This window comes from Rhopilema esculentum, chromosome 20 (genome assembly GCF_057945365.1).
Source record: "Rhopilema esculentum isolate cy_ngs chromosome 20, ASM5794536v1, whole genome shotgun sequence".
Lineage (NCBI taxonomy): Eukaryota > Metazoa > Cnidaria > Scyphozoa > Rhizostomeae > Rhizostomatidae > Rhopilema > Rhopilema esculentum.
In genome coordinates, this window is record NC_142834.1 from 16,174 (window position 1) to 88,262 (window position 72,089).

General features: G+C 37.7%; 1 protein-coding gene across 1 annotated transcript; it reads right to left on the reverse strand.

Annotated features, from left to right (window-relative positions):
- Positions 1-50,859: 50,859 nt before the first annotated feature.
- Positions 50,860-51,769, reverse strand: LOC148957732 (uncharacterized). The gene is made up of 2 exons (XM_089114681.1): positions 51,764-51,769; positions 50,860-51,478 (listed from the first exon to the last, which is right to left on the reverse strand). Exons 1-2 carry the CDS (start codon positions 51,767-51,769, stop codon positions 50,963-50,965), a joined length of 522 nt encoding a protein of 173 aa, XP_088970807.1. The 3' UTR covers positions 50,860-50,962.
- Positions 51,770-72,089: the final 20,320 nt, after the last annotated feature.

The following is a 72,089-nucleotide window of genomic DNA, read 5'->3' on the forward strand; positions in this document are numbered from 1 at the left end:
TTTGTATGAATGCGATTTTCTCTGAAACTATGCAAGATACTGAAACGAAAATTTCACAGATTATTCCTGAAGGTACGTCAAATTCAACTATGGTCAGCAATTGTCAACAAAATATCTGGTTCATGTTTTATTTACAATTGAAATGTTTTTTTTTCAAAATGCAGCTTCAAAAATTTCCTTAAAAACTTTGTAAATTCAAACTTTCAGCGGCATTAGAGAACGCAAAAGTGTTTTTAAATGTCTCAAAAACTTGTTTTTCTGGTGTGGTTGACTTTCTAATTGATAATTTTGACTTTTTCTAGTTCCTTAGTTTCATATTTTTTTGTAAAATCTCAACCGTACAAAGTAAACCCTCAGATTTTTGATTTTGTATATGAAGCAAAAAATCTTGATTTTTCTTTGTATGAATGCGATTTTCTCTGAAACTATGCAAGATACTGGAACGAAAATTTCACAGATTATTCTTGAAGGTACGGCAAGTTCAACTATGGTCAGCAATTGTCAACAAAATATCTGGTTCATGTTTTATTTACAATTGAAATGTTTTTTTTCAAAATGCAGCTTCAAAAATTTCCATAAAAACTTTGTAAATTCAAACTTTCAGCGGCATTAGAAAACGCAAAAGTGTTTTTAAATGTCTCAAAAACTTGTTTTTCTGGTGTGGTTGACTTTCTAATTGATAATTTTGACTTTTTCTAGTTCCTTAGTTTCATAGTTTTTTGTAAAATCTCAACCGTACAAAGTAAACCCTCAGATTTCTGATTTTGTATATGAAGCAAAAAATCTTGATTTATCTTTGTATAAATGCAATTTTCTCTGAAACTATGCAAGATACTGGAACAAAAATGTCACAGATTATTCTTGAAGGTACGGCGAGTTCAAATATGGTCAGCACTTGTCAACAAAATATTTGGTTCATGTTTTATTCACAATTGAAATGTTAGTTTTCAATTTGCAGCTTGAAAAAATTCCTCAAAAACTTTGTAATTTCAAACTTTCAGCGGCATTAGAGAACGCAAAAGTGTTTTTAAATGTCCCAAAAACTTGTTTTTCTAGTGTGGTTGACTTTCTAAATGATAATTTTGTCTTTTTCTAGTTCCTTAGTTTCATAGTTTTTTGTAAAATCTCAACCGTACAAAGTAAACCCTCAGATTTCTGATTTTGTATATGAAGCAAAAAATCTTGATTTATCTTTGTATGAATGCAATTTTCTCTGAAACTATGCAAGATACTGAAACGAAAATTTCACAGATTATTCTTGAAGGTACGGCAAGTTCAACTATGGTCACCAATTGTCAACAAAATATCTGGTTCATGTTTTATTTACAATTGAAATGTTTTTTTTCAAAATGCAGCTTCAAAAATTTCCTTAAAAACTTTGTAAATTCAAACTTTCAGCGGCATTAGAGAACGCAAAAGTGTTTTTAAATGTCTCAAAAACTTGTTTTCCTGGTGTGGTTGACTTTCTAATTGATAATTTTGACTCTTTCTAGTTCCTTAGTTTCATAGTTTTTTGTAAAATCTCAACCGTACAAGGTAAACCCTCAGATTTCTGATTTTGTATATGAAGCAAAAAATCTTGATTTATCTTTGTATGAATGCAATTTTCTCTAAAACTATGCAAGATACCAAAACGAAAATTTATCAGATTATTCTTGAAGGTACGGCGAGTTCAAATATTGTCAGCAATTGTCAACAAAATATTTGGTTCATGTTCTATTTACAATTGAAATGTTTTTTTTCAAAATGCAGCTTCAAAAATTTCCTTAAAAACTTTGTAAATTCAAACTTTCAGCGGCATTAGAGAACGCAAAAGTGTTTTTAAATGTCTCAAAAACTTGTTTTTCTGGTGTGGTTGACTTTCTAATTGATAATTTTGACTTTTTCTAGTTCTTTAGTTTCATAGTTTTTTGTAAAATCTCAACCGTACAAAGTAAACCCTCAGATTTCTGATTTTGTATATGAAGCAAAAAATCTTGATTTATCTTTGTATAAATGCGATTTTCTCTGAAACTATGCAAGATACTGGAACGAAAATGTCACAGTTTATTCTTGAAGGTACGGCGAGTTCAAATATGGTCAGCACTTGTCAACAAAATATTTGGTTCATGTTTTATTCACAATTGAAATGTTAGTTTTCAATTTGCAGCTTGAAAAAATTCCTCAAAAACTTTGTAATTTCAAACTTTCAGCGGCATTAGAGAACGCAAAAGTGTTTTTAAATGTCCCAAAAACTTGTTTTTCTAGTGTGGTTGACTTTCTAAATGATAATTTTGTCTTTTTCTAGTTCCTTAGTTTCATAGTTTTTTGTAAAATCTCAACCGTACAAAGTAAACCCTCAGATTTCTGATTTTGTATATGAAGCAAAAAATCTTGATTTATCTTTGTATGAATGCAATTTTCTCTGAAACTATGCAAGATACTGAAACGAAAATTTCACAGATTATTCTTGAAGGTACGGCAAGTTCAACTATGGTCAGCAATTGTCAACAAAATATCTGCTTCATGTTTTATTTACAATTGAAATGTTTTTTTTCAAAATGCAGCTTCAAAAATTTCCTTAAAAACTTTGTAAATTCAAACTTTCAGCGGCATTAGAGAACGCAAAAGTGTTTTTAAATGTCTCAAAAACTTGTTTTTCTGGTGTGGTTGACTTTCTAATTGATAATTTTGACTCTTTCTAGTTCCTTAGTTTCATAGTTTTTTGTAAAATCTCAACCGTACAAAGTAAACCCTCAGATTTCTGATTTTGTATATGAAGCAAAAAATCTTGATTTATCTTTGTATGAATGCAATTTTCTCTAAAACTATGCAAGATACCAAAACGAAAATTTAACAGATTATTCTTGAAGGTACGGCGAGTTTAAATATTGTCAGCAATTGTCAACAAAATATTTGGTTCATGTTTTATTTACAATTGAAATGTTTTTTTTCAAAATGCAGCTTCAAAAATTTCCTTAAAAACTTTGTAAATTCAAACTTTCAGCGGCATTAGAGAACGCAAAAGTGTTTTTAAATGTCTCAAAAACTTGTTTTTCTGGTGTGGTTGACTTTCTAATTGATAATTTTGACTTTTTCTAGTTCCTTAGTTTCATAGTTTTTTGTAAAATCTCAACCGTACAAAGTAAACCCTCAGATTTCTGATTTTGTATATGAAGCAAAAAATCTTGATTTATCTTTGTATAAATGCGATTTTCTCTGAAACTATGCAAGATACTGGAACGAAAATGTCACAGGTTATTCTTGAAGGTACGGCGAGTTCAAATATGGTCAGCACTTGTCAAAAAAATATTTGGTTCATGTTTTATTCACAATTGAAATGTTAGTTTTCAATTTGCAGCTTGAAAAAATTCCTCAAAAACTTTGTAATTTCAAACTTTCAGCGGCATTAGAGAACGCAAAAGTGTTTTTAAATGTCCCAAAAACTTGTTTTTCTGGTGTGGTTGACTTTCTAAATGATAATTTTGTCTTTTTCTAGTTCCTTAGTTTCATAGTTTTTTGTAAAATCTCAACCGTACAAAGTAAACCCTCAGATTTCTGATTTTGTATATGAAGCAAAAAATCTTGATTTATCTTTGTATTAATGCAATTTTCTCTGAAACTATGCAAGATACTGAAACGAAAATATCACAGATTATTCTTGAAGGTACGGCAAATTCAAATATTGTCGGCAATTGTCAACAAAATATTTGGTTCATGTTTTATTCACAATTGAAATGTTAATTTTCAATTTGCAGCTTGAAAAAATTCCTCAAAAACTTTGTAATTTCAAACTTTCAGCGGCATTAGAGAACTCAAAAGTGTTTTTAAATGTCCCAAAAACTTCCTTTTCTGGTGTGGTTGACTTTCTAATTGATAATTGTGACTTTTTCTAGTTCCTTAGTTTCATAGTTTTTTGTAAAATCTCAACCGTACAAAGTAAACCCTCAAATTTCTGATTTTGTATATGAAGCAAAAAATCTTGATTTATCTTTGTATGAATGCAATTTTCTTTGAAACTATGCAAGATCCCAAAACAAAAATTTAACAGATTATTCTTGAAGGTACGGCGAGTTCAAATATGGTCAGCAATTGTCAACAAAATATTTGGTTCATGTTTTATTTACAATTGAAATGTTAGTTTTCAATTTGCAGCTTGAAAAAATTCCTCAAAAACTTTGTAATTTCAAACTTTCAGCGGCATTAGAGAACTCAAAAGTGTTTTTAAATGTCCCAAAAACTTGTTTTTCTGGTGTGGTTGACTTTTTAATTGATAATTTTGACTTTTTCCAGTTCCTTAGTTTCATAGTATTTTGTAAAATCTCAACCGTACAAAGTAAACCCTCAGATATCTGATTTTGTATATGAAGCAAAAAATCTTGATTTATCTTTGTATGAATGCGATTTTCTCTGAAACTATGCAAGATACTGAAACGAAAATTTCACAGATTATTCTTGAAGGTACGGCAAATTCAAATATTGTCAGCAATTGTCAACAAAATATTTGGTTCATGTTTTATTCACAATTGAAATGTAAGTTTTCAATTTGCAGCTTGAAAAAATTCCCCAAAAACTTTGTAATTTGAAACTTTCAGCGGCATTAGAGAACTCAAAAGTGTTTTTAAATGTCCCAAAAACTTGTTTTTCTGGTGTGGTTGACGTTCTAATTGATAATTTTGACTTTTTCTAGCTCCTTAGTTTCATAGTTTTTTGTAAAATCTCAACCGTACAAAGTAAACCCTCAGATTTCTGATTTTGTATATGAAGCAAAAAATCTTGATTTATCTTTGTATAAATGCAATTTTCTCTGAAACTATGCAAGATACTGGAACAAAAATGTCACAGATTATTCTTGAAGGTACGGCGAGTTCAAATATGGTCAGCACTTGTCAACAAAATATTTGGTTCATGTTTTATTCACAATTGAAATGTTAGTTTTCAATTTGCAGCTTGAAAAAATTCCTCAAAAACTTTGTAATTTCAAACTTTCAGCGGCATTAGAGAACGCAAAAGTGTTTTTAAATGTCCCAAAAACTTGTTTTTCTAGTGTGGTTGACTTTCTAAATGATAATTTTGTCTTTTTCTAGTTCCTTAGTTTCATAGTTTTTTGTAAAATCTCAACCGTACAAAGTAAACCCTCAGATTTCTGATTTTGTATATGAAGCAAAAAATCTTGATTTATCTTTGTATGAATGCAATTTTCTCTGAAACTATGCAAGATACTGAAACGAAAATTTCACAGATTATTCTTGAAGGTACGGCAAGTTCAACTATGGTCACCAATTGTCAACAAAATATCTGGTTCATGTTTTATTTACAATTGAAATGTTTTTTTTCAAAATGCAGCTTCAAAAATTTCCTTAAAAACTTTGTAAATTCAAACTTTCAGCGGCATTAGAGAACGCAAAAGTGTTTTTAAATGTCTCAAAAACTTGTTTTCCTGGTGTGGTTGACTTTCTAATTGATAATTTTGACTCTTTCTAGTTCCTTAGTTTCATAGTTTTTTGTAAAATCTCAACCGTACAAGGTAAACCCTCAGATTTCTGATTTTGTATATGAAGCAAAAAATCTTGATTTATCTTTGTATGAATGCAATTTTCTCTAAAACTATGCAAGATACCAAAACGAAAATTTATCAGATTATTCTTGAAGGTACGGCGAGTTCAAATATTGTCAGCAATTGTCAACAAAATATTTGGTTCATGTTTTATTTACAATTGAAATGTTTTTTTTCAAAATGCAGCTTCAAAAATTTCCTTAAAAACTTTGTAAATTCAAACTTTCAGCGGCATTAGAGAACGCAAAAGTGTTTTTAAATGTCTCAAAAACTTGTTTTTCTGGTGTGGTTGACTTTCTAATTGATAATTTTGACTTTTTCTAGTTCTTTAGTTTCATAGTTTTTTGTAAAATCTCAACCGTACAAAGTAAACCCTCAGATTTCTGATTTTGTATATGAAGCAAAAAATCTTGATTTATCTTTGTATAAATGCGATTTTCTCTGAAACTATGCAAGATACTGGAACGAAAATGTCACAGTTTATTCTTGAAGGTACGGCGAGTTCAAATATGGTCAGCACTTGTCAACAAAATATTTGGTTCATGTTTTATTCACAATTGAAATGTTAGTTTTCAATTTGCAGCTTGAAAAAATTCCTCAAAAACTTTGTAATTTCAAACTTTCAGCGGCATTAGAGAACGCAAAAGTGTTTTTAAATGTCCCAAAAACTTGTTTTTCTAGTGTGGTTGACTTTCTAAATGATAATTTTGTCTTTTTCTAGTTCCTTAGTTTCATAGTTTTTTGTAAAATCTCAACCGTACAAAGTAAACCCTCAGATTTCTGATTTTGTATATGAAGCAAAAAATCTTGATTTATCTTTGTATGAATGCAATTTTCTCTGAAACTATGCAAGATACTGAAACGAAAATTTCACAGATTATTCTTGAAGGTACGGCAAGTTCAACTATGGTCAGCAATTGTCAACAAAATATCTGCTTCATGTTTTATTTACAATTGAAATGTTTTTTTTCAAAATGCAGCTTCAAAAATTTCCTTAAAAACTTTGTAAATTCAAACTTTCAGCGGCATTAGAGAACGCAAAAGTGTTTTTAAATGTCTCAAAAACTTGTTTTTCTGGTGTGGTTGACTTTCTAATTGATAATTTTGACTCTTTCTAGTTCCTTAGTTTCATAGTTTTTTGTAAAATCTCAACCGTACAAAGTAAACCCTCAGATTTCTGATTTTGTATATGAAGCAAAAAATCTTGATTTATCTTTGTATGAATGCAATTTTCTCTAAAACTATGCAAGATACCAAAACGAAAATTTAACAGATTATTCTTGAAGGTACGGCGAGTTTAAATATTGTCAGCAATTGTCAACAAAATATTTGGTTCATGTTTTATTTACAATTGAAATGTTTTTTTTCAAAATGCAGCTTCAAAAATTTCCTTAAAAACTTTGTAAATTCAAACTTTCAGCGGCATTAGAGAACGCAAAAGTGTTTTTAAATGTCTCAAAAACTTGTTTTTCTGGTGTGGTTGACTTTCTAATTGATAATTTTGACTTTTTCTAGTTCCTTAGTTTCATAGTTTTTTGTAAAATCTCAACCGTACAAAGTAAACCCTCAGATTTCTGATTTTGTATATGAAGCAAAAAATCTTGATTTATCTTTGTATAAATGCGATTTTCTCTGAAACTATGCAAGATACTGGAACGAAAATGTCACAGGTTATTCTTGAAGGTACGGCGAGTTCAAATATGGTCAGCACTTGTCAAAAAAATATTTGGTTCATGTTTTATTCACAATTGAAATGTTAGTTTTCAATTTGCAGCTTGAAAAAATTCCTCAAAAACTTTGTAATTTCAAACTTTCAGCGGCATTAGAGAACGCAAAAGTGTTTTTAAATGTCCCAAAAACTTGTTTTTCTGGTGTGGTTGACTTTCTAAATGATAATTTTGTCTTTTTCTAGTTCCTTAGTTTCATAGTTTTTTGTAAAATCTCAACCGTACAAAGTAAACCCTCAGATTTCTGATTTTGTATATGAAGCAAAAAATCTTGATTTATCTTTGTATTAATGCAATTTTCTCTGAAACTATGCAAGATACTGAAACGAAAATATCACAGATTATTCTTGAAGGTACGGCAAATTCAAATATTGTCGGCAATTGTCAACAAAATATTTGGTTCATGTTTTATTCACAATTGAAATGTTAATTTTCAATTTGCAGCTTGAAAAAATTCCTCAAAAACTTTGTAATTTCAAACTTTCAGCGGCATTAGAGAACTCAAAAGTGTTTTTAAATGTCCCAAAAACTTCCTTTTCTGGTGTGGTTGACTTTCTAATTGATAATTGTGACTTTTTCTAGTTCCTTAGTTTCATAGTTTTTTGTAAAATCTCAACCGTACAAAGTAAACCCTCAAATTTCTGATTTTGTATATGAAGCAAAAAATCTTGATTTATCTTTGTATGAATGCAATTTTCTTTGAAACTATGCAAGATCCCAAAACAAAAATTTAACAGATTATTCTTGAAGGTACGGCGAGTTCAAATATGGTCAGCAATTGTCAACAAAATATTTGGTTCATGTTTTATTTACAATTGAAATGTTAGTTTTCAATTTGCAGCTTGAAAAAATTCCTCAAAAACTTTGTAATTTCAAACTTTCAGCGGCATTAGAGAACTCAAAAGTGTTTTTAAATGTCCCAAAAACTTGTTTTTCTGGTGTGGTTGACTTTTTAATTGATAATTTTGACTTTTTCCAGTTCCTTAGTTTCATAGTATTTTGTAAAATCTCAACCGTACAAAGTAAACCCTCAGATATCTGATTTTGTATATGAAGCAAAAAATCTTGATTTATCTTTGTATGAATGCGATTTTCTCTGAAACTATGCAAGATACTGAAACGAAAATTTCACAGATTATTCTTGAAGGTACGGCAAATTCAAATATTGTCAGCAATTGTCAACAAAATATTTGGTTCATGTTTTATTCACAATTGAAATGTAAGTTTTCAATTTGCAGCTTGAAAAAATTCCCCAAAAACTTTGTAATTTGAAACTTTCAGCGGCATTAGAGAACTCAAAAGTGTTTTTAAATGTCCCAAAAACTTGTTTTTCTGGTGTGGATGACCTTCTAATTGATTATTTTAACTTTTTCTAGTTCCTTAGTTTCATGGTTTTTTGTAAAATCTCAACCGTACAAAGTAAACCCTCAGATTTCTGATTTTGTATATAAAGCAAAAAATCTTGATTTATCTTTGTATGAATGGAATTTTCTCTAAAACTATGCAAGATACCAAAACGAAAATTTAACAGATTATTCTTGAAGGTACGGCGAGTTCAAATATTGTCAGCAATTGTCAACAAAATATTTGGTTCATGTTTTATTTACAATTGAAATGTTAGTTTTCAATTTGCAGCTTGAAAAAATTCCTCAAAAACTTTGTAATTTCAAACTTTCAGCGGCATTAGAGAACTCAAAAGTGTTTTTAAATGTCCCAAAAACTTGTTTTTCTGGTGTGGTTGACTTTTTAATTGATAATTTTGACTTTTTCCAGTTCCTTAGTTTCATAGTTTTTTGTAAAATCTCAACCGTACAAAGTAAACCCTCAGATTTCTGATTTTGTATATGAAGCAAAAAATCTTGATTTATCTTTGTATGAATGCGATTTTCTCTGAAACTATGCAAGATACTGAAACGAAAGTTTCACAGATTATTCTTGAAAGTACGGCGAGTCCAAATATTGTCAGCAATTGTCAACAAAATATTTGGTTCATGTTTTATTCACAATTGAAATGTTAGTTTTCAATTTGCAGCTTGAAAAAATTCCTCAAAAACTTTGTAATTTCAAACTTTCAGCGGCATTAGAGAACTCAAAAGTGTTTTTAAATGTCCCAAAAACTTGTTTTTCTGGTGTGGATGACCTTCTAATTGATTATTTTAACTTTTTCTAGTTCCTTAGTTTCATGGTTTTTTGTAAAATCTCAACCGTACAAATAAACCCTCAGATTTCTGATTTTGTAAATGAAGCAAAAAATCTTGATTTATCTTTGTATGAATGCAATTTTCTCTAAAACTATGCAAGATCCCGAAACGAAAATTTAACAGATTATTCTTGAAGGTACGGCAAGTTCAAATATGGTCAGCAATTGTCAACAAAATATTTGGTTCATGTTTTATTTACAATTGAAATGTTAGTTTTCAATTTGCAGCTTGAAAAAATTCCTCAAAAACTTTGTAATTTCAAACTTTTAGCGGCATTAGAGAACTCAAAAGTGTTTTTAAATGTCCCAAAAACTTGTTTTTCTGGTGTGGTTGACTTTTTAATTGATAATTTTGACTTTTTCCAGTTCCTTAGTTTCATAGTTTTTTGTAAAATCTCAACCGTACAAAGTAAACCCTCAGATTTCTGATTTTGTATATGAAGCAAAAAATCTTGATTTATCTTTGTATGAATGCGATTTTCTCTGAAACTATGCAAGATACTGAAACGAAAGTTTCACAGATTATTCTTGAAAGTACGGCGAGTCCAAATATTGTCAGCAATTGTCAACAAAATATTTGGTTCATGTTTTATTCACAATTGAAATGTTAGTTTTCAATTTGCAGCTTGAAAAAATTCCTCAAAAACTTTGTAATTTCAAACTTTCAGCGGCATTAGAGAACTCAAAAGTGTTTTTAAATGTCCCAAAAACTTGTTTTTCTGGTGTGGATGACCTTCTAATTGATTATTTTAACTTTTTCTAGTTCCTTAGTTTCATGGTTTTTTGTAAAATCTCAACCGTACAAATAAACCCTCAGATTTCTGATTTTGTAAATGAAGCAAAAAATCTTGATTTATCTTTGTATGAATGCAATTTTCTCTAAAACTATGCAAGATCCCGAAACGAAAATTTAACAGATTATTCTTGAAGGTACGGCAAGTTCAAATATGGTCAGCAATTGTCAACAAAATATTTGGTTCATGTTTTATTTACAATTGAAATGTTAGTTTTCAATTTGCAGCTTGAAAAAATTCCTCAAAAACTTTGTAATTTCAAACTTTCAGCGGCATTAGAGAATTCAAAAGTGTTTTTAAATGTCCCAAAAACTTGTTTTTCTGGTGTGGTTGACTTTTTAATTGATAATTTTGACTTTTTCCAGTTCCTTAGTTTCATAGTTTTTTGTAAAATCTCAACCGTACAAAGTAAACCCTCAGATTTCTGATTTTGTATATGAAGCAAAAAATCTTGATTTATCTTTGTATGAATGCGATTTTCTCTGAAACTATGCAAGATACTGAAACGAAAATTTCACAGATTATTCTTGAAGGTACGGCAAATTCAAATATTGTCAGCAATTGTCAACAAAATATTTGGTTCATGTTTTATTCACAATTGAAATGTAAGTTTTCAATTTGCAGCTTGAAAAAATTCCTCAAAAACTTTGTAATTTCAAACTTTCAGCGGCATTAGAGAACTCAAAAGTGTTTTTAAATGTCCCAAAAACTTGTTTTTCTGGTGTGGATGACCTTCTAATTGATTATTTTAACTTTTTCTAGTTCCTTAGTTTCATGGTTTTTTGTAAAATCTCAACCGTACAAAGTAAACCCTCAGATTTCTGATTTTGTATATGAAGCAAAAAATCTTGATTTATCTTTGTATGAATGGAATTTTCTCTAAAACTATGCAAGATACCAAAACGAAAATTTAACAGATTATTCTTGAAGGTACGGCGAGTTCAATTATTGTCAGCAATTGTCAACAAAGTATTTGGTTCATGTTTTATTTACAATTGAAATGTTAGTTTTCAATTTGTAGCTTGAAAAAATTCCTGAAAAAGTTTGTAATTATAAACTTTCAGCGCCATTAGAGAACGCAAATATTTTTTTAAATGTCCCAAAAACTTGTTTTTCTGGTGTGGTTGACCTTCGAATTGATAATTTTGTCTTTTTCTAGTTCCTTAGTTTCATAGTTTTTTGTAAAATCTCCACCGTACAAAGTAAACCCTCAGATTTCTGATTGTGTATATGAACCAAAAAATCTTGATTTATCTTTGTATGAATACAATTTTCTCTGAAACTATGCAAGATACTGAAGCGAAAATTTCACAGATTATTCTTGAAGGTACGGCGAATTCAAATATGGTCAGCACTTGTCAACAAAATATTTGGTTCATGTTTTATTCACAATTGAAATGTTAGTTTTCAATTTGCAGCTTGAAAAAAATCCTCAAAAACTTTGTAATTTCAAACTTTCAGCGGCATTAGAGAACGCAAAAGTGTTTTTAAATGTCCCAAAAACTTGTTTTCCTGGTGTGGTTGACTTTCTTATTGATAATTTTGACTTTTTTTAGTTTCTTAGTTTCATAGTTTTTTGTAAAATCTCAACCGTACAAAGTAAACCCTCATATTTCTGATTTTGTATATGAAGCAAAAAATCTTGATTTATCTTTGTATGAATGCAATTTTCTCTGAAACTATGCAAGATACTGAAACGAAAATTTCACAGATTATTTTTCAAGGTACGGCAAGTTCAAATATGGTCAGCAATTTTTCAACAAAGTATTTGGTTCATGTTTTATTTACAATTGAACTGTTAGTTTTCAATTTGTAGCTTGAAAAAATTCCTGAAAAAGTTTGTAATTATAAACTTTCAGCGGCATTAGAGAACTCAAAAAGTTTTTTAAATGTCCCAAAAACTTGTTTTTCTGGTGAGGTTGATCTTCTAATTTGTAATTTTAACTTTTTCTAGTTTCTTAGTTTCATAGTTTTTTGTAAAATCTCAACCGTACAAAGTAAACCCTCAGATTTCTGATTTTGTATATGAAGCAAAAAATCTTGATTTATCTTTGTATGAATACAATTTTCTCTGAAACTATGCAAGATACTGAAACGAAATATTCACAGATTATTTTTGAAGGTACGGCAAGTTCAAATGTGGTCAGCAATTGTCAACAAAATATCTGGTTCATGTTTTATTTACAATTGAAATGTTTTTTTTCAAAATGCAGCTTCAAAAATTTCCTTAAAAACTTTGTAAATTCAAACTTTCAGCGGCATTAGAGAACGCAAAAGTGTTTTTAAATGTCTCAAAAACTTGTTTTTCTGGTGTGGTTGACTTTCTAATTGATAATTTTGACTTTTTCTAGTTCCTTAGTTTCATAGTTTTTTGTAAAATCTCAACCGTACAAAGTAAACCCTCAGATTTCTGATTTTGTATATGAAGCAAAAAATCTTGATTTATCTTTGTATGAATGAAATTTTCTCTGAAACTATGCAAGATACTGAAACGAAAATTTCACAGATTATTCTTGAAGGTACGGCAAATTCAAATATGGTCGGCAATTGTCAACAAAATATTTGGTTCATGTCTTATTCACAATTGAAATGTTAGTTTTCAATTTGCAGCTTGAAAAAATTCCTCAAAAACTTTGTAATTTCAAACTTTCAGCGGCATTAGAGAACGCAAAAGTGTTTTTAAATGTCCCAAAAACTTGTTTTTCTGGTGTGGTTGACTTTCTAATTGATAATTTTGACTTTTTTTAGTTTCTTAGTTTCATAGTTTTTTGTAAAATCTCAACCGTACAAAGTAAACCCTCAGATTTCTGATTTTGTATATGAAGCAAAAAATCTTGATTTATCTTTGTATGAATGCAATTTTCTCTGAAACTATGCAAGATACTGAAACGAAAATTTCACAGATTATTTTTCAAGGTACGGCAAGTTCAAATGTGGTCAGCAATTGTCAATAAAATATCTGGTTCATGTTTTATTTACAATTGAAATGTTTTTTTTCAAAATGCAGCTTCAAAAATTTCCTTAAAAACTTTGTAAATTCAAACTTTCAGCGGCATTAGAGAACGCAAAAGTGTTTTTAAATGTCTCAAAAACTTGTTTTTCTGGTGTGGTTGACTTTCTAATTGATAATTTTGACTTTTTCTAGTTCCTTAGTTTCATAGTTTTTTGTAAAATCTCAACCGTACAAAGTAAACCCTCAGATTTCTGATTTTGTATATGAAGCAAAAAATCTTGATTTATCTTTGTATGAATGAAATTTTCTCTGAAACTATGCAAGATACTGAAACGAAAATTTCACAGATTATTCTTGAAGGTACGGCAAATTCAAATATGGTCGGCAATTGTCAACAAAATATTTGGTTCATGTCTTATTCACAATTGAAATGTTAGTTTTCAATTTGCAGCTTGAAAAAATTCCTCAAAAACTTTGTAATTTCAAACTTTCAGCGGCATTAGAGAACGCAAAAGTGTTTTTAAATGTCCCAAAAACTTGTTTTTCTGGTGTGGTTGACTTTCTAATTGATAATTTTGACTTTTTTTAGTTTCTTAGTTTCATAGTTTTTTGTAAAATCTCAACCGTACAAAGTAAACCCTCAGATTTCTGATTTTGTAAATGAAGCAAAAAATCTTGATTTATCTTTGTATGAATACAATTTTCTCTGAAACTATGCAAGATACTGAAACGAAAATTTTACAGATTTTTCTTGAAGGTACGGCGAATTCAAATATGGTCGGCAATTGTCAACAAAATATTTGGTTCATGTCTTATTCACAATTGAAATGTTAGTTTTCAATTTGCAGCTTGAAAAAATTCCTCAAAAACTTTGTAATTTCAAACTTTCAGCGGCATTAGAGAACGCAAAAGTGTTTTTAAATGTCCCAAAAACTTGTTTTTCTGGTGTGGTTGACTTTCTAATTGATAATTTTGACTTTTTTTAGTTTCTTAGTTTCATAGTTTTTTGTAAAATCTCAACCGTACAAAGTAAACCCTCAGATTTCTGATTTTGTATATGAAGCAAAAAATCTTGATTTATCTTTGTATGAATGCAATTTTCTCTGAAACTATGCAAGATACTGAAACGAAAATTTCACAGATTATTTTTCAAGGTACGGCAAGTTCAAATGTGGTCAGCAATTGTCAACAAAATATCTGGTTCATGTTTTATTTACAATTGAAATGTTTTTTTTCAAAATGCAGCTTCAAAAATTTCCTTAAAAACTTTGTAAATTCAAACTTTCAGCGGCATTAGAGAACGCAAAAGTGTTTTTAAATGTCTCAAAAACTTGTTTTTCTGGTGTGGTTGACTTTCTAATTGATAATTTTGACTTTTTCTAGTTCCTTAGTTTCATAGTTTTTTGTAAAATCTCAACCGTACAAAGTAAACCCTCAGATTTCTGATTTTGTATATGAAGCAAAAAATCTTGATTTATCTTTGTATGAATGAAATTTTCTCTGAAACTATGCAAGATACTGAAACGAAAATTTCACAGATTATTCTTGAAGGTACGGCAAATTCAAATATGGTCGGCAATTGTCAACAAAATATTTGGTTCATGTCTTATTCACAATTGAAATGTTAGTTTTCAATTTGTAGCTTGAAAAAATTCCTGAAAAAGTTTGTAATTATAAACTTTCAGCGGCATTAGAGAACTCAAAAAGTTTTTTAAATGTCCCAAAAACTTGTTTTTCTGGTGAGGTTGATCCTCTAATTTGTAATTTTAATTTTTTCTAGTTTCTTAGTTTCATAGTTTTTTGTACAATCTCAACCGTACAAAGTAAACCCTCAGATTTCTGATTTTGTATATGAAGCAAAAAATCTTGATTTATCTTTGTATGAATACAATTTTCTCTGAAACTATGCAAGATACTGAAACGAAAATTTTACAGATTTTTCTTGAAGGTACGGCGAATTCAAATATGGTCAGCAATTGTCAACAAAATATTTGGTTCATGTTTTATTTACAATTGAAATGTTAGTTCTCAATTTGCAGCTTGAAAAAATTTCTCAAAAACTTTGTAATTTCAAACTTTCCGCGGCATTAGAGAACGCAAAAGTGTTTTTAAATGTCCCAAAAACTTGTTTTTCTTGTGTGGTTGACTTTCTAATTGATAATTGTGACTCTATCTAGCTCCTTAGTTTCATAGTTTTTTGTAAAATCTCAACCGTACAAAGTAAACCCTCAGATTTCTGATTTTGTATATGAAGCAAAAAATCTTGATTTATCTTTGTATGAATGCAATTTTCTCTGCAACTATGCAAGATACTGAAACGAAAATTTTACAGATTATTCTTGAAGGTACGGCGAATTCAAATATGGTCAGCAATTGTCAACAAAGTATTTGGTTCATGTTTTATTCACAATTGAAATGTTAGTTTTCAATTTGCAGCTTGAAAAATCCCTGAAAAACTTTGTAATTTCAAACTTTCAGCGGCATTAGAGAACGCAAAAGTGTTTTTAAATGTCCCAAAAACTTGTTTTTCTTGTGTGGTTGACTTTCTAATTGATAATTTTCACTTTTTCTAGTTCCTTAGTTTCATAGTTTTTTGTAAAATCTCAACCGTACAAAGTAAACCCTCAGATTTCTGATTTTGTAGATGAAGCAAAAAATCTTGATTTATCTTTATATGAATGCGATTTTCTCTGAAACTATGCAAGATACTGAAACGAACTTTTCACAGATTATTCTTGAAGGTACGGCAAATTCAAATATGTTCAGCAATTGTCATCAAAATATTTGGTTCATGTTTTATTCACAATTGAAATGTTAGTTTTCAATTTGCAGCTTGAAAAAATTCCTGAAAAACTTTGTAATTTCAAACTTTCAGCGGCATTAGAGAACTCAAAAGTGTTTTTAAATGTCCCAAAAACTTGTTATTCTTGTGTGGTTGACTTTCTAATTGATAATTTTCACTTTTTCTAGTTCCTTAGTTTCATAGTTTTTTGTAAAATCTCAACCGTACAAAGTAAACCCTCAGATTTCTGATTTTGTATATGAAGCAAAAAATCTTGATTTATATTTGTATGAATACAATTTTCTCTGAAACTATGCAAGATACTGAAACGAAAATTTCACAGATAATTCTTGAAGGTACGGCAAATTCAAATATGGTCAGCAATTGTCAACATAATATTTGGTTCATGTTTTATTCACAATTGAAATGTAAGTTTTCAATTTGCAGCTTGAAAAAATTCCTCAAAAACTTTGTAATTTCAAACTTTCAGCGGCATTAGAGAACTCAAAAGTGTTTTTAAATGTCCCAAAAACTTGTTTTTCTGGTATGGTTGACTTTCTAATTGATAATTTTAACTTTTTCTTGTTTCTTAGTTTCATAGTTTTTTGTAAAATCTCAACCGTACAAAGTAAGCCCTCAGATTTCTGATTTTGTATATGAAGCAAAAAATCTTGATTTATCTTTGTATGAATACAATTTTCTCTGAAACTATGCAAGATACTGAAACGAACTTTTCACAGATTATTCTTGAAGGTACGGCAAATTCAAATATGGTCAGCAATTGTCACCAAAATATTTGGTTCATGTTTTATTCACAATTGAAATGTTAGTTTTCAATTTGCAGCTTGAAAAAATTCCTCAAAAACTTTGTAATTTCAAACTTTCAGCGGCATTAGAGAACTCAAAAGTGTTTTTAAATGTCCCAAAAACTTGTTTTTCTTGGGTGGCTGACTTTCTAATTGATAATTGTGACTTTTTCTTGTTTCTTAGTTTCATAGTTTTTTGTAAAATCCCAACCGTACAAAGTAAGCCCTCAGATTTCTGATTTTGTATATGAAGCAAAATATCTTGATTTATCTTTGTATGAATGCAATTTTCTCTCAAACTATGCAAGATACTGAAACGAAAATTTTACAGATTTTTCCTGAAGGTACGGCAAATTCAAATATGGTCAGCAATTGTCAACAAAATATTTGGTTCATGTTTTATTTACAATTGAAACGTTAGTTTTCAATTTGTAGCTTGAAAAAATTCCTCAAAAACTTTGTAATTTCAAACTTTCAGCGGCATTAGAGAACTCAAAAGTGTTTTTAAATGTCCCAAAAACTTGTTTTTCTGGTGTGGATGACCTTCTTATTGATTATTTTAACTTTTTCTAGTTCCTTAGTTTCATAGTTTTTTGTAAAATCCCAACCGTACAAAGTAAGCCCTCAGATTTCTGATTTTGTATATGAAGCAAAAAATCTTGATTTATCTTTGTATGAATACAATTTTCTCTGAAACTATGCAAGATACTGAAACGGACTTTTCGCAGATTATTCTTGAAGGTACGGCAAATTCAAATATGGTCAGCAATTGTCACCAAAATATTTGGTTCATGTTTTATTCACAATTGAAATGTTAGTTTTCAATTTGCAGCTTAAAAAAATTCCTCAAAAACTTTGTAATTTCAAACTTTCAGCGGCATTAGAGAACTCAAAAGTGTTTTTAAATGTCCCAAAAACTTGTTTTTCTTGGGTGGTTGACTTTCTAATTGATAATTAAGACTTTTTCTTGTTTCTTAGTTTCATAGTTTTTTGTAAAATCCCAACCGTACAAAGTAAGCCCTCAGATTTCTGATTTTGTATATGAAGCAAAAAATCTTGATTTATCTTTGTTTGAATACAATTTTCTCTAAAACTATGCAAGATACTGAAACGAAAATTTTACAGATTTTTCCTGAAGGTACGGCGAATTCAAATATGGTCAGCAATTGTCAAGAAAATATTTGGTTCATGTTTTATTCACAATTGAAATGTTAGTTTTCAATTTGTAGCTTGAAAAAATTCCTCAAAAACTTTGTAATTTCAAACTTTCAGCGGCATTAGAGAACGCAAAAGTGTTTTTAAATGTCCCAAAAACTTGTTTTTCTTGTGTGGTTGACCTTCTAATTGATAATTTTGTCTTTTTCTAGTTCCTTAGTTTCATAGTTTTTTGTAAAATCTCAACCGTACAAAGTAAACCCTCAGATTTCTGATTTTGTATATGAAGCAAAAAGTCTTGATTTATCTTTGTATGAATGCAATTTTCTCTGAAACTATGCAAGATACTGAAACGAAAACTTCACAGATTATTCTTGAAGGTACGGCCAATTCAAATATTGTCAGCAATTGTCAAGAAAATATTTGGTTCATGTTTTATTTACAATTGAAACGTTAGTTTTCAATTTGTAGCTTGAAAAAATTCCTCAAAAACTTTGTAATTTCAAACTTTCAGCGGCATTAGAGAACTCAAAAGTGTTTTTAAATGTCCCAAAAACTTGTTTTTCTGGTGTGGATGACCTTCTTATTGATTATTTTAACTTTTTCTAGTTCCTTAGTTTCATAGTTTTTTGTAAAATCCCAACCGTACAAAGTAAGCCCTCAGATTTCTGATTTTGTATATGAAGCAAAAAATCTTGATTTATCTTTGTATGAATACAATTTTCTCTGAAACTATGCAAGATACTGAAACGGACTTTTCGCAGATTATTCTTGAAGGTACGGCAAATTCAAATATGGTCAGCAATTGTCACCAAAATATTTGGTTCATGTTTTATTCACAATTGAAATGTTAGTTTTCAATTTGCAGCTTAAAAAAATTCCTCAAAAACTTTGTAATTTCAAACTTTCAGCGGCATTAGAGAACTCAAAAGTGTTTTTAAATGTCCCAAAAACTTGTTTTTCTTGGGTGGTTGACTTTCTAATTGATAATTAAGACTTTTTCTTGTTTCTTAGTTTCATAGTTTTTTGTAAAATCCCAACCGTACAAAGTAAGCCCTCAGATTTCTGATTTTGTATATGAAGCAAAAAATCTTGATTTATCTTTGTTTGAATACAATTTTCTCTAAAACTATGCAAGATACTGAAACGAAAATTTTACAGATTTTTCCTGAAGGTACGGCGAATTCAAATATGGTCAGCAATTGTCAAGAAAATATTTGGTTCATGTTTTATTCACAATTGAAATGTTAGTTTTCAATTTGTAGCTTGAAAAAATTCCTCAAAAACTTTGTAATTTCAAACTTTCAGCGGCATTAGAGAACGCAAAAGTGTTTTTAAATGTCCCAAAAACTTGTTTTTCTTGTGTGGTTGACCTTCTAATTGATAATTTTGTCTTTTTCTAGTTCCTTAGTTTCATAGTTTTTTGTAAAATCTCAACCGTACAAAGTAAACCCTCAGATTTCTGATTTTGTATATGAAGCAAAAAGTCTTGATTTATCTTTGTATGAATGCAATTTTCTCTGAAACTATGCAAGATACTGAAACGAAAACTTCACAGATTATTCTTGAAGGTACGGCCAATTCAAATATTGTCAGCAATTGTCAAGAAAATATTTGGTTCATGTTTTATTTACAATTGAAACGTTAGTTTTCAATTTGTAGCTTGAAAAAATTCCTCAAAAACTTTGTAATTTCAAACTTTCAGCGGCATTAGAGAACTCAAAAGTGTTTTTAAATGTCCCAAAAACTTGTTTTTCTGGTGTGGATGACCTTCTAATTGATTATTTTAACTTTTTCTAGTTCCTTAGTTTCATAGTTTTTTGTAAAATCCCAACCGTACAAAGTAAGCCCTCAGATTTCTGATTTTGTATATGAAGCAAAAAATCTTGATTTATCTTTGTTTGAATACAATTTTCTCTAAAACTATGCAAGATACTGAAACGAAAATTTTACAGATTTTTCCTGAAGGTACGGCGAATTCAAATATGGTCAGCAATTGTCAAGAAAATATTTGGTTCATGTTTTATTCACAATTGAAATGTTAGTTTTCAATTTGTAGCTTGAAAAAATTCCTCAAAAACTTTGTAATTTCAAACTTTCAGCGGCATTAGAGAACGCAAAAGTGTTTTTAAATGTCCCAAAAACTTGTTTTTCTTGTGTGGTTGACCTTCTAATTGATAATTTTGTCTTTTTCTAGTTCCTTAGTTTCATAGTTTTTTGTAAAATCTCAACCGTACAAAGTAAACCCTCAGATTTCTGATTTTGAATATGAAGCAAAAAATCTTGATTTATCTTTGTATGAATACAATTTTCTCTGAAACTATGCAAGATACTGAAACGAATATTTTACAGATTATTCTTGAAGGTACGGCGAGTTCAAATTTTGTCAGCAATTGTCAACAAAATATTTGGTTCATGTTTTATTTACAGTTGAAATGTTAGTTTTCAATTTGCAGCTTGAAAACATTCCTCAAAAACTTTGTAATTTCAAACTTTCAGCGGCATTAGAGAACGCAAAAGTGTTTTTAAATGTCCCAAAAACTTGTTTTTTCTTGTGTGGTTGACTTTCTAATTGATAATTTGACTTTTTCTAGTTTCTTAGTTTCATAGTTTTTTGTAAAATCTCAACTGTACAAAGTAAACCCTCAGATTTCTGATTTTGTATATGAAGCAAAAAGTCTTGATTTATCTTTGTATGAATGCAATTTTCTCTGAAACTATGCAAGATACTGAAACGAAAACTTCACAGATTATTCTTGAAGGTACGGCCAATTCAAATATGGTCAGCAATTGTCAAGAAAATATTTGGTTCATGTTTTATTCACAATTGAAACGTTAGTTTTCAATTTGTAGCTTGAAAAAATTCCTCAAAAACTTTGTAATTTCAAACTTTCAGCGGCATTAGAGAACGCAAAAGTGTTTTTAAATGTCCCAAAAACTTGTTTTTCTTGTGTGGTTGACCTTCTAATTGATAATTTTGTCTTTTTCTAGTTCCTTAGTTTCATAGTTTTTTGTAAAATCTCAACCGTACAAAGTAAACCCTCAGATTTCTGATTTTGAATATGAAGCAAAAAATCTTGATTTATCTTTGTATGAATACAATTTTCTCTGAAACTATGCAAGATACTGAAACGAATATTTTACAGATTATTCTTGAAGGTACGGCGAGTTCAAATTTTGTCAGCAATTGTCAACAAAATATTTGGTTCATGTTTTATTTACAGTTGAAATGTTAGTTTTCAATTTGCAGCTTGAAAACATTCCTCAAAAACTTTGTAATTTCAAAATTTCAGCGGCATTAGAGAACGCAAAAGTGTTCTTAAATGTCCCAAAAACTTCTTTTTCTGGTGTGGTTGACTTTCTAATTGATAATTTTCACTTTTTCTAGTTCCTTAGTTTCATAGCTTTTTGTAAAATCCCAACCGTACAAAGTAAACCCTCAGATTTCTGATTTTGTATATGAAGCAAAAAATCTTGATTTATCTTTGTATGAATGCAATTTTCTCTGAAACTATGCAAGATACTGAAACGAAAATTTCACAGATTATTCTTGAAGGTAAGGCGAGTTCAATTATGGTCAGCAATTGTCAACAAAGTATTTGGTTCATGTTTAATTCACAATTGAAATGTTAGTTTTCAATTTGCAGCTTGAAAAAATTCCTCAAAAACTTTGTAATTTCAAACTTTCAGCGGCATTAGAGAACTCAAAAGTGTTTTTAAATGTCCCAAAAACTTGTTTTTCTGGTGTGGTTGACGTTCTAATTGATAATTTTGACTTTTTCTAGCTCCTTAGTTTCATAGTTTTTTGTAAAATCTCAACCGTACAAAGTAAACCCTCAGATTTCTGATTTTGTATATGAAGCAAAAAATCTTGATTTATCTTTTTATGAATTCAACATTCTCTGAAACTATGCAAGATACTGAAACGAAAATTTCACAGATTATTCTTGAAGGTACGGCGAGTTCAAATATGGTCAGCAATTGTCAAGAAAATATTTGGTTCATGTTTTATTCACAATTGAAACGTTAGTTTTCAATTTGTAGCTTGAAAAAATTCCTTAAAAACTTTGTAAATTCAAACTTTCAGCGGCATTAGAGAACTCAAAAGTGCTTTTAAATGTCTCAAGAACTTGTTTGTCTGGTGTGGTTGACCTTCTAATTGATAATTTTGTCTTTTTCTAGTTCCTTAGTTTCATAGTTTTTTGTAAAATCTCAACCGTACAAAGTAAACCCTCAGATTTCTGATTTTGAATATGAAGCAAAAAATCTTGATTTATCTTTGTATGAATACAATTTTCTCTGAAACTATGCAAGATACTGAAACGAATATTTTACAGATTATTCTTGAAGGTACGGCGAGTTCAAATTTTGTCAGCAATTGTCAACAAAATATTTGGTTCATGTTTTATTTACAGTTGAAATGTTAGTTTTCAATTTGCAGCTTGAAAACATTCCTCAAAAACTTTGTAATTTCAAACTTTCAGCGGCATTAGAGAACGCAAAAGTGTTTTTAAATGTCCCAAAAACTTGTTTTTTCTTGTGTGGTTGACTTTCTAATTGATAATTTGACTTTTTCTAGTTTCTTAGTTTCATAGTTTTTTGTAAAATCTCAACTGTACAAAGTAAACCCTCAGATTTCTGATTTTGTATATGAAGCAAAAAGTCTTGATTTATCTTTGTATGAATGCAATTTTCTCTGAAACTATGCAAGATACTGAAACGAAAACTTCACAGATTATTCTTGAAGGTACGGCCAATTCAAATATGGTCAGCAATTGTCAAGAAAATATTTGGTTCATGTTTTATTCACAATTGAAACGTTAGTTTTCAATTTGTAGCTTGAAAAAATTCCTCAAAAACTTTGTAATTTCAAACTTTCAGCGGCATTAGAGAACGCAAAAGTGTTTTTAAATGTCCCAAAAACTTGTTTTTCTTGTGTGGTTGACCTTCTAATTGATAATTTTGTCTTTTTCTAGTTCCTTAGTTTCATAGTTTTTTGTAAAATCTCAACCGTACAAAGTAAACCCTCAGATTTCTGATTTTGAATATGAAGCAAAAAATCTTGATTTATCTTTGTATGAATACAATTTTCTCTGAAACTATGCAAGATACTGAAACGAATATTTTACAGATTATTCTTGAAGGTACGGCGAGTTCAAATTTTGTCAGCAATTGTCAACAAAATATTTGGTTCATGTTTTATTTACAGTTGAAATGTTAGTTTTCAATTTGCAGCTTGAAAACATTCCTCAAAAACTTTGTAATTTCAAAATTTCAGCGGCATTAGAGAACTCAAAAGTGTTTTTAAATGTCCCAAAAACTTGTTTTTCTGGTGTGGTTGACGTTCTAATTGATAATTTTGACTTTTTCTAGCTCCTTAGTTTCATAGTTTTTTGTGAAATCTCAACCGTACAAAGGAAACCCTGAGATTTCTGATTTTGTATATGAAACAAAAAATCTTGATTTATCTTTGTATGAATGCAACATTCTCTGAAACTATGCCAGATACTGAAACGAAAATTTCACAGATTATTCTTGAAGGTACGGCGAGTTCAAGTATGGTCAGCAATTGTCAACAAAATATTTGGTTCATGTTTTATTCACAATTGAAATGTTAGTTTTCAATTTGTAGCTTGAAAAAATTCCTCAAAAACTTTGTAATTTCAAATTTTCAGCGGCATTAGAGAACTCAAAAGTGTTTTTAAATGTCCCAAAAACTTGTTTTTCTGGTGTGGTTGACCTTCTAATTGATTATTTTAACTTTTTCTAGTTCCTTAGTTTCATAGTTTTTTGTAAAATCTCAACCGTACAAAGTAAACCCTCAGATTTCTGATTTTGTATATGAAGCAAAAAATCTTGTTTTGTCTTTGTATGAATGCAATTTTCTCTGAAACTATGCAAGATAGTGAAACGAAAATTCACGGATTATTCTTGAAGGTAAGGCGAGTTCAATTATGGTCAGCAATTGTCAACAAAGTATTTGGTTCATGTTTAATTCACAATTGAAATGTTAGTTTTCAATTTGCAGCTTGAAAAAATTCCTCAAAAACTTTGTAATTTCAAACTTTCAGCGGCATTAGAGAACTCAAAAGTGTTTTTAAATGTCCCAAAAACTTGTTTTTCTGGTGTGGTTGACTTTCTAATTGATAATTTTGACTTTTTCTAGCTCCTTAGTTTCATAGTTTTTTGTAAAATTTCAACCGTACAAAGTAAACCCTCAGATTTCTGATTTTGTATATGAAGCAAAAAATCTTGATTTATCTTTGTATGAATTCAACATTCTCTGAAACTATGCAAGATACTGAAACGAAAATTTCACAGATTATTCTTGAAGGTACAGCGAGTTCAAATATGGTCAGCAATTGTCAACAAAGTATTTGGTTCATGTTTTATTCACAATTGAAATGTTAGTTTTCAATTTGTAGCTTGAAAAAATTCCTCAAAAACTTTGTAATTTCAAATTTTCAGCGGCATTAGAGAACTCAAAAGTGTTTTTAAATGTCCCAAAAACTTGTTTTTCTGGTGTGGTTGACCTTCTAATTGATTATTTTAACTTTTTCTAGTTCCTTAGTTTCATAGTTTTTTGTAAAATCTCAACCGTACAAAGTAAACCCTCAGATTTCTGATTTTGTATATGAAGCAAAAAATCTTGATTTATCTTTTTATGAATTCAACATTCTCTGAAACTATGCAAGATACTGAAACGAAAATTTCACAGATTATTCTTGAAGGTACGGCAAATTCAAATATGGTCAGCAATTGTCAACAAAATATTTGGTTTATGTTTTATTTACAATTGAAATGTTAGTTTTCAATTTGCAGCTTGAAAAAATTCCTCAAAAACTTTGTAATTTCAAAATTTCAGCGGCATTAGAGAACGCAAAAGTGTTTTTAAATGTCCCAAAAACTTGTTTTTCTGCACTGGTTGACTTTCTAATTGATAATTTTCACTTTTTCTAGTTCCTTAGTTTCATAGTTTTTTGTAAAATCTCAACCGTACAAAGTAAACCCTCAGATTTCTGATTTTGTATATGAAGCAAAAAATCTTGTTTTGTCTTTGTATGAATGCAATTTTCTCTGAAACTATGCAAGATACTGAAACGAAAATTTCACAGATTATTCTTGAAGGTACGGCAAATTCAAATATGGTCAGCAATTGTCAACAAAATATTTGGTTCATGTTTTATTTACAATTGAAATGTTAGTTTTCAATTTGCAGCTTGAAAAAATTCCTCAAAAACTTTGTAATTTCAAAATTTCAGCGGCATTAGAGAACGCAAAAGTGTTTTTAAATGTCCCAAAAACTTGTTTTTCTGCACTGGTTGACTTTCTAATTGATAATTTTCACTTTTTCTAGTTCCTTAGTTTCATAGTTTTTTGTAAAATCTCAACCGTACAAAGTAAACCCTCAGATTTCTGATTTTGTATATGAAGCAAAAAATCTTGTTTTGTCTTTGTATGAATGCAATTTTCTCTGAAACTATGCAAGATAGTGAAACGAAAATTCACGGATTATTCTTGAAGGTAAGGCGAGTTCAATTATGGTCAGCAATTGTCAACAAAGTATTTGGTTCATGTTTAATTCACAATTGAAATGTTAGTTTTCAATTTGTAGCTTGAAAAAATTCCTCAAAAACTTTGTAATTTCAAATTTTCAGCGGCATTAGAGAACGCAAAAGTGTTTTTAAATGTCCCAAAAACTTGTTTTTCTGCACTGGTTGACTTTCTAATTGATAATTTTCACTTTTTCTAGTTCCTTAGTTTCATAGTTTTTTGTAAAATCTCAACCGTACAAAGTAAACCCTCAGATTTCTGATTTTGTATATGAAGCAAAAAATCTTGATTTATCTTTGTATGAATGCAATTTTCTCTGAAACTATGCAAGATAGTGAAACGAAAATTCACGGATTATTCTTGAAGGTAAGGCGAGTTCAATTATGGTCAGCAATTGTCAACAAAGTATTTGGTTCATGTTTAATTCACAATTGAAATGTTAGTTTTCAATTTGCAGCTTGAAAAAATTCCTCAAAAACTTTGTAATTTCAAACTTTCAGCGGCATTAGAGAACTCAAAAGTGTTTTTAAATGTCCCAAAAACTTGTTTTTCTGGTGTGGTTGACTTTCTAATTGATAATTTTGACTTTTTCTAGCTCCTTAGTTTCGTAGTTTTTTGTAAAATCTCAACCGTACAAAGTAAACCCTCAGATTTCTGATTTTGTATATGAAGCAAAAAATCTTGATTTATCTTTGTATGAATTCAACATTCTCTGAAACTATGCAAGATACTGAAACGAAAATTTCACAGATTATTCTTGAAGGTACGGCAAATTCAAATATGGTCAGCATTTGTCAACAAAATATTTGGTTCATGTTTTATTCACAATTGAAATGTTAGTTTTCAATTTGTAGCTTGAAAAAATTCCTCAAAAACTTTGTAATTTCAAATTTTCAGCGGCATTAGAGAACTCAAAAGTGTTTTTAAATGTCCCAAAAACTTGTTTTTCTGGTGTGGTTGACTTTCTAATTGATAATTTTGACTTTATCTAAGTTTTTAGTTTCATAGTTTGTTGTGAAATCTCAACCGTACAAAGGAAACCCTGAGATTTCTGATTTTGTATATGAAACAAAAAATCTTGATTTATCTTTGTATGAATGCAACTTTCTCTGAAACTATGCAAGATACTGAAACGAAAATTTCACAGATTATTCTTGAAGGTACGGCAAATTCAAATATGGTCAGCAATTGTCAACAAAATATTTGGTTCATGTTTTATTTACAATTGAAATGTTAGTTTTCAATTTGCAGCTTGAAAAAATTCCTCAAAAACTTTGTAATTTCAAAATTTCAGCGGCATTAGAGAACGCAAAAGTGTTTTTAAATGTCCCAAAAACTTGTTTTTCTGCACTGGTTGACTTTCTAATTGATAATTTTCACTTTTTCTAGTTCCTTAGTTTCATAGTTTTTTGTAAAATCTCAACCGTACAAAGTAAACCCTCAGATTTCTGATTTTGTATATGAAGCAAAAAATCTTGTTTTGTCTTTGTATGAATGCAATTTTCTCTGAAACTATGCAAGATAGTGAAACGAAAATTCACGGATTATTCTTGAAGGTAAGGCGAGTTCAATTATGGTCAGCAATTGTCAACAAAGTATTTGGTTCATGTTTAATTCACAATTGAAATGTTAGTTTTCAATTTGTAGCTTGAAAAAATTCCTCAAAAACTTTGTAATTTCAAATTTTCAGCGGCATTAGAGAACGCAAAAGTGTTTTTAAATGTCCCAAAAACTTGTTTTTCTGCACTGGTTGACTTTCTAATTGATAATTTTCACTTTTTCTAGTTCCTTAGTTTCATAGTTTTTTGTAAAATCTCAACCGTACAAAGTAAACCCTCAGATTTCTGATTTTGTATATGAAGCAAAAAATCTTGTTTTGTCTTTGTATGAATGCAATTTTCTCTGAAACTATGCAAGATAGTGAAACGAAAATTCACGGATTATTCTTGAAGGTAAGGCGAGTTCAATTATGGTCAGCAATTGTCAACAAAGTATTTGGTTCATGTTTTATTCACAATTGAAATGTTAGTTTTCAATTTGTAGCTTGAAAAAATTCCTCAAAAACTTTGTAATTTCAAATTTTCAGCGGCATTAGAGAACTCAAAAGTGTTTTTAAATGTCCCAAAAACTTGTTTTTCTGGTGTGGTTGACTTTCTAATTGATAATTTTGACTTTATCTAAGTTTTTAGTTTCATAGTTTGTTGTGAAATCTCAACCGTACAAAGGAAACCCTGAGATTTCTGATTTTGTATATGAAACAAAAAATCTTGATTTATCTTTGTATGAATGCAACTTTCTCTGAAACTATGCAAGATACTGAAACGAAAATTTCACAGATTATTCTTGAAGGTACGGCAAAGTCAAATATTGTCAGCAATTGTCAACAAAATATTTGGTTCATGTTTTATTCACAATTGGAATGCTAGTTTTCAATTTGTAGCTTGAAAAAATTCCTCAAAAACTTTATAATTTCAAACTTTCAGCGGCATTAGAGAACTCAAAAGTGTTTTTAAATGTCCCAAAAACTTGTTTTTCTGGTGTGGTTGACCTTTCTAATTGATTATTTTGACTTTATCTAAGTTTTTAGTTTCATAGTTTTTTGTGAAATCTCAACCGTACAAAGGAAACCCTGAGATTTCTGATTTTGTATATGAAACAAAAAATCTTGATTTATCTTTGTATGAATGCAACTTTCTCTGAAACTATGCAAGATACTGAAACGAAAATTTCACAGATTATTCTTGAAGGTACGGCAAATTCAAATATGGTCAGCAATTGTCAACAAAATATTTGGTTCATGTTTTATTCACAATTGAAATGTTAGTTTTCAATTTGCAGCTTGAAAAAATTCCTCAAAAACTTTGTAATTTCAAAATTTCAGCGGCATTAGAGAACGCAAAAGTGTTTTTAAATGTCCCAAAAACTTGTTTTTCTGCTCTGGTTGACTTTCTAATTGATAATTTTGACTTTTTCTAGTTCCTTAGTTTCATAGTTTTTTGTAAAATCTCAACCGTACAAAGTAAACCCTCAGATTTCTGATTTTGTATATGAAGCAAAAAATCTTGTTTTGTCTTTGTATGAATGCAATTTTCTCTGAAACTATGCAAGATAGTGAAACGAAAATTCACGGATTATTCTTGAAGGTAAGGTGAGTTCAATTATGGTCAGCAATTGTCAACAAAGTATTTGGTTCATGTTTAATTCACAACTGAAATGTTAGTTTTCAATTTGCAGCTTGAAAAAATTCCTCAAAAACTTTGTAATTTCAAACTTTCAGCGGCATTAGAGAACTCAAAAGTGTTTTTAAATGTCCCAAAAACTTGTTTTTCTGGTGTGGTTGACTTTCTAATTGATAATTTTGACTTTTTCTAGCTCCTTAGTTTCATAGTTTTTTGTAAAATCTCAACCGTACAAAGTAAACCCTCAGATTTCTGATTTTGTATATGAAGCAAAAAATCTTGATTTATCTTTGTATGAATTCAACATTCTCTGAAACTATGCAAGATACTGAAACGAAAATTTCACAGATTATTCTTGAAGGTACGGCAAATTCAAATATGGTCAGCAATTGTCAACAAAATATTTGGTTCATGTTTTATTCACAATTGGAATGCTAGTTTTCAATTTGTAGCTTGAAAAAATTTCTCAAAAACTTTGTAATTTCAAACTTTCAGCGGCATTAGAGAACTCAAAAGTGTTTTTAAATGTCCCAAAAACTTGTTTTTCTGGTGTGGTTGACTTTCTAATTGATAATTTTGACTTTATCTAAGTTTTTAGTTTCATAGTTTTTTGTGAAATCTCAACCGTACAAAGGAAACCCTGAGATTTCTGATTTTGTATATGAAACAAAAAATCTTGATTTATCTTTGTATGAATGCAATTTTCTCTGAAACTATGCAAGATACTGAAACGAAAATATCAGAGATTATTCTTGAAGGTACGGCGAATTCAATTATGGTCAGCAATTGTCAACAAAATATTTGGTTCATGTTTTATTCACAATTGGAATGCTCGTTTTCAATTTGTAGCTTGAAAAAATTCCTCAAAAACTTTGTAATTTCAAACTTTCAGCGGCATTAGAGAACTCAAAAGTGTTTTTAAATGTCCCAAAAACTTGTTTTTCTGGTGTGGTTGACTTTCTAATTGATAATTTTGACTTTATCTAAGTTTTTAGTTTCATAGTTTTTTGTGAAATCTCAACCGTACAAAGGAAACCCTGAGATTTCTGATTTTGTATATGAAACAAAAAATCTTGATTTATCTTTGTATGAATGCAATTTTCTCTGAAACTATGCAAGATACTGAAACGAACATTTCAGAGATTATTTTTGAAGGTACGGCGAATTCAATTATGGTCAGCAATTGTCAACAAAATATTTGGTTCATGTTTTATTCACAATTGAAATGTTAGTTTTCAATTTGCAGCTTGAAAAAATTCCTCAAAAACTTTGTAATTTCAAAATTTCAGCGGCATTAGAGAACTCAAAAGTGTTTTTAAATGTCCCAAAAACTTGTTTTTCTGGTGTGGTTGACCTTCTAATTGATTATTTTAACTTTTTCTAGTTCCTTAGTTTCATAGTTTTTTGTAAAATCTCAACCGTACAAAGTAAACCCTCAGATTTCTGATTTTGTATATGAAGCAAAAAATCTTGTTTTGTCTTTGTATGAATGCAATTTTCTCTGAAACTATGCAAGATAGTGAAACGAAAATTCACGGATTATTCTTGAAGGTAAGGCGAGTTCAATTATGGTCAGCAATTGTCAACAAAGTATTTGGTTCATGTTTAATTCACAATTGAAATGTTAGTTTTCAATTTGCAGCTTGAAAAAATTCCTCAAAAACTTTGTAATTTCAAACTTTCAGCGGCATTAGAGAACTCAAAAGTGTTTTTAAATGTCCCAAAAACTTGTTTTTCTGGTGTGGTTGACTTTCTAATTGATAATTTTGACTTTTTCTAGCTCCTTAGTTTCATAGTTTTTTGTAAAATTTCAACCGTACAAAGTAAACCCTCAGATTTCTGATTTTGTATATGAAGCAAAAAATCTTGATTTATCTTTGTATGAATTCAACATTCTCTGAAACTATGCAAGATACTGAAACGAAAATTTCACAGATTATTCTTGAAGGTACGGCGAGTTCAAATATGGTCAGCAATTGTCAACAAAGTATTTGGTTCATGTTTTATTCACAATTGAAATGTTAGTTTTCAATTTGTAGCTTGAAAAAATTCCTCAAAAACTTTGTAATTTCAAATTTTCAGCGGCATTAGAGAACTCAAAAGTGTTTTTAAATGTCCCAAAAACTTGTTTTTCTGGTGTGGTTGACCTTCTAATTGATTATTTTAACTTTTTCTAGTTCCTTAGTTTCATAGTTTTTTGTAAAATCTCAACCGTACAAAGTAAACCCTCAGATTTCTGATTTTGTATATGAAGCAAAAAATCTTGATTTATCTTTGTATGAATGCAACTTTCTCTGAAACTATGCAAGATACTGAAACGAAAATTTCACAGATTATTCTTGAAGGTACGGCAAAGTCAAATATTGTCAGCAATTGTCAAGAAAATATTTGGTTCATGTTTTATTTACAATTGGAATGCTAGTTTTCAATTTGTAGCTTGAAAAAATTCCTCAAAAACTTTGTAATTTCAAACTTTCAGCGGCATTAGAGAACTCAAAAGTGTTTTTAAATGTCCCAAAAACTTGTTTTTCTGGTGTGGTTGACCTTTCTAATTGATTATTTTGACTTTATCTAAGTTTTTAGTTTCATAGTTTTTTGTGAAATCTCAACCGTACAAAGGAAACCCTGAGATTTCTGATTTTGTATATGAAACAAAAAATCTTGATTTATCTTTGTATGAATGCAACTTTCTCTGAAACTATGCAAGATACTGAAACGAAAATTTCTCAGATTATTCTTGAAGGTACGGCAAATTCAAATATGGTCAGCAATTGTCAACAAAATATTTGGTTCATGTTTTATTCACAATTGAAATGTTAGTTTTCAATTTGCAGCTTGAAAAAATTCCTCAAAAACTTTGTAATTTCAAAATTTCAGCGGCATTAGAGAACGCAAAAGTGTTTTTAAATGTCCCAAAAACTTGTTTTTCTGGTGTGGTTGACCTTCTAATTGATTATTTTAACTTTTTCTAGTTCCTTAGTTTCATAGTTTTTTGTAAAATTTCAACCGTACAAAGTAAACCCTCAGATTTCTGATTTTGTATATGAAGCAAAAAATCTTGATTTATCTTTGTATGAATTCAACATTCTCTGAAACTATGCAAGATACTGAAACGAAAATTTCACAGATTATTCTTGAAGGTACGGCAAAATCAAATATGGTCAGCAATTGTCAACAAAATATTTGGTTCATGTTTTATTCACAATTGGAATGCTAGTTTTCAATTTGTAGCTTGAAAAAATTCCTCAAAAACTTTGTAATTTCAAACTTTCAGCGGCATTAGAGAACTCAAAAGTGTTTTTAAATGTCCCAAAAACTTGTTTTTCTGGTGTGGTTGACTTTCTAATTGATAATTTTGACTTTATCTAAGTTTTTAGTTTCATAGTTTTTTGTGAAATCTCAACCGTACAAAGGAAACCCTGAGATTTCTGATTTTGTATATGAAACAAAAAATCTTGATTTATCTTTGTATGAATACAATTTTCTCTGAAACTATGCAAGATACTGAAACGAAAATTTCAGAGATTATTCTTGAAGGTACGGCGAATTCAATTATGGTCAGCAATTGTCAACAAAATATTTGGTTCATGTTTTATTCACAATTGGAATGCTCGTTTTCAATTTGTAGCTTGAAAAAATTCCTCAAAAACTTTGTAATTTCAAACTTTCAGCGGCATTAGAGAACGCAAAAGTGTTTTTAAATGTCCCAAAAACTTGTTTTTCTGGTGTGGTTGACTTTCTAATTGATAATTTTGACTTTATCTAAGTTTTTAGTTTCATAGTTTTTTGTGAAATCTCAACCGTACAAAGGAAACCCTGAGATTTCTGATTTTGTATATGAAACAAAAAATCTTGATTTATCTTTGTATGAATACAATTTTCTCTGAAACTATGCAAGATACTGAAACGAAAATTTCAGAGATTATTCTTGAAGGTACGGCGAATTCAATTATGGTCAGCAATTGTCAACAAAATATTTGGTTCATGTTTTATTCACAATTGGAATGCTCGTTTTCAATTTGTAGCTTGAAAAAATTCCTCAAAAACTTTGTAATTTCAAACTTTCAGCGGCATTAGAGAACGCAAAAGTGTTTTTAAATGTCCGAAAAACTTGTTTTTCTGCTCTGGTTGACTTTCTAATTGATAATTTTGACTTTTTCTAGTTCCTTAGTTTCATAGTTTTTTGTAAAATCTCAACCGTACAAAGTAAACCCTCAGATTTCTGATTTTGTATATGAAGCAAAAAATCTTGTTTTGTCTTTGTATGAATGCAATTTTCTCTGAAACTATGCAAGATAGTGAAACAAAAATTCACGGATTATTCTTGAAGGTAAGGTGAGTTCAATTATGGTCAGCAATTGTCAACAAAGTATTTGGTTCATGTTTAATTCACAACTGAAATGTTAGTTTTCAATTTGCAGCTTGAAAAAATTCCTCAAAAACTTTGTAATTTCAAACTTTCAGCGGCATTAGAGAACTCAAAAGTGTTTTTAAATGTCCCAAAAACTTGTTTTTCTGGTGTGGTTGACTTTCTAATTGATAATTTTGACTTTTTCTAGCTCCTTAGTTTCATAGTTTTTTGTAAAATCTCAACCGTACAAAGTAAACCCTCAGATTTCTGATTTTGTTAATGAATCAAAAAATCTTGATTTATCTTTGTATAAATTCAACATTCTCTGAAACTATGCAAGATACTGAAACGAAAATTTCACAGATTATTCTTGAAGGTACGGCAAATTCAAATATGGTCAGCAATTGTCAACAAAATATTTGGTTCATGTTTTATTCACAATTGGAATGCTAGTTTTCAATTTGTAGCTTGAAAAAATTCCTCAAAAACTTTGTAATTTCAAACTTTCAGCGGCATTAGAGAACTCAAAAGTGTTTTTAAATGTCCCAAAAACTTGTTTTTCTGGTGTGGTTGACTTTCTAATTGATAATTTTGACTTTATCTAAGTTTTTAGTTTCATAGTTTTTTGTGAAATCTCAACCGTACAAAGGAAACCCTGAGATTTCTGATTTTGTATATGAAACAAAAAATCTTGATTTATCTTTGTATGAATACAATTTTCTCTGAAACTATGCAAGATACTGAAACGAAAATTTCAGAGATTATTCTTGAAGGTACGGCGAATTCAATTATGGTCAGCAATTGTTAACAAAATATTTGGTTCATGTTTTATTCACAATTGGAATGCTCGTTTTCAATTTGTAGCTTGAAAAAATTCCTCAAAAACTTTGTAATTTCAAACTTTCAGCGGCATTAGAGAGCTCAAAAGTGTTTTTAAATGTCCCAAAAACTTGTTTTTCTTGTGTGGTTGACTTTCTAATTGATAATTTTGTCTTTTTCTAGCTCCTTAGTTTCATAGTTTTTTGTAAAATCTCAACCGTACAAAGTAAACCCTCAGATTTCTGATTTTGTATATGAAGCAAAAAATCTTGATTTATCTTTGTATGAATGCAATTTTCCCTGAAACTATGCAAGATACTGAAACGAAAATTTCACAGATTATTCTTGAAGGTACGGCGATTTTTCGAGATTTTTTCCAATTTTTTCAAGTTTTTCTGAATTTTGAAGAATTTGTTATATTTTTCAATATTTTTCTGGATTTTGAGAGATTATTGATATTTTACAGTATTTTTTGGGTTTTAAGGGATTTTTCTCCGATTTTTTTGAGTGAAGTTGGCTTGCTAAAAAGAAGTGCTCGTGGCTCTAATCAATGAGTCAATGCACAGCATTGTCTGGAAGTGTTGTCCAAAAAGTATTTGTTGTTGGAAAAAGTCTATGGAAACTGGAGTCGCATTTGCATTATCTCGGTTTTCAATGGGTGCGTCATATAAAAACATGACTTTCAAGTTATGAGAATAGAACCTTGAAAATATTTCGAGGCAAAAAGGATAAGAAAAGCTAAGAGGGCTATGACCACCACTGCAAAGAAGAGGAAAGCAGATTTGAAACTTAAGAAATCACGATCTAGTAAGGACGCGAGGAAGCGAGAAGGAAAAATATATGAGAGTGAAGGTTCTGTTGTTTAATCTGATCAATTTTGTAAACATGAACTGTTTTGAGAGTAAATTTATCATTTATATAATTGATATAATAATGATTGCTCCATAAATAATTATTTTCTATGTTAAAACTGCATGAAAATGTAAGTTTCTCCAAACGTTTTTTGCTTCCAAAACTTTAACTGCGAATTATTCAAGTATAATTTTTAGCCCGCTGACCAAACTAAGTTACCAAGTTTTATAATGAATTCAAACCTCTGTAACCTATAAATCAAAATGATCCTCAAATCATGCGATGCAATGAAGATGCTTGATTTAAAGTTGACATACAGGGATTTTTTCCTAAGGCAACAATCTAAAAAACATTTGAAGGCTGGATTATCCAGTTTTTGTATTTTGACATCAATTTTTACAATAAGTGTAAAAAGAGTGGAAAAATATGGCTTAGTTGCACTCTCCAGCTCTTGACAAACAATTTGATATAAAGGACAATACTTTTTGATGATGCTGTTGGAAAGTCAATGCACACTCAACTTTTGGATTTTGAAAAACAATACATCGCTCGTTACCATAGCAAAGGTTAATCAAATTATTTTGTTACCCTTGAATTTTCAAAATCTACAGTATAACTTTCGTCAGATTACATTAAACTGAGATCTCTAATTGATACAATTTTTACATAGAAAGGGTTTAGGGTTACGGTTAAGGTTAGGGTTAGGGTTAAGGTTAGGGTCAGGGTTAGGGTTAAGGTTTGGATCAGGGTTAGAGTTAGGGTTAGAATTAGGATTAGGGTTAGAGATAGGGTTAGGTTTAGGGTTAGGGTTATGGTTAGGGTTAGGGTTGAAGATAATGCTAGGGTTAGGGTTAGGGTTAGGATTAGAGTTAAGGTCAGGGTTAGAGATAGGGTTTCAAAAACAAAATCAGAAATCGAAGGGTTTATATTGTATGGTTGAGATTTTAAAAAGAAACTATGAAACTAAGGATGAAGAAAAAATCAAAATTATCAAATAAAAAGTCGACCACACCAGAAAAACAAGTTTTTGGGACATTTGAAAAACATTTGAGTTCTTTAAAGCCGCCGAAAGTTTGAAGTTACAAAGTTTTTAAGGCAATATATTAAGCTGCAAATTGAAAACCAACATTTCAATTGTAAAAAAACATGAACCCAGTATTTTTCTCACAATTGCTGAATATATTTGAGGTTGCCGTACATTAAAAAATAAACTGTGAAGTTTCGGTTCCAGTAGCTTGCATAATTTCAGAGAATATTGCCCTGATACAACAATATATCAAGATTTTTGGATTCAAATACAAAATCGGAAATCGAAGGTTTTACTTGGAAAGGTTGAGATTTTACAAAAAAACTATGAAACCAAGGAACTAGGAAAATACAAAATTATCAATTACAAAGTCAACCAAATTAGAAAAACCAATCAATTTTCGAAGTCAGCAAATGTAAAGAAGCATCAACCAAATATTTTTCTAACAACTGCTGAATATATTTGAACCTGCCGTATCTTAAAGAAAAAACAGTTACATTTTGTTTTCAGTATCTTGCATAGTTTCAGAGAAAATTGCACTTATACAAAGATAAATCAAGAATTTTGATTTCAAATAAAAAATCAGAAATCAAAGGGTTCATTTTGTACGGTTGAGATTTTACAAGAAACTATAACACTAAGGTTAACGAAAAAATCAAAATTATCAATTAGAAGATCAACAAAACCAGAAGAACAAGTTTTTGGGGAATTAAAAAAAAACATTTAAGTTCTTTAAAGCTGCTAAAAGTTTGAATTTACAGAGTTTTTCAGGAAATATATTAAGCTGCAATTTGAAAACTGACATTTCAATTTTGTATAAAACATAAACAAAATATTTTTTTCACAATTGCTGACCATATTTGAGCTTGCTGTACAATAAAAAATAAACTTTGAAATTTCGGTTCCAGTATCTTGCATAGTTTCAGATAAAATTGCATTCATACAAAGATAAGTCAAGATTCTTGGTTTAAATACCAAAAAATAGAAATCGAAGGGTTAGGGTTAGGGTTAGAGTCAGGATTAGGGTAAGGATTGAGGTTAGGGTTTGGGAAGGAGTTTGGGATATGGTTAGAGTTTGGATTACTGTTAAGGTTAGGGCTAGGATTCAGGTTAGGGTTATTGTTAGGGTGAGTGTTAGGGCTAGGGTAACGGTTAAGGTTAGGGTTAGGGTAAGTGTTAGGGTTAGGGTTCCAGCACCAGCACTATCCAAAGCACCATCCTAAGCACAAGGACAGGAACAAGAGCCAGAAACAGCACCAGCACCAGCAAAAGCACTGGCACCAGCACCAGCACCAGCACCAGCACCAGCACCAGCACCAGCACAAGCACTAGCACCAGCTCAAGCACAAGCACCAGCACCAGCTCCTCCACTAGTACAGGCACCAGCACAAGCGCCAGCACCGGCAATAGCACCAGCACCAGCAACAGAACTTAAACCGGTAGAAGAACCAGCAGAAACACTAGCATAAGAGTAGGCACCGGCACAAGCACGAGCACAAGAGCTGGTAGGAGAACAAGAACCAGCACAAGCACTTTCAAATAGCACAAGCAACAGCACAAGCATCCGCACAAGCATCAGCACCAGCACAAGCACCAGCACCAACTCAAGCACCAACTCTAGCACCAGCACAAGCACCAGAACTATCACCAGCACCAGCAGGAGCACCAGCACAACCCTTAGCACCAACATAAGCAACAGGATAAGCATTAGCACCAGCACTATCACAAGAACCAGAACCAGTACCAGCAGGAGCACAAGTATCAAAAACAGGACAATCACAAGCTCCAGCAAAAGCACCAGCACCAGCACCAGCATAAGTACCAGCACCGGAACAAGCACCAGCACAAGCACCGGCACAAGCATAGGCACAAAAACCAGCATCAGTTGCGGTACCAGTACAAGCACCAGCATAAGCACCAGCACAAGCACCAGCACCTGCACCACCACCACCACCACTAAAAGCACTACCACTAGCACCAGCACAAGCACCAGCACAAGCACCAGCACAAGCACCAGCACAAGCACTAGTACAAGCACTAGCACAAGCATTTGGCATAGGCCCAAGAACCAGCACAAGCACTGGTACGAACAACAGCACCAACACTAGCTCCAGCACCAGCACCAGCACCAGCACTAACACAAGAATCAGAACCAGTACCAGCAGAAGCACAAGCACAAGCACCAAAAACAGCACAAGCATTAGTTCCATCACAAGCATCAGCACCAGCACCAACACAGGCAATAGCACCAGCACCAGCACCACCACCAGAATCACCACCAGCACCAGGCTAGGCACCAGGACAGGGAAAAGCGCCAGCACCAACACCAGCACCAGCCACAGCGCCAGCACCAGCACCAGCACCAGCGCCAGCGCCAGCACCAGCGCCAGCACCAGCGCCAGCACCAGCGCCAGCACCAGCGCCAGCACAAGCGCAAGCACCAGCGCCAGCACCAGCGCAAGCACCAGCGCCAGCACCAGCGCCAGCACCAGCGCCAGCACCAGCGCCAGCACCAGCGCCAGCACCAGCGCCAGCATCAGCACCAGCACAAGCGCCAGCAGCAGTGCCAGCACCAGTGCCAGCACCAGCACCAGCACCAGCACCAGCACCAGCGCCAGCACCAGCGCCAGCACCAGCGCCAGCACCAGCACCAGCGCCAGCACCAGTGCCAGCACCAGCGCCAGCAGCAGTGCCAGCACCAGGACCAGCACCAGCGCCAGCACCAGCGCCAGCACCAGTGCCAGCACCAGTGCCATCACCAGTGCCAGCACCAGTGCCAGCACCAGTGCCAGCACCAGCGCCAGCACCAGCGCCAGCACCAGCGCCAGCACCAGCGCCAGCACCAGCGCCAGCACCAGCGCCAGCACCAGCGCCAGCACCAGTGCCAGCACCAGTGCCAGCACCAGTGCCAGCACCAGTGCCAGCACCAGTGCCAGCACCAGTGCCAGCACCAGTGCCAGCACCATTGCCAGCACCAGTGCCAGCACCAGTGCTAGCACCAGTGGCAGCACCAGTGCCAGCACCAGTGCCAGCACCAGTGCCAGCACCAGTGCCAGCACCAGTGCCAGCACCAGTGCCAGCACCAGTGCCAGCACCAGTGCCAGCACCAGCGCCAGCACCAGCGCCAGCACCAGTGCCAGCACCAGCGCCAGCACCAGTGCCAGCACCAGCGCCAGCACCAGCGCCAGCACCAGCGCCAGCACCAGTGCCAGCACCAGTGCCAGTGCCAGCACCACTGCCAGCACCAGTGCCAGCACCATTGCCAGCACCAGTGCCAGCACCAGTGCCAGCACCAGTGCCAGCACCAGTGCCAGCACCAGTGCCAGCACCAGTGCCAGCACCAGTGCCAGCACCAGTGCCAGCACTAGTGCCAGCACCAGTGCCAGCACCAGTGCCAGCACCAGTGCCAGCACCAGTGCCAGCACCAGCGCCAGCACCAGTGCCAGCACCAGCGCCAGCACCAGCGCCAGCACCAGCGCCAGCACCAGTGCCAGTGCCAGCACCACTGCCAGCACCAGCACCAGCACCAGTGCCAGCACCAGTGCCAGCACCAGTGCCAGCACCAGTGCCAGCACCAGTGCCAGCACCATTGCCAGCACCAGTGCCAGCACCAGTGCTAGCACCAGTGGCAGCACCAGTGCCAGCACCAGTGCCAGCACCAGTGCCAGCACCAGTGCCAGCACCAGTGCCAGCACCAGTGCCAGCACCAGTGCCAGCACCAGTGCCAGCACCAGCGCCAGCACCAGCGCCAGCACCAGTGCCAGCACCAGCGCCAGCACCAGTGCCAGCACCAGCGCCAGCACCAGCGCCAGCACCAGCGCCAGCACCAGTGCCAGCACCAGTGCCAGTGCCAGCACCACTGCCAGCACCAGTGCCAGCACCATTGCCAGCACCAGTGCCAGCACCAGTGCCAGCACCAGTGCCAGCACCAGTGCCAGCACCAGTGCCAGCACCAGTGCCAGCACCAGTGCCAGCACCAGTGCCAGCACTAGTGCCAGCACCAGTGCCAGCACCAGTGCCAGCACCAGTGCCAGCACCAGTGCCAGCACCAGCGCCAGCACCAGTGCCAGCACCAGCGCCAGCACCAGCGCCAGCACCAGCGCCAGCACCAGTGCCAGTGCCAGCACCACTGCCAGCACCAGCACCAGCACCAGCATCAGCGCCAGCACCAGCATCAGCACCAGCATCAGCACTAGCGCCAGCACCAGCACTAGCACAAGCTCCAGCACAAGCTCCAGCACCAGCATCAACACAGGCACAAGTACCAGAACCAGCCCTAGCACTAGTACAAGCACCAGCACAAGCACCGGCACCAGCACCAGCTCCAACACCAGCTCTAGTATTAGAACAGACACCAGCTCAAACGCTGGCACCTGCCCAGGTTCCAGCACCAATTCAGGCACCAGCACAGGCACCAGCACAAGCACCGGAACCACTACCAGGACCACCACCAGCACCAGTACCATCCTAAGCACCAGGACAGGAACAAGAGCTAGCACCAGCAAAATTACCAGCACAGGCACTGGGTCAAGCACCAGCACCACCACCACCACCACAACCAGCACAACCACCAGCACAAGCAAGCACCAGTCTAAGCACCAGGACAGGAACAAGCGCCCGCACCAGCTCCAGCACCAGTACAGGCACAATCACAAGCGCCAGCACAAGCCTAAGGACCACCATTAGCACCAGCATCACTAAGCACGAGGACAGGCACAAGCGGCAGCATCAGCACAAACACCACCAACAGCAAAAGCAATGCCACAGGCACCAGAACAAGCGCATACACCGGACCAGGCACTAGCACCAGCACAAGCAACGGCACAAGGACGGGCACTAGCACCAGCACTAGCTCCAGAACCAGCACCAGCTCCAGCAATATTACAGGCACCAGCATAGGCACCAGCATCAGCACAAGCACCAGGTCCAGCACAAGCACCAGCACCAGAACCAGAACCAGAACCAGCACTAGCACTAGTACATGCACCAACACAAGCACAAGGACCAGAACGTCCCAAGCTACAGCAAGACCAACGGTACAAGAATAAGCTTTACAACCAGTGCCAGCACCAGATCTATCACAAGTACAGGCACCAGCAGAAGCACCAGCAGAAGCACCAGCACCAAATTCACCACCAGCACCAGCACAAGCATCAGCAGCAGCACAAGCATCAGCACCAATACAAGCACCAGCATGAGAACCTGCACTGGCCCAAGTTCCAGCACAAGAACCGGTACGAGAACAAGCACAAGCACCAGCACCATCACCAGCTCTAGCACTAGCACAGGCACCAGCAAAGGCACCATCACGAGCTCCAGCACTAGCACTAACACCACCACCAGCACCAGCACCAGCACCAGCCTAGGCACCAGGACAGACCCAAGCAACGACGCAAGCTTGCACCAGTGCCAGCACCAGTGCCAGCACCAGTGCCAGCACCAGTGCCAGCACCAGTGCCAGCACCAGTGCCAGCACCAGTGCCAGCACCAGTGCCAGCACCAGTGCCAGCACCAGTGCCAGCACCAGTGCCAGCACCATTGCCAGCACCAGTGCCAGCACCAGTGCTAGCACCAGTGGCAGCACCAGTGGCATCACCAGTGCCAGCACCAGTGCCAGCACCAGTGCCAGCACCAGTGCCAGCACCAGTGCCAGCACCAGTGCCAGCACCAGTGCCAGCACCAGTGCCAGCACCAGCGTCAGCACCAGCGCCAGCACCAGCGCCAGCACCAGTGCCAGTGCCAGCACCACTGCCAGCACCAGCGCCAGCACCAGCATCAGCGCCAGCACCAGCATCAGCACCAGCATCAGCACTAGCGCCAGCACCAGCACTAGCACAAGCTCCAGCACAAGCTCCAGCACCAGCATCAACACAGGCACAAGTACCAGAACCAGCCCTAGCACTAGTACAAGCACCAGCACAAGCACCGGCACCAGCACCAGCTCCAACACCAGCTCTAGTATTAGAACAGACACCAGCTCAAACGCCGGCACCTGCCCAGGCTCCAGCACCAATTCAGGCACCAGCACAGGCACCAGCACAAGCACCGGAACCACTACCAGGACCACCACCAGCACCAGTACCATCCTAAGCACCAGGACAGGAACAAGAGCCAGCACCAGCAAAATTACCAGCACAGGCACTGGGTCAAGCACCAGCACCAGCACCACCACCACAACCAGCACAACCACCAGCACAAGCAAGCACCAGTCGAAGCACCAGGACAGGAACAAGCGCCCGCACCAGCTCCAGCACCAGTACAGGCACAATCACAAGGGCCAGCACAAGCCTAAGGACCACCATTAGCACCAGCATCACTAAGCACGAGGACAGGCACAAGCGGCAGCATCAGCACAAACACCACCAACAGCAAAAGCAATGCCACAGGCACCAGAACAAGCGCATACACCGGACCAGGCACTAGCACCAGCACAAGCAACGGCACAAGGACGGGCACTAGCACCAGCACTAGCTCCAGAACCAGCACCAGCTCCAGCAATATTACAGGCACCAGCATAGGCACCAGCATCAGCACAAGCACCAGGTCCAGCACAAGCACCAGCACCAGAACCAGAACCAGAACCAGCACTAGCACTAGTACATGCACCAACACAAGCACAAGGACCAGAACGTCCCAAGCTACAGCAAGACCAACGGTACAAGAATAAGCTTTACAACCAGTGCCAGCACCAGATCTATCACAAGTACAGGCACCAGCAGAAGCACCAGCAGAAGCACCAGCACCAAATTCACCACCAGCACCAGCACAAGCATCAGCAGCAGCACAAGCATCAGCACCAATACAAGCACCAGCATGAGAACCTGCACTGGCCCAAGTTCCAGCACAAGAACCGGTACGAGAACAAGCACAAGCACCAGCACCATCACCAGCTCTAGCACTAGCACAGGCACCAGCAAAGGCACCATCACGAGCTCCAGCACTAGCACTAACACCACCACCAGCACCAGCACCAGCACCAGCCTAGGCACCAGGACAGACCCAAGCAACGACGCAAGCTTCAGCACTAACACCAATCCCATCACAAGCAGAAGCACGAGTACCAGCACCAGCTCCAGCTCCAGCACCAGCCAGGTATAAGCACCAACACAAGCACAAGCCCAAGCAACAGCACCACTACCAGCCTCAGCTCCAGCTTTAGTACCGGCCACACCAAAGGCACCAGCACAGCCACCAGTACCACCACCAACACCAACACCACCACCAGAACGGCCTAAGATCCAGGACAGGCACTGGCACTGGCCAAAGCTCCAGCACAAGCTTGATAACGAGCACAAGCGCCAGCACCAGCATCAGCACCAATACCACCACCACCACCAGCATTATTACCACCCCCAGAACCAGCACAGGCACCAGCACCAATACAACCGCTAGCACCAGCAACAGCTCCAGCAGCAACACCAGCACAAACACCGGAACGAGAACCAGAAGAATCACCAGCACCAACACCAATACTACCATCAGCACCAATACCACCAGTAGCACCAGCACAGGCACAAGCACCAGCACCAGCTCCAGCACTAGCTCCAGCACCAGCACCAGCACTAGTACAGGCACCAGCTCCAGCACTAAAACAGGCACCAGGACAAGCACAAGGACAGGCACAGAGACAGGCACTAGGACAGGCACCAGTATCAGCACCAGCACCAGCCTAAGCACCAGGACAGGCACAAGCGCCGGCACCAGCACCAGCACCAGAACAAGCACTGGGTCCAATACAAGTAACAGCACTACCACCAGCATCAGCACCGTCACCTGTACAAGCACCAGCACAAGCACCAGCACAAGCACCAGCACAAACACCAGCACAAGGAACAGCACAAGGAACAGCAACGCCACCAGTACCAGCAGCACCACCAGTGTCAGCACCACCATCAACACCACCACAAGCACCACCACCAGCATCAGCACAAGGACAGGCACAAGCACCAGCACCAGCATCAGCAAAAGCAACGACACAAGCACCTGCACAAGCACAAGCCCAAGCAACAGCACCAACACGAGCACCAGCACCAGCCTAGGCACCAGCACCAGCAACAGATCCAGGACAGGCACTAGCACGAGCAACAGCACCTTCACCACCACAGCACAGGCACAAGAAAAACCACAAGCACCAGTTCCGGCACAAGCACAAGTACCAGCACCAGCAGAAGCACAGGCACCAAAACTAGCACCAGCACCCACAATAGCACAGGCACAAGCACCGGCCCAAGCATCGTCACAAGAACCGTTACGATCACCAGCAAGAAAAACCTGCTCCTTGCAGCAAAAAAAAAGATTGCTAATTGACAATTCATTTTAGGGAATTTAACATGGCACCGGCACGAGCACCAGCACCAACACCAGCATCAGCACCAGCACTAACACGAGCACCGGAACCAGCAGAAGCAAAAGCACCTGCATAAGCAACAGGACCATCACAAGAACAGGCAACAGCTCCAGCACAAGCCCCAGCACCAGCACTAGCACTAGCACCAGCACCAGCACTAGTACAAGCAGTTGCACTAGTACAAGCACCAGCACCAGAACCAGCACTAGCAGTAGTACATGCACTAGCACAAGCACCGGCCCATGCTCCAGCACAACCAACGGTACAAGAAACAGCTTTAGAACCAGTGCCAGCACCAGCACCAGATCCATCACTAGTATAGGCACCAGCATAGGGACCATCAGGAGCTGCTGCACCGGCACCAAATTCTCCACCAGCACCAGCACCAGCACCACCACCAGCACCACCACCAGCACCACCACCAGCACCACCACCAGCACCACCACCAGCAATATTACTAAGCACCAGGACAGGCACAAGAGCCAGCACCAGCACCAGCACTAACCCAAGCAACATCACAAGTACTTGCAATAATACAAGAGCCGGCACTTGCCCAAACTCCTGCACAAAAGCCGGTACAAGCACTAGCACAAGCACAAGCAGAAGCATCATTACCAGCATCAGCTCCAGCACCAGCAGCGGTACAAGTACCAACACAACCACAAGAACATGCACCAGCACCAGTACCAGAACTAGTACAGGCACTATCACAAGCGCAGGCACCTGATACAGCGCAAACACTAGCACCAGTACCAGCACCAATACCACCAACACCACCAACACAGGCACCAGCACCAGCACCAGCACTAGCACAAACAACAGCACCAGCACCAGCATCAGCCTAAGCACTAGGACAGGCACAAGCGCCAGAACCAGCATCAGCACTAACACCAGCACCAGCTAAAGCACTAGCAATAGTACAAGAGCCGGCACTTGCCCAAGCTGCAATACAAACACCGGTACGAGCAATAGCACAAGAGCAAGCACAAGCGCCAGCACCAGAACCGTCACCAGAACCAGCACCATTTCCAGCACTAGTACAGGCACCAGTACAAGAGCCTGCACCGGCCCAGGCACCAGAACAAGCACTACCACCAGCAAAAGCACCCGGTCCAGCACAAGCTCCAGAACCGCCACCAGCAGCAGCACCACCACCAGCAACAGCACCAGCCTAATTACCAGGAGAGGCACAAGCGCCAGCATCAGTAAAAGCAACGGGACAGGCACAAGCAGCAGGACCAGCACCAACACCAGCAAAGAACTGGGTCAAGCTCAAATACCAGGACCACCACCAGCACCAGCACCACCACAGCACCACCACCAGCACCGACATTAGCCTAAGCACCAGGACAGGCACAAGCGCTAGCATAAAAAATGCATTGACACCAGCACCAGCACCAACACCATCACAAGAACCAGCACCAGTACCAGCTCCACCAGCAGCACCAGCATCAGCTCCAGCATTAGAACAGCCACCAGAAAAAGCGCCGGCACCAGCCCAGGCTCCAGCACTATTTCAGGCCCCAGCACAGGCACCAGCACCAGTAGAAGCACCAGGACCAATACCACCACCAGCACAACCACTTGCACTAGTACAAGAGCCCGCACTTGCCCAAGCCCCAACACAAACTCCGGTACGAGCACAAACACAAGCACAAGCACCAGAACCAGCACCAGCTCCAGCACCGGTACAAGCACCAGCACAAGCACAAGCACAATCACAAGCACAAACACTAGCACCAGCAGTAATACAGGCACTAGCACAAGCGCTGGGACTGGCCCAGGCACCAGCACAAGAACCAGCACCTGCACAGGCACCAGTCCAGGCACCAGCACTACTAACACCAGCACCAGCACCAACAAAAGCACAAGTATCAGCACCAGCAACAGCACAAGCACCAGTATCAGCAACAGCACCAGCAGCAGCTCCAGCAGCAGCCCCAGCGCCAGCATCAGCACCAGCACTAGCATCAGCACCAGAACCAGCACAAGAACCGGCATGGGCACCAGCCCAAGCTCCAGCGTCAGCATAAGTATCATTATCAACACCAGCACCAGCACCAGCAAAAGCACCAGTATCAGCACCAGCAACAGCACAAGCACAAGCACCAGAACCAGCACCAGCTCCAGCACCGGTACAAGCACCAGCACAAGCACAAGCACAAGCACAAGCACAAACACTAGCACCAGCAGTAATACAGGCACTAGCACAAGCGCTGGGACTGGCCCAGGCACCAGCACAAGAACCAGCACCTGCACAGGCACCAGTCCAGGCACCAGCACTACTAACACCAGCACCAGCACCAACAAAAGCACAAGTATCAGCACCAGCAACAGCACAAGCACCAGTATCAGCAACAGCACCAGCAGCAGCTCCAGCAGCAGCCCCAGCACCAGCATCAGCACCAGCACTAGCATCAGCACCAGAACCAGCACAAGAACCGGCATGGGCACCAGCCCAAGCTCCAGCGTCAGCATAAGTATCATTATCAACACCAGCACCAGCACCAGCAAAAGCACCAGTATCAGCACCAGCACCAGCACCAGCACGAGCTCCAGCACCAGCTCCGGCTCCAGCTCCAGCTCCAGCTCCAGCACTAGTAAAGGCACCAGTAAAGCACCAGCACCAGTAAAAGCACCAGCACCAGCACAAGCACCGGTTCCAGCACAAGCCTTGGCACCAGAACCAGCACCAGCACAACCAGAAGCACCACCACCACCACCACCAGCAGCCTAAACAACAGGTCAAGCAGAAGCAACAGGACCAGCACCAACACAAGCAGCATCACAAGCAATTGGACCAGCACAAGAGCCTGCACCAGCACCAACACCAGCACCAGCATAAGCACAGAAAACAGCACCAGCATCTCCACCAGCAACAGCACTAGCACCATAACCAGCAGCAGGTCCGGCAATAGTACAGGCACCAGCACAGGCACCAACACCAGCACCAGCACTAACACCACCACCTGCACTAAAACTAGCCTAAGCACCAGGACAGGCACAAGCTACTGCACCACCACATCAGCAACAGCACCAGCTCCAGCAGTAGCATCAGCACCAGCACCAGCACCAGCCTAAGCCTCAGCACCAGCACTAGCACTAGTACAAGAACCAGCACAAGCACCTGTATCAGCACCAGCACCAGCACCAGCACCAGCACTAACACCACCACCTGCACTAAAACTAGCCTAAGCACCAGGACAGGCACAAGCTACTGCACCACCACATCAGCAACAGCACCAGCTCCAGCAGTAGCATCAGCACCAGCACCAGCCTAAGCCTCAGCACCAGCACTAGCACTAGTACAAGAACCAGCACAAGCACCTGTATCAGCACCAGCACCAGCACCAGCACCAGCACCAGCAGCAGCACCAACACCAGCTACAGCACCAGCACAAGCATCAGCACAAGCACTAGCTCCTGCCTAAGCACCAGGACAGGCACAAGCGCCAGCATCAGCAAAAGCGCCGGCACCAGCCCAGGCTCCAGCACTTATTCAGGCACCAGCACAGGCACCAGCACAAGCACTAGGACCAATAACACCTCCACCTCCAGCACCAGCACAGGCACCAGCACCAGCACCAGCTCCAGCATTAGCACCAGCACCAGCACAAGCTTCATCGCCAGCACAAGCACTTGCACCAGTACAAGATCTGGCAGTGGCCTAAGCTCCAGCACAAACACAGATACGAGCACCAGCACCAGCACAGGCACCAGCACCAGCACCAGCTCCAGCATTAGCACCAGCACCAGCACAAGCTTCATCACCAGCACAAGCACTTGCACTAGTACAAGATATGGCAGTGGCCTAAGCTCCAGCACAAACACAGATACGAGCACCAGCACAAGCACAGGCACCAGCACCGGTACAAGCACAGGCACCAGTTCCAGCACCAGCACCAGCACCAGCACCAGCACCAGCACAAGCACCAGCACCAGTACTAGCACTAGCACATGCACAAGCACAAGCACAAGCACCAGCACAAGCACCAGCACAAGCACCGGTACCAGCACAAGCACTTGTACAAGCACAAGCACCTGCACTAAAACCAGCACAAGCACCAGCACCAGCACCAGCACCAGCACTAGTACAAGCACCATAACGAGCGTCGCTAACAGCCCAGGAACCAGCCTAAGCACCAGGAGAGGCACAAGCGCTAGTACTAATACCAATACCAGCACCAGATCAATAACTAGTACAGGAACCAGCACAAGCACCGACACCTGCCCAGGACCCAGCTCAAGCACCAGCACCAGCACAAGCACTGGATCCAGTACAAGTTCCAGCACTAAAACCAGCACCACCACCAGCAACATCACCAGCACCAGCACCAGTACAGGCAAAAACGCAAGCAGCAGCACCAACACAAGCAACGGTATAAGCACCAGCATCAGGCCCAGCAACAGCACTAGCACCTGAACCAGAACCAGAACCAGGACAAGCTCCAGCACTAGTACAGGCACCAGTACAGGCTCCAGCACCAGCACCAGCTCCAGTACTAGTACAGGCACAAGGTGCTGGTGCCGGTGCTGGAGCTTGTGCTGGTGGTCATACCGGTTCTTGTGCTGGTTCTGGTGCTTTTGCTTGGGCTGGTGCTAGTGCTGGTGCGGATGCTGATGCTGGTGCTGGTGCTGGTGGTGGTGCTGTTGCTGGTGTTGGTGCCAGTGCTGGTGCCTGTGCTGGTGAACGTGCTGGGGCATGTGCTGGTGCCTGTACTAGTGCTGGAGCTGGTGCTGGTGCTGTAGCTTGTGTTTGTGGTGGTGCTCGTATCTTTGTTTGTGCTAAAGCTTGGGCTAGTGCCGGCTCTTGTTCTAGTGCAAGTGCTTGTGCTGGTGCTGGTGCTAGTGCTGGTGCTGATGCTTGTCCTGGTGTTGATGCTGGTTCTGGTGCTATATCTGGTGCTGGTGCTAGTGCTGGTACTGGTGCTGGTGGTTGTGCCTGTCCTAGTGCCAGTGCTGGTGCTGTTGCTGGTGCTGGTTTGTTGGTGCTAGTGCTGGTGCCTGTCCTGGGGCTTAGGCTGGTGCTGGTGCTTTTGCTTTCAATGTTGCTGGTTTGGTTGCTGATGCTGGTGCTAGTTCTTGTGCTGGTGCTGGTTCTGGTGCTGGTGGTTGTGCTGGTGCTGATGCTGATGCTGATACTGATGCTGGTTCTGATGCTGGTGCTGGTGCTGGTGCTTATGCGGATGCTGATACTGATGCTGATGCTGGTTCTGGTTCTGGTGCTTGGTACTAGTGCTGGTGCTGGGGCTGCTGCTGGTGCTGGTGCTAGTGCTTGTGCTGGTTCTTGTGTTGCTGCTGTGCTGTTGCTGGTTCTGAAGCTGGTGCTTGTGCTTGTGTTGGTGCCTGTGCTGATGTTGGTGCTGGTGCAATTGCTGGACACAGTGTTTGTGCTGGTGCTGGTTTTCGTGCTGTTGCTTGTGCTGCTGTTTGTAGTGGCACTTGTGCAGGTGCATTTACTGATCTTGGAGCTGGTGATGGTGCTGTTGCTTGTCATGGTGCCCCGGTCGTTGCTGGCGCTTGTGCTGGTGCCTGTATTAGTGCTGGAGATTGGGTTGGTGCCGGCGCTTTTGCTGATGCCTGTACTAGTGCTGGAGCTGGTGCTTGTGCTGGTGCCTGTGCTGGTGCCTGTGCTGGTGCCTGTGCTGGTGCCTGTACTAGTGCTGGAGCTTGTCCTGGTTCTGGTTCTGGTTCAGGTGCTAGTGCTGTTGCTGGGCCTGATGCTGGTGCTTGTACCGTTGCTTGTGTTGGTGCTGCTGCTGGCGTCTTTGCCTGTACTTGTGCTGGTGCTGGTGATGTTGCTGGTGGTGGTGCTGGCTTTAGTGCTTGAACTAGTACTGGATCCAGTGCTTGTGCTGCTGCTGGTGCTGGTGCTGGTGCTGGTGCTGGTACTGGTGCCATTGCTTTTGTTGATGCTGGCGCTTGTGCCTGGCCTGGTGCTTAGGCGGAAGCTTGTGCTGTTGGTGGTGCTGTGGTTGTGCTGGTGCTGGTGGTGGTGCTTGTGCTTCTGCTTGACCCAGTGCTTCTGTTGGTGTTGGTGCTGGTGCTGGCGCTTGTGCCTATTTTTGTGCCTGTGCTGGTGCCTGTACTAATGCTGATGCTGGTGCTGGTGCCTGTGCCGTTGCTTTTGCTGATGCTTAAGCTTGTGCCTGTCCTGGTGCTTGGGCGGGTACTGGTGATGGTGCTGGTGCTATTGCGGGAGGTGGTGATGGTTCTTGTGCTGGACCCGATGCTTTTGTTGGTACTGGTGCTGGTTCTTGTTCTGGTGTCTGGGCCGGTACTGGCGCTTGTGCTGATGCCTGTATTAGTGCTGGAGATTGGGTTGGCTCCGGCGCTTTTGCTGGTGCCTGTACTAGTACTGGAGCTGGTGCTGGTGCTGGAGCCTGTACTGGTGCCTGTACTAGTGCTGGAGCTTGTCCTGGTTCTGGTTCTGGTTCAGGTGCTAGTGTTGTTGCTGGGCCTGATGCTGGTGCTTGTACCGTTGCTTGTGTTGGTGCTGCTGCTGGCGTTTTTGCCTGTACTTGTGCTGGTGCTGGTGATGTTGCTGGTGGTAGTGCTGGCTTTAGTGCTTGAACTAGTACTGGATCCAGTGCTTGTGCTGCTGCTGGTGCTGGTGCTGGTGCTGGTGCTGGTACTGGTGCCATTGCTTTTGTTGATGCTGGCGCTTGTGCCTGGCCTGGTGCTTAGGCGGAAGCTGGTGCTGTTGGTGGTGCTGTGGTTGTGCTGGTGCTGGTGGTGGTGCTTGTGCTTCTGCTTGACCCAGTGCTTCTGTTGGTGTTGGTGCTGGTGCTGGCGCTTGTGCCTATTTTTGTGCCTGTGCTGGTGCCTGTACTAATGCTGATGCTGGTGCTGGTGCCTGTGCCGTTGCTTTTGCTGATGCTTAAGCTTGTGCCTGTCCTGGTGCTTGGGCGGGTACTGGTGATGGTGCTGGTGCTATTGCGGGAGGTGGTGATGGTTCTTGTGCTGGACCCGATGCTTTTGTTGGTACTGGTGCTGGTTCTTGTTCTGGTGTCTGGGCCGGTACTGGCGCTTGTGCTGATGCCTGTATTAGTGCTGGAGATTGGGTTGGCTCCGGCGCTTTTGCTGGTGCCTGTACTAGTACTGGAGCTGGTGCTGGTGCTGGAGCCTGTACTGGTGCCTGTACTAGTGCTGGAGCTTGTCCTGGTTCTGGTTCTGGTTCAGGTGCTAGTGTTGTTGCTGGGCCTGATGCTGGTGCTTGTACCGTTGCTTGTGTTGGTGCTGCTGCTGGCGTTTTTGCCTGTACTGGTGCTGGTGCTGGTGATGTTGCTGGTGGTGGTGCTGGTTTTAGTGCTGGAACTTGTACTGGATCCAGTGCTTGTGCTGGTGCTGGTGCTTGAGCTGGGTCCTGGGCAGGTGTCGGTGCTTGTGCTGGTTCCTGTACTAGTTATTGATCTGGTGCTGGTATTGGTATTAGTACTAGCGCTTGTGCCTCTCCTGGTGCTTAGGCTGGTTCCTGGGCTGTTAGCGACGCTCGTTATGGTGCTTGTACTAGTGCTGGTGCTGGTGCTGGTGCTGGTGCTTGTGCTGGTTTTAGTGCAGGTGCTTGTGCTTGTACAATTGCTTGTGCTGGTGCTGGAACTGGTGCTTGTGCTTGTACCGGTGCTGGTGCTTGTGCTTGTGCTGGTGCTCGTATCTGTGTTTGTGCTGGAGCTTAGGCCACTGCCATATCTTGTACTAGTGCAAGTGCTTGTGCTGGTGATGAAGCTTGTGCTGGTGCTGGTGCTAATGCTGGAGCTGGTGCTGGTGCTGGTGCCTGTGCTGGTGCTGGTGCTCGTATCTGTGTTTGTGCTGGAGCTTAGGCCACTGCCAGATCTTGTACTGGTGCAAGTGCTTGTGCTGGTGATGAAGCTTGTGCTGGTGCTGGTGCTAATGCTGGAGCTGGTGCTGGTGCTGGTGCCTGTGCTGGTGCTGGAGGTGGAGGTGTTATTGGTCCTAGTGCTTGTGCTGGTGCCTGTGCTGGTGCCTGAATAAGTGCTGGAGCCTGGGCTGGTGCCGGCGCTTTTGCTGATGCTGGCGCTTGTGCCTGTCCTGGTGCTTAGGCAGGAGCTGGTGCTTGTGCTGATGCTTGTGCTGGTGCTGTAGCTGGTGTTGGTGCTGGTGCTGGTGCTGGTGCTGGTGCTGGTGCTGATACAGGTGCTTGTGCTGGTTCTTGTACTAGTGCTAGTGCTGGTGCTGAGGCTTAGGCTGGTGCTGGTGCTGGTGCTGATGCTACTGCTGGAGCTGGTGCTGTTGCTGATGTGGTGGTGCAGTAGCTTGTGCCTGTCCTGGTGCTTAGGCTAGTTTTAGTGCAGGTGGTGGTGTTAGTGCTGGTGCTGGTGCTGGTGCTGGTGCTGATACAGGTGCTTGTGCTGGTTCTTGTACTAGTGCTAGTGCTGGTGCTGAGGCTTAGGCTGGTGCTGGTGCTGGTGCTGATGCTACTGCTGGAGCTGGTGCTGTTGCTGATGTGGTGGTGCAGTAGCTTGTGCCTGTCCTGGTGCTTAGGCTAGTTTTAGTGCAGGTGGTGGTGTTAGTACTGGTGTTGGTGTTGGTGCCTGTGCTGGTGCCTGTACTATTGCCGGACCTGCTGCTGGTTATGGTGCTAGTGCTGGTGCTGGTGGAGATGCTGGTGCTGTTTTCTGTGCTTATGCTGGTGCTGGTGTTGGTGCTGGTGCAGGCTCTTGTGCTGGTCCAATTGCTTGTGATGCTGCTTGTCTTGGTGCTGGTCCTGTTGCTTCTGCTTGACCTGTTGTTTAGGCTGCTGGTGGTGGTGGTGGTGGTGCTTCTGGTTGTGCTGGTGCTGGTTCTGGTGCCAAGGCTTGTGCTGGAACCGGTGCTTGTGCTGGTGCTGGTGCTTTTACTGGTGCTGGTGTTTTACTGGTGCCTTTACTAGTGCTGGAGCTGGAGCTGGAGCTGGAGCCGGAGCTGGTGCTGGAGCTCGTGCTGGTGCTGGTGCTGGTGCTGGTGCTGATGCTGATACTGATGCTGCTGCTGGTGCTGGTGCTGGTGTTGATAATGATACTGATGCTGGTGCTGGAGCTTGGGCTGGTGCCTGTACCAGTTCTTGTGCTGGTTCTGGTTCTGATGCTGGTGCTGGTGCTGATGCTGGTGCTGGGGCTGCTGCTGGAGCTGCTGCTGGTGCTGTTGCTGATACTGGTGCTTGTGCTGGTGCTGTTGCTGGTGCTGATACTGGTGCTTTTGCTGGTGCTGGTGCTGGTGTTGATAATGATACTTATGCTGACGCTGGAGCTTGGGCTGGTGCCCATGCCGGTTCTTGTGCTGGTTCTGGTGCTGATGCTAGTGCTGGTGCTGATGCTGGTGCTGGGGCTGCTGCTGGAGCTGCTGCTGGTGCTGTTGCTGATACTGGTGCTTGTGCTGTTGCTGGTGCTGATACTTGTGCTTTTGTTGGTGCTGGTGCTGGTGTTAGTAGTGCTGGTGCCTGGACTGGTGCCTGTGCAGGTGCTGGTTCTTGTGCTGGTGCCTGGGCCAGTCCCAGCGCTTGTGCTAGTGCCTGTATTACTGCTGGTGCTAGTGTTTGTGCTTGTGCTTGTGCTTGTGCTTGTGCTGGTGCTTGTACCGGTGCTGGAGCTGGTGCTGGTTCTGGTGCTTGTGCTTGTGCTGTTGCTGGCTCTGATACTGGTGCTTTTGCTGGTGCTGGTGCTGGTGTTGATAATGATACTTATGCTGACGCTGGAGCTTGGGCTGGTGCCCATGCCGGTTCTTGTGCTGGTTCTGGTGCTGATGCTAGTGCTGGTGCTGATGCTGGCGCTGGGGCTGCTGCTGGAGCTGCTGCTGGTGCTGTTGCTGATACTTGTGCTTTTGTTGGTGCTGGTGCTGGTGTTAGTAGTGCTGGTGCCTGGACTGGTGCCTGTGCAGGTGCTGGTTCTTGTGCTGGTGCCTGGGCCAGTCCCAGCGCTTGTGCTAGTGCCTGTATTACTGCTGGTGCTAGTGTTTGTGCTTGTGCTTGTGCTTGTGCTTGTGCTGGTGCTTGTACCGGTGCTGGAGCTGGTGCTGGTTCTGGTGCTTGTGCTTGTGTTTGTGCTCGTACCGGAGTTTGTGTTGGGGCTTGGGCAAGTGCGGGCTCTTGTACTAGTGCAAGTGGTTGTGCTGGTGGTGGCATTGGTCCTGGTGCTTCTACTGGTGCTGGTGCCTGTGCTGGGGCCTGAAATAGTGCTGGAGCCTGGGCTGGTGCCGGCGCTTTTTCTGGTGGCTGTACTAATGCTGGAGCTGATGCTGGTGCTGCTGGTGGAGCTGGTACTGGTGCTGGTTCTTGTGATGGTGTTGGTGCTGGTGCTGGTGTCAATGCATTTTTTATGCTAGCGCTTGTGCCTGTCCTGGTGCTTAGGCTAATGTCGGTGCTGGTGGTGGTGCTGTGGTGGTGCTGGTGCTGGTGGTGGTCCTGGTATTTGAGCTTGACCCAGTTCTTTGCTGGTGTTGGTGCTGGTCCTGCTGCTTGTGCCTGTCCCGTTGCTTTTACTGATGCTGGCGCTTGTGCCTCTCCTGGTAATTAGGCTGGTGCTGTTGCTGGTGGTGGTGCTGCTGCTGGTGGCGGTTCTGGAGCTTGTGCTGGACCGGGTGCTTTTGCTGGTGGTAGTGCTTGTTCTGGTGCCTGGGCCGGTGCAGGCTCTTGTACTGGTGCCTGTACTAGTGCTGGAAATGGTGCTGGTTCTGGTGACGGTTCTGGTGCTGGCGCTTGCGCTTGTGCTTGTGCTATTGCTCGTACCGGTGTTTGTATTGCAGCTTGGGCAAGTGCCGGCTCTTGTACTAGTGCTAGTGCTTTAGCTGGTGCTGGTGTTAGTGCTGATGCTGGTTCTGGCGCTTGTGCCTGTCCTAGTGCTTAGGCTGATGCTGGTGCTGGTGCTGTTGTTTGTGCTAGTGCTGGTGCTGGTGCTGGTGCCTGTGTTGGTGGTGTTGGTGGTATTGGTGCTGGTACTGGTGCTAGTGTTTGCGCTGTATCAGGTGCCTGCGCTTGTGATAGTGCCTGTACTAGTTCTGGTACTGGTGCTGGTGCATGTTCTTGTGGTTGTGTTGGTACTTGTACCGCTGCTGGTGCTGGAGCTGCTGCTGGTAATGATGCTTCTGCTTGTGCTTGTGCTAGTGCTTGTACCGGCTTTTGTGCAGGAGTTTGGGCAAGTGCCGGCTCTTGTATTATTGCAAGTACTTGTGATGTTGCTTGGGTTAGTGCTGGTGCTGGTGCTGGCTCTTGTGCCTGTCCTGGTGCTTAGTAATATTGCTGGTGGTGGTGCTGGTGGTGGTGCTGGTGGTGGTGCTGGTGGTGGTGCTGGTGGTGGTGCTGGTGCTGGTGCTGGTGGAGAATTTGGTGCCGGTGCAGCAGCTCGTGATGGTCCCTATGCTGGTGCCTATACTAGTGATGGATCTGGTGCTGGTGCTGGCACTGGTTCTAAAGCTGTTTCTTGTACCGTTGGTTGTGCTGGAGCATGGGCCGGTGCTAGTGCTGGTTCTGGTGCTGGTGCTTGTGCTAGACCAGGTGCTTGTGCTGGTGCTGGTGTTGGTGCCTATGCTAATGCCTGTAATATTGCTGGAGCTGGTGCTGGTTCTGGTGCTAGGGCTGGTGCTGGTGCTGGTGCTGGTGCTTGTGCTAACGCCTGGTCCGGGGCTTGCGCTTGTGCTGGTGCCTTTTACTAATGCTGGTTCTGGTGCTCGTTCTGGTGCTAGTGCTAATGCTGGTGCTGGTACTAGTGCAGGTGCTTGTGCTGGTGCAGGTACTTGTGCTGGTACCGGTGCTTGTGCTGGTGCTTGTGCTGGTGCTTGTGCTGGTGCTTGTGCTGGTGTTGGTGCTGGTGCTTGTGCTTGTACTAGTGCAACTGCTTGTACTAGTGCTGGTGCTGGTGCTAGTGCTAGTGCTGGTGCTGGGGCTTGTGCTGGAGCTGTTGCCTGTTCTTGTGATGGTCCTGTTGCTTATGCAGGTGCTTTTGCTTCTGCTGGTTCCGGTGCTCGTGTTAGTGCTGGTGCTGATGCTGGTGTTGGTGCTGGTGCTCGTGCCGGTGCCATGTTAAATTCCCTAAAATGAATTGTCAATTGGCAATCTTTTTTTTTGCTGCAAGGAGCAGGTTTTTCTTGCTGGTGATCGTAACGGTTCTTGTGACGATGCTTGGGCCGGTGCTTGTGCCTGTGCTATTGTGGGTGCTGGTGCTAGTTTTGGTGCCTGTGCTTCTGCTGGTGCTGGTACTTGTGCTTGTGCCGGAACTGGTGCTTGTGGTTTTTCTTGTGCCTGTGCTGTGGTGGTGAAGGTGCTGTTGCTCGTGCTAGTGCCTGTCCTGGATCTGTTGCTGGTGCTGGTGCCTAGGCTGGTGCTGGTGCTCGTGTTGGTGCTGTTGCTTGGGCTTGTGCTTGTGCAGGTGCTTGTGTCGTTGCTTTTGCTGATGCTGGTGCTGGTGCTTGTGCCTGTCCTTGTGCTGATGCTGGTGGTGGTGCTTGTGGTGGTGTTGATGGTGGTGCTGACACTGGTGGTGCTGCTGGTACTGGTGGCGTTGCTGTTCCTTGTGCTGTTCCTTGTGCTGGTGCTTGTGCTGGTGCTTGTGCTGGTGCTTGTGCTGGTGCTTGTACAGGTGACGGTGCTGATGCTGGTGGTAGTGCTGTTACTTGTATTGGACCCAGTGCTTGTTCTGGTGCTGGTGCCTATGCTGGTGCCTGTAATATTGCTGGAGCTGGTGCTGGTTCTGTTGCTAGTGCTGGTGCTAGTGCCCGTCCTTGTGCCGTTGCTTGTGCTGGTGCTAGTGCCTGGTCCGGTGTATGCGCTTGTTCTGGTGCCTGTGGCATTGCTTTTGCTGTTGGTGGTGTTTGTGCTGATGCTGCCGCTTGTGCCTGTCCTCGTGCTTAGTGATGCTGGTGCTAATGGTGGTCCTTAGGCTTGTGCTGGCGCTTGTGATTGTGCCTGTACTGGTGCTGGAGCTGGTGCGGGCGCTTGTTCCTGTCCTATTGCTTAGACTGGTGCTTGCTTGTGCTGGTGGTTGTGCTGGTTGTGGTGGTGGTGCTGGTGCTGGTGCTTGACCCAGTGCCTGTGCTGGTAATTTTGCTGGTGCTAGCTCTTGTTCCTGTCCTGGTGCTTAGGATGGTACTGGTGCTGGTGGTGGTCCTGGTAGTGGTTCCGGTGCTTGTGCTGGTGCCTGTGCTGGTGCCTGAATTGGTGCTGGAGCCTGGGCAGGTGCCGGCGTTTGAGCTGGTGTCTGTTCTAATACTAGAGCTGGTGTTGGAGCTGGTGCTGGTGCCGGTGCTTGTGCTGGTGCTTGTACTAGTGCTAGGGCTGGTTCTGGTACTTGTGCCTGTGTTGATGCTGGTGCTGGAGCTTGTGCTGGAGCTTGTGCTAGTGCTGGTGCTGGCGCTAGTGCTGATGCTGGTGCTGATGCTGGTGCTGGCGCTGATGCTGGTGCTGGCGCTGGTGCTGGCACTGGTGCTGGCAGTGGTGCTGGCACTGGCACTGGTGCTGGCGCTGGTGCTGGCGCTGGTGCTGGCACTGGTGCTGGCACTGGTGCTGGCACTGGTGCTGGCACTGGTGCTGGCACTGGTGCTGGCACTGGTGCTGGCACTGGTGCTGGCACTGGTGCTGGCACTGGTGCTGGCACTGGTGCTGGCACTGGTGATGCCACTGGTGCTGCCACTGGTGCTAGCACTGGTGCTGGCACTGGTGCTGGCACTGGTGCTGGCACTGGTGCTGGCACTGGTGCTGGCACTGGTGCTGGCACTGGTGCTGGCACTGGTGCTGGCACTGGTGCTGGCACTGGTGCTGGCACTGGTGCTGGCACTGGTGCTGGCACTGGTGCTGGCACTGGTGCTGGCACTGGTGCTGGTGCTGGTGCTGGCGCTGGTGCTGGCGCTGGTGCTGGCGCTGGTGCTGGCGCTGGTGCTGGCGCTGGTGCTGGCGCTGGTGCTGGCGCTGGTGCTGGCGCTGGTGCTGGCACTGGTGCTGGCACTGGTGCTGGCACTGGTGATGGCACTGGTGCTGGCACTGGTGCTGGTGCTGGTGCTGGCGCTGGTGCTGGTCCTGGTGCTGGCACTGCTGCTGGCGCTGGTGCTGGCACTGGTGCTGGCACTGGTGCTGGTGCTGGCGCTGGTGCTGGCGCTGGTGCTGGTGCTGGTGCTGGTGCTGGTGCTGGCACTGGTGCTGGCACTGCTGCTGGCGCTTGTGCTGGTGCTGGTGCTGGCGCTGGTGCTGGCGCTGGTGCTGGCGCTGGTGCTAGCGCTGGTGATGGCGCTGGTGCTGGCGCTGGTGCTGGCGCTGGTGCTGGCGCTGGTGCTGGCACTGGTGCTGGCACTGGTGATGGCACTGGTGCTGGCACTGGTGCTGGTGCTGGTGCTGGCGCTGGTGCTGGTCCTGGTGCTGGCACTGGTGCTGGCGCTGGTGCTGGCACTGGTGCTGGCACTGGTGCTGGTGCTGGCGCTGGTGCTGGCGCTGGTGCTGGTGCTGGTGCTGGTGCTGGTGCTGGCACTGGTGCTGGCACTGCTGCTGGCCCTTGTGCTGGTGCTGGTGCTGGCGCTGGTGCTGGCGCTGGTGCTGGCGCTGGTGATGGCGCTGGTGATGGCGCTGGTGCTGGCGCTGGTGCTGGCGCTGGTGCTGGCGCTGGTGCTTGCGCTTGTGCTGGCGCTGGTGCTGGCGCTGGTGCTGGCGCTGGTGCTGGCGCTGGCGCTGGTGCTGGTGCTGGTGCTGGCGCTGTGGTTGGTGCTGGTGTTGGTGCTGGCGCTTTTCCCTGTCCTGGTGCCTAGGCTGGTGCTGGTGGTGATTCTGGTGGTGGTGCTGGTGCTGGTGCTATTGCCTGTGTTGGTGCTGGTGCTGATGCTTGTGATGGAACTAATGCTTGTGCTGTTTTTGGTGCTTGTGCTTGTGCTTCTGCTGGTACTGGTTCTGATTCTTGTGTTAGTGCTGGTGCTGGTGCTGGTGCTGGAGCTAGTGTTGGTGCTGTTGTTCGTACCAGTGCTTGTGCTGGTTCTTGGGCCTATGCCAAATGCTTGTGCTAGTGCTTGTACTAGTGCTAAGGCTGGTGCTTATGCTGCTGGTGGTGATGGTTCTGGTGCTTGTGCTGGTGCTTGTGTTGGTGCTTATGCTTGTGTTTGTGCTGATGCTTGTCCTGATGCTTGTGCTGATGCTTGTGCTAGTAGCAGTGCTTGTTCTGGTGCTTGTACCAGTGCTTGTGCTTGTGCCCGTGCCTACTCTTGTCCGCCTTTTGTGTCGGTTCTTGTACTGGTTTTCGTCTTGGTGCTGATACTACTGCTGGTGCTTGCGCCAGTGCTGGTGCTGGTGTCGGCGCTTTTGCTGTTGCCTGTACTAGTACTGGAGCTCGTACTGGTGTTGGTTCTGGTGCTGATGCTTGTCCTGGAGTTTGCACTTGTGCTTTTTGGCGCTTGTGCAGTTGCTTGTACTAATGCCACTTCCACTGCTAATGCTGGTTCTAGTGCTGGTTCTGGTGGTAGTGCTGGCGGTGGTGCTAGTGCTGGTGCTTATATTGGTGCTTGTACTGTTACCGGTGCTGATACTGGTGCTGGTGCTGGTGCTAGTGCCTATGCTTGTGCCGGTGCTTGTACTGGTGGTGGTGCTGGTGCTGGTGCTGGTGCTTGTGCTTGTGCTGGTGCTGATGCTTGTGCTGGAGGTTTTTCTTGTGCTGTTTTTCGTTTTTGTTCTTCTGCTGATACTGGTTCTGGTTCTTGTGTTAGTGCTGGTGCTGATGCTTATCCTGTTGCTTGTGTTGGTGCTAAGCCTTGTGCAGGTGCTTGTGCTCCTGCTGGTGCTGGTGATAGTTATGGTGCTTGTGCTGGTGCTTAAGTTGGCGCTGGTGCTTGTGCTGGTACCGGTGCTTGTGCTGGTACCGGTGCTTGTGCTGGTGATTATACGACTGCTGGTGCTTGTGCTTGTATTAGTGAAGGTGCTGATGTTGCTTCTGGTGCTGTTGCTGGTGCTGGTGCTGGTGCTGCTGCCTGGGCTGGTGCCGATGCTTGTGCTGGTGCTGGTTCTGTTTCTTGCACTTGTGCCTGTTCTTATGCTTAGAATTGTGCTTAGGATAGTGCTTGTTCTGGTGGTAGTGCTCGTGGTGGTGCTGGTGCTGATGCTTGTGCTGATGCTGATGCTGGTGCTTGTGCTGGTGCTGGTGCTTGTGCTGGTGCTTGTGCTGGTGCTTGTGCTGGTGCTAGTGGTAGTGCTTTTAGTGGTGGTGGTGGTGGTGCAGGTGCTGGTGCTTGTGCTGGTGCTTATGCTGGTGCTTGTACTGGTACCGGTGCTGATGCTGGTGCTGGTGCCTATGCTTGTGCCGGTGCTTGTGCTGGTACTTGTTTTTCTGGTGTGGTCGACTTTTTATTTGATAATTTTGATTTTTTCTTCATCCTTAGTTTCATAGTTTCTTTTTAAAATCTCAACCATACAATATAAACCCTTCGATTTCTGATTTTGTTTTTGAAACCCTATCTCTAACCCTGACCTTAACTCTAATCCTAACCCTAACCCTAACCCTAGCATTATCTTCAACCCTAACCCTAACCATAACCCTAACCCTAACCCTAAACCTAACCCTATCTCTAACCCTAATCCTAATTCTAACCCTAACTCTAACCCTGATCCAAACCTTAACCCTAACCCTGACCCTAACCTTAACCCTAACCCTAACCTTAACCGTAACCCTAAACCCTTTCTATGTAAAAATTGTATCAATTAGAGATCTCAGTTTAATGTAATCTGACGAAAGTTATACTGTAGATTTTGAAAATTCAAGGGTAACAAAATAATTTGATTAACCTTTGCTATGGTAACGAGCGATGTATTGTTTTTCAAAATCCAAAAGTTGAGTGTGCATTGACTTTCCAACAGCATCATCAAAAAGTATTGTCCTTTATATCAAATTGTTTGTCAAGAGCTGGAGAGTGCAACTAAGCCATATTTTTCCACTCTTTTTACACTTATTGTAAAAATTGATGTCAAAATACAAAAACTGGATAATCCAGCCTTCAAATGTTTTTTAGATTGTTGCCTTAGGAAAAAATCCCTGTATGTCAACTTTAAATCAAGCATCTTCATTGCATCGCATGATTTGAGGATCATTTTGATTTATAGGTTACAGAGGTTTGAATTCATTATAAAACTTGGTAACTTAGTTTGGTCAGCGGGCTAAAAATTATACTTGAATAATTCGCAGTTAAAGTTTTGGAAGCAAAAAACGTTTGGAGAAACTTACATTTTCATGCAGTTTTAACATAGAAAATAATTATTTATGGAGCAATCATTATTATATCAATTATATAAATGATAAATTTACTCTCAAAACAGTTCATGTTTACAAAATTGATCAGATTAAACAACAGAACCTTCACTCTCATATATTTTCCTTCTCGCTTCCTCGCGTCCTTACTAGATCGTGATTTCTTAAGTTTCAAATCTGCTTTCCTCTTCTTTGCAGTGGTGGTCATAGCCCTCTTAGCTTTTCTTATCCTTTTTGCCTCGAAATATTTTCAAGGTTCTATTCTCATAACTTGAAAGTCATGTTTTTATATGACGCACCCATTGAAAACCGAGATAATGCAAATGCGACTCCAGTTTCCATAGACTTTTTCCAACAACAAATACTTTTTGGACAACACTTCCAGACAATGCTGTGCATTGACTCATTGATTAGAGCCACGAGCACTTCTTTTTAGCAAGCCAACTTCACTCAAAAGAATCGGAGAAAAATCCCTTAAAACCCAAAAAATACTGTAAAATATCAATAATCTCTCAAAATCCAGAAAAATATTGAAAAATATAAAAAATTCTTCAAAATTCAGAAAAACTTGAAAAAATTGGAAAAAATCTCGAAAAATCGAGTCAAATCCAATAAGAAATTCTCAAAATCCCTAAAAATGGGAAAAATAGGAAAAATTCGGAAAAAATCCCTAACATCACTAAAAATATTGAAGAATATCAAAAATCTCTCAAAATCCCGAAATATCTTAAAAAAAAAATCTTTAAAAAACTGAAAAATAGAAAAAGAACAAAAAAATCCCAAGAATAGTGTAAAACCTCTTAAAATGGGGGTTTTACAAACGTGAGTTTTTTGTAGGCAGAAATTCTCAAAAATACGGCAACGGCAGATAAGATCAAAATTCTTCTTTTTATGGCAATGATACGACTAACGGCTAACAGCAAGCTCGACAAATAACGACACGGCTTCAACAGGCACGACAAAACTAGCGGCAGAGCTCCAAGCAGTACGGCAAAACTTTCGACAAGACTACCCCTAACTTATGAATTAACCCTTTAAATAACCTAACCAAACCTTAAAATAATAATTACGTAATACAAAAAACATATTTACAGACGCTGATGCAATCACAGCGGAATGGTGCAATTGTCACGTGATACTGTCCGTAAGGGAACCCTGTGTCGTTACAATAGGAAAAATCAGAAAGAATCTCTTAAAAAATACCAAACAATCCTGAGATATTGTAAAAATTGAAAAAAATCCCAAAAATCCGAAAAAGTGGAATAAAATCTGAAGAAATCCCGAAAAATCAGGAAACATCAGGAAAAATCCAAAAAACTCACAAAATACTTAAACATTTCGAAAAAAAAATCAGAAAAAAACCCAAGAAATCGAAAAAAATCCAAAAAAGTCCCGAAAAATTGTAAAAATTGGAAAAAGTCCTGAAATAGTGGAATGAATTTCGATAAAATTCCGAAAAATCGGGAAAATATGATAAAAGTCCAAAAAAAATCCGTAAAGATCCTGAATATTTTGAAATAATCGAAAAAATTGGAAAAGATCAACAAAATTCAGAAGAATAAGGAAAAATCTCAAAAAAATAAGAAAACTCTTCAACAATGAAAAAAAAACAATCAACCATGAAAAAAAATAAAAAATCAATCAACCAAAAAAAAAATAAAAAGACGTCAATCATACATTTTAGAAAAAAAAACCAAGCAACCATGAAAAAAAAAATTCAATCAGCCATGAAAAAATTAAAAGAAAACCAATCAACCATGAACGAAAAAAAATAAATATAACCAACCGACCATCAAGAAAAAATCAATCGATAATGAAAAATTAAACAAAATAAGAAAAATCAATCAACAATGAAAAAAAATAAAAAAAAATAACCAATCAACCATGAAAAATTTAAAAAAAAATCAAAAAAATCAATCAACCTTGAAGAAAAAAGATAAATGAATCAAGCCAATCAACCATGAAAAATATAAAAAAAACCATAAACAATGAAAAAAAAATAAAAAAAACAACTAATCATGAAAAAAGCAGAAAACAAAATAATGCAAATCAACCATGAAAAAAATCAAAAAAATAAATAAAACCAATCAATTAAGAAAAATGTGAAAGAAAACTAAAAAATCAATCAAACATGAAGAAAAAAACAAATCAACTATGAAAAAAATTAAAAAACCAATCAACCATGAAATAAAATAAAGAAAACCAATCAACCATGAAAAAAAACCAATCAACCATGAAATAAAATAAAGAAAACCAATCAACCATGAAAAAAAAGATAAAAAATCAATCAAACATGGAAAAAAACCAATCAACTATGAAAAAAAATTAAAAACCAATCAACCATGAAATTAATAAAGAAAAACAATCAACCATGAAAAAAAAACAGAAAAACCAATCAACCATGAAAAAAAAGATAAAAAATCAATCAAACATGAAAAAAAAAACCAATAAACTATGAAAAAAATTAAAAACCAATCAACCATGAAAATATTAAAGAAAACCAATCAACCTTGAAAAAAATAAAAAAAACAATCAACCATGAAATACAATAAAGAAAACCAATCAACCATGGAAAATAAAACAAGATAAAAAATCAATCAAACATGAAAAAAACCAATGAACCATGAAAAAAATTAAAAAACCATCAAACCATGAAAAAAAACCAATCAAACATGAAATAAAATAAAGAAAACCAATCAACCATGAAAAAAAAACTAAAAAATCAATCAACCATCAAATAAAATAAAGAAAACAAATCAACCATGGAAAATAAAAAAAGATAAAAAATCAATCAACCATGAAAAAAAACCAATCAACCATGAAATAAAATAAAGAAAAAAATAAACCATGAAACATTAAGAAAAGATAAAAATCAATCAACCATGAAAAAAACCAATCAACCATGAAATAAAATAAAGAAAACCAATCAACCATGAAAAAAATTAAAAAACCATCCAACCATGGAAAAAATTAAAAAAATCAATCAATCAGGAAAAAAAGATAAAAAATCAATCAACCATCAATAAAATAGTAAAAACTAAGAAATCAATCAACCATGAAATAAAATAAAGAAAACCAATCAACCATGAAAAAAATAAAAAAACCATCAAACCATGAAAAAAATAATGAAAACCAATCAACCCTGAAAAATAATAAAAAATAAAAAATCAATCAAACATGAAAAAAAATAGAAAGAATTAAAAAATCAATCAATCATGAAAAAAACCAATCAACCATGAAATACAATAAAGGAAACCTATCAACCATGAAAAAAATAAAAAAACCAATCAACCATGAAAAAAAAACCAATCAACCATGAAATAAAATAAAGAAAATCAATCAACCATGAAAAAAATTAAAAAACCATCCAACCATGAAAAAAATAAAAAAAATCAATCAACCATGAAAAATAAAATTAGAAAATCAATCAACCATGAAATAAAATAAAGAAAACCAATCAACCAAAAAAAAAATAAAAAAAACGTCAATCATACATTTTAGAAAAAAAACCAATCAACCATGAAAAAAAAAATTCAATCAGCCATGAAAAAATTAAAAAAAAACCAATCAACAATGAAAAAAAAAATATAACCAACCGACCATCAAGAAGAAATCAATCGATAATAAAAAATTAAACAAAATAAGGAAAATCAATCAACTATGAAAAAAATGAAAAAAAAAAACCAATCAACCATGAAAAATTTAAAAAAAATCAAAAAAATCAATCAACCTTGAAGAAAAAAGATAAATGAATCAAGCCAATCAACCATGAAAAATATAAAAAAAACCATAAACAATGAAAAAAAAATAAAAAAAACAACTAATCATGAAAAAAGCAGAAAACAAAATAATGCAAATCAACCATGAAAAAAATCAAAAAAATAAATAAAACCAATCAATTAAGAAAAATGTGAAAGAAAATTAAAAAATCAATCAAACATGAAGAAAAAGACAAATCAACTATGAAAAAAATTAAAAAACCAATCAACCATGAAATAAAATAAAGAAAGCCAATCAACCATGAAAAAAAACCAATCAACCATGAAATAAAATAAAGAAAACCAATCAACCATGAAAAAAAAGATAAAAAATCAATCAAACATGAAAAAAAACCAATCAACTATGAAAAAAAATTAAAACCAATCAACCATGAAATAAATAAAGAAAATCAATCAACCATGAAAAAAATAAAAAAACCAATCAACCATGAAAAAAAAGATAAAAAATCAATCAAACATGAAAAAAAAACCAATCAACTATGAAAAAAATTAAAAACCAATCAACCATGAAATAAATAAAGAAAACCAATCAACCATGAAAAAAAAACTAAAAAATCAATCAACAATGAAATAAAATAAAGAAAACAAATCAACCATGGAAAATAAAAAAAGATAAAAAATCAATCAACCATGAAAAAAAAACCAATCAACCATGAAATAAAATAAAGAAAAAAATAACCCATGAAACATTAAAAAAAGATAAAAATCAATCAACCATGAAAAAAACCAATCAACCATGAAAAAAATAAAAAAACCATCCAACAATGAAAAAATAAAGAAAACCAATCAAAAAAAAAAAAAAAATTAAAAAATTAATCAACCATGAAAAAAATAAAAAAAACCATCCAAGAATGAAAAAATAAAGAAAACCAATCAAAAAAAAAAAATTAAAAAATCAATCAACCATGAAATAAAATAAAGAAAACCAATCAACCATGAAAAAAAACCAATCAACCATGAAATAAAATAAAGAAAACCAATCAACCATGAAAAAAAAGAGAAAAAATCAATCAAACATGGAAAAAAACCAATCAACTATGAAAAAAAAATTAAAAACCAATCAACCATGAAATAAAATAAAGAAAATCAATCAACCATGAAAAAAATTAAAAAACCATCCAACCATGAAAAAAATAAAAAAAATCAATCAACCATGAAAAATAAAATTAGAAAATCAATCAACCATGAAATAAAATAAAGAAAACCAATCAACCAAAAAAAAATAAAAAAAACGTCAATCATACATTTTAGAAAAAAAAACCAATCAACCATGAAAAAAAAAATTCAATCAGCCATGAAAAAATTAAAAAAAAACCAATCAACAATGAAAAAAAAAATATAACCAACCGACCATCAAGAAGAAATCAATCGATAATAAAAAATTAAACAAAATAAGGAAAATCAATCAACTATGAAAAAAATGAAAAAAAAAACCAATCAACCATGAAAAATTTAAAAAAAATCAAAAAAATCAATCAACCTTGAAGAAAAAAGATAAATGAATCAAGCCAATCAACCATGAAAAATATAAAAAAAACCATAAACAATGAAAAAAAAATAAAAAAAACAACTAATCATGAAAAAGGCAGAAAACAAAATAATGCAAATCAACCATGAAAAAAATCAAAAAAATAAATAAAACCAATCAATTAAGAAAAATGTGAAAGAAAATTAAAAAATCAATCAAACATGAAGAAAAAGACAAATCAACTATGAAAAAAATTAAAAAACCAATCAACCATGAAATAAAATAAAGAAAGCCAATCAACCATGAAAAAAAACCAATCAACCATGAAATAAAATAAAGAAAACCAATCAACCATGAAAAAAAAGATAAAAATACAATCAAACATGAAAAAAAACCAATCAACTATGAAAAAAATTAAAACCAATCAACCATGAAATAAATAAAGAAAATCAATCAACCATGAAAAAAATAAAAAAACCAATCAACCATGAAAAAAAAGATAAAAAATCAATCAAACATGAAAAAAAAACCAATCAACTATGAAAAAAATTAAAAACCAATCAACCATGAAATAAATAAAGAAAACCAAACAACCATGAAAAAAAAACTAAAAAATCAATCAACAATGAAATAAAATAAAGAAAACAAATCAACCAAGGAAAATAAAAAAAGATAAAAAATCAATCAACCATGAAAAAAAAACCAATCAACCATGAAATAAAATAAAGAAAACCAATCAACCATGAAAAAAAAGATAAAAATACAATCAAACATGAAAAAAAACCAATCAACTATGAAAAAAATTAAAACCAATCAACCATGAAATAAATAAAGAAAATCAATCAACCATGAAAAAAATAAAAAAACCAATCAACCATGAAAAAAAAGATAAAAAATCAATCAAACATGAAAAAAAAACCAATCAACTATGAAAAAAATTAAAAACCAATCAACCATGAAATAAATAAAGAAAACCAATCAACCATGAAAAAAAAACTAAAAAATCAATCAACAATGAAATAAAATAAAGAAAACAAATCAACCATGGAAAATAAAAAAAGATAAAAAATCAATCAACCATGAAAAAAAAACCAATCAACCATGAAATAAAATAGAGAAAAAAATAACCCATGAAACATTAAAAAAAGATAAAAATCAATCAACCATGAAAAAAACCAATCAACCATGAAAAAAATAAAAAAACCATCCAACAATGAAAAAATAAAGAAAACCAATCAAAAAAAAAAAAAATTAAAAAATCAATCAACCATGAAAAAAAAACCAATCAACCATGAAAAAATAAAGAAAACCAATCAAAAATAAAAAAAAAATTAAAAAATTAATCAACCATGAAAAAAATAAAGAAAACCATCCAAGAATGAAAAAATAAAGAAAACAAAATAATGCAAATCAACCATGAAAAAAATCAAAAAAATAAATAAAACCAATCAATTAAGAAAAATGTGAAAGAAAATTAAAAAATCAATCAAACATGAAGAAAAAGACAAATCAACTATGAAAAAAATTAAAAAACCAATCAACCATGAAATAAAATAAAGAAAGCCAATCAACCATGAAAAAAAAACCAATCAACCATGAAATAAAATAAAGAAAACCAATCAACCATGAAAAAAAAGATAAAAAATCAATCAAACATGAAAAAAAACCAATCAACTATGAAAAAAATTAAAACCAATCAACCATGAAATAAATAAAGAAAATCAATCAACCATGAAAAAAATAAAAAAACCAATTAACCATGAAAAAAAAGATAAAAAATCAATCAAACATGAAAAAAAACCAATCAACTATGAAAAAAATTAAAAACCAATCAACCATGAAATAAATAAAGAAAACCAATCAACCATGAAAAAAAAACTAAAAAATCAATCAACAATGAAATAAAATAAAGAAAACAAATCAACCATGGAAAATAAAAAAAGATAAAAAACCAATCAACCATGAAAAAAAACCAATCAACCATGAAATAAAATAAAGAAAACCAATCAACCATGAAAAAAAAGATTAAAAATCAATCAACCATGAAAAAAAACAAATCAACCATGAAATAAAATAAAGAAAACCAATCAACCATGAAATAAAATAAAGAAAACCAATCAACCATGAAAAAAATAAAAAAATCAATCAACCATAAAAAAAATAGAAAAAATTAAAAAATCAATCAACCATGAAAAAAATTGAAAAACTATCTAACCATGAAAAAAATAAAAAACCATCCAACCATGAAAAAAAAGATAAAAAAACCAATCAACCATGAAATAAAATAAAGAAACCAATCAACTATGAAAAAAATTAAAAAACCAATCAACCATGAAATAAAATAAAGAAAACCAATCAACCATGAAAAAAAACCAATCAACCATGAAATAAAATAAAGAAAACCAATCAACCATGAAAAAAAAGATAAAAAATCAATCAAACATGGAAAAAAACCAATCAACTATGAAAAAAAAATTAAAAACCAATCAACCATGAAATTAATAAAGAAAAACAATCAACCATCAAAAAAAAACAGAAAAACCAATCAACGATGAAAAAAAGATAAAAAATCAATCAAACATGAAAAAAAAAACCAATAAACTATGAAAAAAATTAAAAACCAATCAACCATGAAAATATTAAAGAAAACCAATCAAACTTGAAAAAAATAAAAAAAACAATCAACCATGAAATACAATAAAGAAAACCAATCAACCATGGAAAAAAAAACAAGATAAAAAATCAATCAAACATGAAAAAAAACCAATGAACCATGAAAAAAATTAAAAAACCATCAAACCATGAAAAAAAACCAATCAAACATGAAATAAAATAAAGAAAACCAATCAACCATGAAAAAAAAACTAAAAAATCAATCAACCATCAAATAAAATAAAGGAAACAAATCAGCCATGGAAAATAAAAAAAGATAAAAAATCAATCAACCATGAAAAAAAACCAATCAACCATGAAATAAAATAAAGAAAAAAATAAACCATGAAACATTAAAAAAAGATAAAAATCAATCAACCATGAAAAAAACCAATCAACCATGAAATAAAATAAAGAAAACCAATCAACCATGAAAAAAATTAAAAAACCATCCAACCATGGAAAAAATTAAAAAAATCAATCAATCAGAAAAAAAAGATAAAAAATCAATCAACCATCAATAAAATAGTAAAAACTAAGAAATCAATCAACCATGAAATAAAATAAAGAAAACCAATCAACCATGAAAAAAATAAAAAAACCATCAAACCATGAAAAAAATAATGAAAACCAATCAACCCTGAAAAATAATAAAAAATAAAAAATCAAGCAAACATGAAAAAAAATAGAAAGAATTAAAAAATCAATCAATCATGAAAAAAACCAATCAACCATGAAATACAATAAAGGAAACCTATCAACCATGAAAAAAATAAAAAAACCAATCAACCATGAAAAAAAAACCAATCAACCATGAAATAAAATAAAGAAAATCAATCAACCATGAAAAAAATTAAAAAACCATCCAACCATGAAAAAAATAAAAAAAATCAATCAACCATGAAAAATAAAATTGGAAAATCAATCAACCATGAAATAAAATAAAGAAAACCAATCAACCAAAAAAAAAATAAAAAAAACGTCAATCATACATTTTAGAAAAAAAAACCAATCAACCATGAAAAAAAAAAAATTCAATCAGCCATGAAAAAATTAAAAAAAAACCAATCAACAATGAACAAAAAAAAAATATAACCAACCGACCATCAAGAAGAAATCAATCGATAATAAAAAATTAAACAAAATAAGGAAAATCAATCAACTATGAAAAAAATGAAAAAAAAAACCAATCAAACATGAAAAATTTAAAAAAAATCAAAAAAATCAATCAACCTTGAAGAAAAAAGATAAATGAATCAAGCCAATCAACCATGAAAAATATAAAAAAAACCATAAACAATGAAAAAAAAATAAAAAAAACAACTAATCATGAAAAAAGCAGAAAACAAAATAATGCAAATCAACCGTGAAAAAAATCAAAAAAATAAATAAAACCAATCAATTAAGAAAAATGTGAAAGAAAATTAAAAAATCAATCAAACATGAAGAAAAAGACAAATCAACTATGAAAAAAATTAAAAAACCAATCAACCATGAAATAAAATAAAGAAAGCCAATCAACCATGAAAAAAAACCAATCAACCATGAAATAAAATAAAGAAAACCAATCAACCATGAAAAAAAAGATAAAAAATCAATCAAACATGAAAAAAAACCAATCAACTATGAAAAAAATTAAAACCAATCAACCATGAAATAAATAAAGAAAATCAATCAACCATGAAAAAAATAAAAAAACCAATCAACCATGAAAAAAAGATAAAAAATCAATCAAACATGAAAAAAAAACCAATCAACTATGAAAAAAATTAAAAACCAATCAACCATGAAATAAATAAAGAAAACCAATCAACCATGAAAAAAAAACTAAAAAATCAATCAACCATGAAATAAAATAAAGAAAACAAATCAACCATGGAAAATAAAAAAAGATAAAAAATCAATCAACCATGAAAAAAAAACCAATCAACCATGAAATAAAATAAAGAAAAAATAACCCATGAAACATTAAAAAAAGATAAAAATCAATCAACCATGAAAAGAACCAATCAACCATGAAAAAAATAAAAAAACCATCCAGCAATGAAAAAATAAAGAAAACCAATCAAAAAAAAAAAAAAATTAAAAAATCAATCAACCATGAAAAAAAAACCAATCAACCATGAAATAAAATATAGAAAACCAAGCAACCATGAAAAAAAAACCAATCAACCATGAAATAAAATAAAGAAAAAAAATAAACCATGAAACATTAAAAGAAGATAAAAATCAATCAACCATGAAAAAAACCAATCAACCATGAAATAAAATAAAGAAAACCATCCAACAATGAAAAAAAAAAAAAAATCAATCAACCATGAAAAAAAGTAAAGAAAAACCAATCAACCATGAAAAAAATAAAAAAACCAATCAACCATGAAAAAAAGATAAAAAACCAATCAACCATGAAAAAAATAAAAAAAATCAATTAACCATGAAAAAAAAAATTAAAAAATCAATCAACCATGAAAAAAAACCAATCAAACATGAAATAATATAAAAAAACCAATCAACCATGAAAAAAATAGAAAAAATTAAAAAATCAATCAACCATGAAAAAAAGATAAAAAATCAATCAACCATGAAAAAAATAGAAAAATTAAGAAATCAATTTATCATGAATTAAAAAACCAATCAACTATGAAAAAAATTAAAAAACCAATCAGCCATGAAATAAAAATAACGAAAACCAATCAACCATGAAAAGAATAAAAAAGCCAATCAACCATGAAATAAAAATAAAGAAAACCAATCAACCATGAAAAAAAACCAATCAACCATGAAAAAAAAAAGAAAACCAATCAACCATGAAAAAAAACCAATCAACCATGAAAAAAATAAAAAATCAATCAACCATGAAAAAAAGTAAAGAAAAACCAATCAACCATGAAAAAAAAAAAAAAACCAATCAAC